The sequence below is a fragment of the Phascolarctos cinereus genome, unplaced genomic scaffold, assembly GCF_003287225.1.
Source record: "Phascolarctos cinereus isolate Bilbo 61053 unplaced genomic scaffold, phaCin_HiC Scaffold_726;HRSCAF=1367, whole genome shotgun sequence".
NCBI lineage: Eukaryota > Metazoa > Chordata > Mammalia > Diprotodontia > Phascolarctidae > Phascolarctos > Phascolarctos cinereus.
Genome location: NW_027556098.1, coordinates 406,897,976 through 406,966,902, shown reverse-complemented (window position 1 = coordinate 406,966,902; position 68,927 = coordinate 406,897,976). Strand labels below are relative to the sequence as shown.

At 47.2% G+C, this 68,927-nt stretch overlaps 4 protein-coding genes across 11 annotated transcripts; 3 read left to right on the top strand and 1 right to left on the bottom strand.

Annotated features, from left to right (window-relative positions):
- Positions 1-16,490: 16,490 nt before the first annotated feature.
- On the bottom strand, positions 16,491-22,249 carry LOC110201787 (immunoglobulin superfamily DCC subclass member 4-like). 2 transcript variants are annotated; one of them, XM_020977696.2, is made up of 9 exons: positions 21,707-22,249; positions 21,211-21,299; positions 20,926-21,069; positions 20,362-20,502; positions 20,111-20,245; positions 19,804-19,963; positions 19,525-19,621; positions 18,960-19,094; positions 16,491-17,492 (listed from the first exon to the last, which is right to left on the bottom strand). In XM_020977696.2, exons 1-6 carry the CDS (start codon positions 21,838-21,840, stop codon positions 19,917-19,919), a joined length of 690 nt encoding a protein of 229 aa, XP_020833355.1. In that variant the 5' UTR covers positions 21,841-22,249; the 3' UTR covers positions 16,491-17,492; positions 18,960-19,094; positions 19,525-19,621; positions 19,804-19,916. The 2 variants fall into 2 exon arrangements, with proteins under 2 accessions (XP_020833355.1, XP_020833352.1); XM_020977693.2 differs by lacking the exon at positions 16,491-17,492 and adding an exon at positions 18,702-18,849.
- Positions 22,250-34,716: 12,467 nt separating this feature from the next.
- Positions 34,717-57,350, top strand: HAUS5 (HAUS augmin like complex subunit 5). Of its 2 annotated transcripts, none has more exons than XM_020977229.2 (19): positions 34,717-34,884; positions 38,010-38,072; positions 38,174-38,206; positions 38,614-38,638; positions 38,925-39,030; positions 39,123-39,282; positions 39,384-39,453; positions 39,538-39,617; positions 39,710-39,767; positions 39,864-39,979; positions 40,057-40,117; positions 40,265-40,398; positions 40,692-40,854; positions 40,937-41,017; positions 41,201-41,346; positions 41,480-41,591; positions 41,673-41,805; positions 56,838-56,970; positions 57,125-57,350. In XM_020977229.2, exons 1-19 carry the CDS (start codon positions 34,787-34,789, stop codon positions 57,234-57,236), a joined length of 1,884 nt encoding a protein of 627 aa, XP_020832888.1. In that variant the 5' UTR covers positions 34,717-34,786; the 3' UTR covers positions 57,237-57,350. The 2 variants fall into 2 exon arrangements, with proteins under 2 accessions (XP_020832888.1, XP_020832878.1); XM_020977219.2 differs by having other exon boundaries at positions 38,922-39,030.
- Positions 57,351-59,802: 2,452 nt separating this feature from the next.
- RBM42 (RNA binding motif protein 42) lies at positions 59,803-63,808 on the top strand. 6 transcript variants are annotated; one of them, XM_020977362.2, is made up of 10 exons: positions 59,803-59,995; positions 60,806-60,920; positions 61,092-61,179; positions 61,268-61,345; positions 61,864-61,926; positions 62,044-62,195; positions 62,580-62,915; positions 63,116-63,233; positions 63,330-63,524; positions 63,611-63,808. In XM_020977362.2, exons 1-10 carry the CDS (start codon positions 59,868-59,870, stop codon positions 63,721-63,723), a joined length of 1,386 nt encoding a protein of 461 aa, XP_020833021.1. In that variant the 5' UTR covers positions 59,803-59,867; the 3' UTR covers positions 63,724-63,808. The 6 variants fall into 6 exon arrangements, with proteins under 6 accessions (XP_020833021.1, XP_020833002.1, XP_020833013.1 ...); XM_020977343.2 differs by having other exon boundaries at positions 62,041-62,195; XM_020977354.2 differs by having other exon boundaries at positions 61,861-61,926.
- A 1,177-nt stretch (positions 63,809-64,985) lies between these two features.
- Positions 64,986-68,619, top strand: ETV2 (ETS variant transcription factor 2). The gene is given in 8 exon segments (XM_020977523.2): positions 64,986-65,694; positions 66,142-66,257; positions 66,390-66,482; positions 67,003-67,089; positions 67,378-67,752; positions 68,163-68,275; positions 68,400-68,414; positions 68,416-68,619. Coding segments are annotated over 7 exon segments (915 nt in total). The 5' UTR covers positions 64,986-65,694; positions 66,142-66,169; the 3' UTR covers positions 68,560-68,619.
- Positions 68,620-68,927: the final 308 nt, after the last annotated feature.

The window sequence follows — 68,927 nt, the reverse complement described above, 5'->3', positions numbered from 1 at the left end:
TGCCATGGAATTGAGGGCATCCAGGAAGGAAGAGAGGAAAAGAAAAGAGAAAGGAGGTGTTCTAACCAAGAGCTGAAGAGACAGGGTCCTGGGTCCCAGAGAAGAAGATGGTTGGTGGTCTGGGCTTACAGATCCCTGAGGAAAAACTTCAGGATCCAGATTGGGGCTGGGAAGAAAGAGGAGAGACCCAAGTCCACTGGCTGATATATTTATCTGTCCTTCCACCACATCAGAGGAAATAGTAGTAGGGAAAAGAGAATAGAAACATTAAGGGACCAAAATGAAGCCAGTACAAAAGGGAGGAAGACTGAGCATGCGGTTTTCTGACACACAGATTTTGGGAAAACAGATTTCAAAGCTCACTGCAGGGAGGGGTAGCTAACACCCTGGCTGAGAGGTAAACATGAAAAGACTTGACTGGCTGCAATACTGATTGGGCCTTATCTAATAAAAGGAAACAGTGAGGATAAATGTAACATTTCACATTTGGATTAAAAAATCAGTTGTGCAAAAGATGAGGGACAGAAGGCTTGGCTAAGGGTTTGCCTGAGAAAGTTCTAGGGATTTGGGAGTGGGGGAGGATTCTATACACTCAATTTGAATCAACATTGAGATATGGAAAATAACAACAGCAATAATTAGCACTGATTGCTTGCTTTCGGGTTATCTCACTTGATTTGATTAGCCAAGAAAGCTAATCTGATCTTGGGCTAGGTTCAGAAAGGCCTAGCTTCCAGGAATGACCATTCCTCTGTCCTCTGTCTTAACAGACCATATAGGGAGTATTTTATTTTCTTTCTAAGCACCACCTGAAAAGACACTGATGAACTGGAGAATGTCTGGTGGATACCAGTTAGGGTGCTGAATGGTCTCAGGTTCATTCCATTTGACAATTGATCGAAGTGGCTGGCGATGCTTTGCCTGGACAGGGACATGATAGCCACTTTTAAGTTTCTGGAGGGCTTGTAACTTGGAAGAAGGATGACCCTCGTTCTGCTTGATCTCAGCAGATTGATCTAGCATTAGTGGGCTGAAATTGTAACGAAGCAAGAGATTAGGAAAAACTTCCTAAGTGTCAGAGCTGTCCAAGGTAGAATGGACTCTCCCAGGAGGTAATCGGTGCCTCCTCACTGAAAGTCTTCGAGCAAAGCCAAGACAACCACTTTTCAACTGTTTTAGAGAAGAAATTCTTTTTCAGGTATGGATTGGATTATAAAGCCACTGAGAGCCCTTCCAGCTCTAAAATTCTGTAATTCTGTCCTTCTGATTCCCCTGTAACCCAGTCCTGAATTGAAGTGGGAGGCATCTGAGGCAGACTCCATATTATTTCATCATTCTGTATACTTGGTTTTGTGGTATAAGAGACAGCCAGGAGTAGTCGACAGAGTTCTGGACTTGTATGGAGTCAAAGCCCTAGTTTGGAGCCCTGTCTTTGCTGCTTACTACACATGTGTTTGAGCAAATGTCTTCTAATATTTGAGTCTCATTTTCTTCATCTATGAAAGGAAAGTGGGGTTGAACTAGGTTAACTCTCAATTCCCTCTTATCTTGAAATCTCATGATCCTAAGATGAAACCTTCTCTCAGCAGGATGAAGCAAGAATAGCACCAGGAGGAAGGTATCTTTGGGAGAAGGCAGTGACTGTCATGTAATCATAACATGGGAGCTTCAGAGATCAATGAGGTGGCCCCTAAAGGAGTAATTCCTGGCAGCAGATCACCTATCCTTTGGGAGAATGAACTAATGAAATTTATTTTATCCAATGCTGGCAGGGCTGTGATAAAGCAGGCATAGATATAATTTTATCCCTGTTGCCTGGCACGTAGTAGGTGCTTAATAAACATTGATTGATATGCTCCTGGCAGGATTGCAAACTTCTAAGATTTCTTTGGACAACAATCTGGAAGTACACAGTAAAAGTTACAAAATTTGTCATAACCTTTGGCCCAATAATTCCATTGTTAAAAAACATACCTGAAAGTGTTTTGTTTTGTTTTGTTTTGTTTTCAAAAATAAATAAGCCCCCAAAAGCATCTATTACAAAATTTTCATAGCAACAATTGTATGCAGTTGCAAAAACTGGAAACAACCTAACTGTCCAGCAATAGGGGGATAATTAAATAAGTTGTGGGACATGAGCAATAAAATATTACAATGTAATTAAGTCCAAGAAGAATAATGAATGCAAGCACATCTGGAAAGAAATACCTTTATGAAATATGCAAAGTAAAGAAGGCAAAAACAGAAGTGGGGAGGAGGAAGAGAGGAAATAAACATATTTAGTGTGTACCCTCTATGTGCTAGGCACTGTTCTAAGAGCTTTACTCGTGTGCTCCTCATAACAACCCGGGGAGGTAGGTGCTATTATTATCCCCATTTTATAATTGAGAAAACTGAGGCAGGCAGAGGTGATATTATTTGCCCTAAGTTGCACACACAGCTAATAAGTGTCTGAGTCTGAATCTGAACTTAGGACTTCCTTGATCCAGACCCAACCCTCTCTTCACTTTGCCACCCAGCTAGAAGAAAAGGAAATGAGAATGAATGGACAAACAATCCTGATGTGGACTTAGAGGGAGTGAAATGATATTATGATCCTTTTTCAGTGATTTTATTAGTCCAGGGAAATCCCAGTGAGGAAACTCTCCCTGCCCATTGAAGTCAGCATTTGCTGTGCAGCTTAGAGACATCCCCCCTCCAGCTGTGGGGCTCCTGAAGCCTGCCCAAAACAAATGAAATGGAAATTATTTTTTTAAACAATAGAAAATACAGCATAACATAGATAATGTTAATGCGTGGTTTTCTAAGTCACTGTTTGACCTGCAGTACTCCATCTCTATTTGAGTTTGACACTTATCTGGGGCCACTAGAAGGTGAAGCGATTTGCCCAGTGGCATACAGACAGTATTTGTCTGAGATGGGGCTTTAACCCAGGTTCTCCTGACTCCAAGGGGTCTCCATCCCCTCCACCCTGTTGTCCCTCTGATGACACCTTGCATGGAAATTAACTTACCTGTGTAGCCACTCCTATGGACGCCCTTAAGTATTTATCAGGCAGCAAACTCAGGTAAGCTTTGTAAAATGTCACTTGTTGGTTGAATTGGGTATCACTTTGAATGGCGGAGGGTTGGGGGAGACAGTGATCTGTGGGTATGGTAAGACCTGAGTCTTCAATAAGGACTGTCTAGTTTGAGACTGTATGCCCTGCTGGGACTCATGTGGCATTTAGGAGACTGTTAAGACCTGGCCATATGGACTGTGGGACATTCTTTGGTGGGAGAAGAGGGGAAGATGCCTGAGAAGACAATGCTTTAGCTGCCCTTGAGCCCCAGAAAATGGTCCCAAATCAGAGATATAAAGCAATGTGGCAACTACACCTCAGTCTCTTTGTTGAGGACAGGCTAGCAAATGAGGCTAATAACAGCACTGATGTCACAGGGCTGTTGGGAGGATCAGGCAAAGTGTTTAGCACGCTGCCTGGCACACAATAGGAGCTCTATAAATGTTAGATATTATCATGGTTAAGTGTTACTAAATAGGAAAAGGGGGAGGGTGAATCAGAGGATACCTTCAGGAAACATGTGTGGGATTAGCCTAAAGGGGAAATCCCAGGATGCTTGGGCCTAGAGCTCCCCTGGAAACTTCTGGGGGTTTCAGGGACAAGTGTGATTCAGAGCTAAAAGGACATAGGGCTGTGATGCAATACAGAGTGGTCCCTTGATCTGGACCCTGTCCCCCTTCCCCACCCTCCCACAACAGCAGGAAGGGATGTGGCATCCATTGAGAAGAAGAAGCAGCTTTTTCCTTGCTCTCTCTCACATGACAGGGAGCTGCCTGGGCTTCAAGGCTTCCTGTGTGGGGTGGGGGGATGAGTGGCATTCTCCGCTCTCCCACCAATCTCTCTAGTCTCCCCGTAGTGGCCACTCCCTCATGGCAGGGAGAATCAAGTTCAGAACCTTGCCCGTGGGCCCTGGCTGCCTTTTATGGCTGAGGAGGTGATCCAACATCCATCCTTGGGTGGCTCGTTGGGTCCAAGCTTGAAGGTGACCTTGTGAGGTCCTCTAGGACCTCTGGAAAAGTCTGGACGTCCTAGGTCCATCCTGTGGAGCTGACTGGAGACAGAGGAAGGAGGCATCAGGAGATACTCTAGAACTTTGGAAGCAGGTCAGCACCCAGAGAGTGGCTACCATGCCCAAGGCAGGGGAGCATTGCCCATCCCCCTGCCCCCTACAGGGTGGGCTAACAACTGAGGGCACTACTTGCCACACCAGTGAGCTAAAAAAGAGAGCTAGGCAGCTGTCTCTCCTCTTTAAGTGACAGACACCCAACTCCCTGAAGCTGTCACCATGGGTGGAGGACCAAGATGCCTTATGGGGTTCGCGGCATCATACCAGAGGACTGAGTCCTTCCAGCCTGAGTCACACATGTACCAGGAGTCTCCAGGAGTTTCCAAGGGAGCTCAGGGCCCAGGTTCCTTTGGACGATCCCTGTAGGTCAATTCTACACAGACTCCCTGGGGTCATTCTCCAATTCAACCTCTCTTTCATTCTTAGGACTCTGTGACCGCCTCCTTCTGACCTCCTCTTTGTCTCTGCCTCCTTCTGTCTATCTCTGTCTATCTGTGTTTCACTGTCTGTCTTTCTCTCTGTCTCTGTCTGTCTCTCTGTCTCTATGTATGTATCTCTGTCTATCTCTATTTCACTCTCTGTCTCTGTCTGTCTCTCTGTCTCTATGTATGTATCTCTGTCTATCTCTATTTCACTCTCTGTCTCTCTCTGTCTCTCTGTCTCTTTCTCTCTCTTTCCTTGTCTTCTTATACTTTCTTCTCCTTAACTAAAACCACATGCCTCTCTCTGTAACCTCTTTCCCCTAGAACTTCCTCTCCTTATCCCTAAAACCTGCTCCCTGCCGCCATATAAGTTCACCACCCCACTACAGATCTCCTTGGGTCTCCTGTTTTCCTTCCCCTTGGCAAGGAAAGTGGATCAGTATGCCATTTCCTTCTCCAGTTCCTTTTACAGGTAAGGAAACTGAGGCAAGCAAGGTTATGTGACTTGCCCAGGATCACACAGCTAGTTAGTGTCTGTGGCTGGATTGGAACTCAGGAAGATGAGCTTTCCTGACCTCAGGCCCAATGCTCTATCTACTGTGCCATCTAGCTGTCCTTCTATGGATAGACCTTCAAATACTTGGAAAAAGTCATTACACACCCCTGCCAAATTTTCTCTTTTCCCAGCTGAACATGGCCCATTTATTCAACTGTCCTGTATTTGACATGCACTCTGCACCCCTCACTATCTTAGGTGCTTTCCCTGTAACTCTTCTCTCATTCATGGTCAAGCTGCCTTGTTCCCTCTATCTTGTATGCAAGAGAGGAATTTATAAGGGAATTTGGAAGGACACCAGTGGCTAGAAAGATGGAGAAACACTTCCACATCGTGTAATCATGGAACTACCCAAAGAACCAGAAAAGTCACCAGCCCTGGAGTCAGGAGGACGTGAGTTCAAATCCGGCCTCAGACACATAACACTTACTAGCTTGTGACCCTGGGCAAGTCACTCAACCCCATTGCCTAGCCAAAATACAAAAAAAATTTTTAAAAGAAACATAAAAGGATATTGTTTTGTTTTTTCTCTTAATTTTACACAGAAGGGAACTAGTGAGAGAGGAAGTGACCTTGCTCAAGAATTCTCAATGGTTCCCAGTTGCCTCTAGGATAAAATGCAAATACCTCAGCTGGGTATCTAAAGTCTCCCGATGATTACCTTTCCAGACCTACTACCCATCACACACCCTTTGTTCCAGGCAAATTGTCCTGCTTGATGCTTCCCAAACTGGGCATTCCATTTCCCACCTCCACACTTTTGCAGACGCTGTCCATCAAGCCTAGAATGCACTCCTTCCTCACCTTTGCCTCTTTGAATCTTCAGTTTCCTTCATAGCTTTCCTAAGTCACTATCTCCTCAAGTTGTATTGTATTTCTTCATTTGTGTGGTGTGCCCAGACCACATCAATGTATCTCTTCCAAATTATTATTTACCCTGGGGCCCATTAGGATGATGATTCAGAAAGAGTTTTGAGAAATCTAACCCTCCTTCCCCTCCCCCATCACCAGGACTCTCCAAGGAGAGTGTATTCAGAATGGGTATGAAGCTGTTGGAGGACAGGGAAATGATGAGACATCTGGCCAAGCAAACAGGTGTAGAGTTCCCCTTTTCTTCTACTGCCCTCGAGAGAAATTTCCTGATTGCAATAGCAGCCCGGTAACATTTATACATAATACTGTAAGGTTAACAAAGTGGATCCTCACAATAATCCTATGGGGATTGGTGCCATTATCTTCCCCATGTTGCAGATGAGGAAACTGAGGTAGGCATAAGTTAAGTGACTTACTCAGGGTCACACAACCAGCAAGTATCTGAGACTCTAGAGAAAAGATAAGGACCTTGGGGGGTGGGGTAGGGGGGAGGATAACAGCTAGATGGCGCAGTTGGTAGAGCACCAGCTCTGGATTCAGGAAGACCTGAGTTCAAATCTGGCCTCAGACACTTGATACTTACAAGCTGTATGACCCTGGGCAAGTCACTTCACCCCATTGCCTCCCCCCAAAAAAAGATAAGGACCAGAAGAATAAAAGACCCCAGGTACCCCAAACTGTAAGCTTTAGTGAACCCCAGCAGATAGGTGAGATAGGAAGACATATCTCCTTTCTTTTTCTATCTTTTATTTTATTTTTTTTAAGGCAATTGGGGTTAAGTGACTTGCCCAGGGTCACACAGCTAGTAAGTGTCAAGTGTTTGGTCTGAGGCTGGATTTGAACTCAGATCTTCCTGACTTCAGGGCCAATGCTGTATTCATTGTGGCACCTAGCTGCCCCTCATATCTCCTTTCTTACCCTTACCCTTACCCCTTCTGCCTTCCCTTGTTTATACTCCATATCCCAGAATTGGAGTTTCAGACATACATGTCCTCTTCTCCCTTATTCCCTTTCTATGATCTATGAATGAAAGGGGTTCAGAAATCCCTTGCCCCATCTGAAGAACTAGGAACAGGATTAGAGGTGTTTTGGGAAATGGTTAGAAATACAGATTTCCATGTAGGGACACAACATTTTTCCTTTCTTTTTCACTATACCTAACAAACTATGTGGTCACAATATATTGAGCATCTTTGTGCTATGAATAGAAGGTGGGGAGAGAAGGTGACTCAGACAGAAAAAAAAAAATTCCAGATGTGGCCTGGGGTCTAGAACCGCAAGTTTCCTATTTTAAATATTTTGAGTGACAGTTCATATATTCCCAAGCTTTAATTCTGAATTCAACCCCCACAGGTTTTGAACTGCTTGGTGCCACACTAGAATCCACTGGCCATAGTTTGGAAATGTCTGCCTAGGCATTTGGAGATTGAGTTGTCTTCTGGGAAGGAGGGGAGTGAGAATCTGTGCAAGATACAGCCCTTTCGGAAAGCTGCACACAAATATATGAAAGGAACTGAGAAGGTAGTGGTTCAAGGAAAGCACTCTTTGGTGGACAACTCAGGTCTTTTGCTCCCTAGATGGATAATTAATATAGGGATACTGCTGTCTCCTTTCTACAGATGTAAGGAAGATAGCGTGGGCATCTAGGTGGCGCCATAGTGCATGGAGTCCTAGGCCTGAAGTCAGGAAGACTCATCTTTCTGAGTTCAAATCTGGCTTCTGATACTTACTAGCTGTGTGACCTTGGACAAGTCATTTAACCCTCCTTCCCTCAGTTTCCTCATCTATAAAATGAATTGTAGAAGGAAATGGCAAACCACTCCAGTATCTCTGCCAAGAAAACCCCAAATGGGATCACAAAGAGTAGGACACAACTGAAAAACAACTGAACAAAGGAAGATAGCTTAGGGGAACATTTGGACTGCTTCAGCTACAGTGTCAGCATGTGGTTCCTCTAGTGTACAAAGTATTATGCCATAAAAGTGTCATGTATTTTTAAATATCACGTTCCTTCAGTGGAATATAAGCTCCATTAACAGCAGAGATTGTTGTATTTTTATATTCTTCGTACCTTAGTATGGTGTCCTACACATAGTAGCTTGAGAAATTTTTTCTTTCATTGAACTAACTGGAAATGACTTGCCCAAGGTCAAACATGGAGCTACTGATGAAGCAGGGACCTGATCACATCATGTGGCAGCCTGCACATTTGCCATTCTGACTTATGGAAGCACACATAGTTCCTGGGCAAACGTCTTGGGCTTCCATGATTCCTCTGAACTCTGCTATGCCACAGAATGAGGCTGGCAGCTGGATGACAAACAGGAGCTTTTTCCTGTGCTCTGAAGATCTAAGATATGAGCGTTCCTGGTGCCTCCAGGGATTGCCTCCCCATTCAAGTTCAAATCTGGGAAGCAGGCATTGAATTATTTGAGAGCGCCGAGGACTTTGAGGGCAAGAACTTTGCTTTCTGTCTCTGTCATCTCTTTGCAGATGATTCCCAGATGTGTAAATCCAATCCTGGTTTCTTTCCTGACCTCCAGTCCCACATTAGCAACTGCTTTTGGACGCATCAAGCTGGATGTCCTATATCAAATACAAGTCCAAAATGGACCTCATTATTTTTCTACCTAACACTCTTCTTTCTTCCAGATGTCTCACCCTATTACTGTTGAGGGCTCAACAGCTCTTAGGCTGGTCTTGTCCTAGATTTTTCCTTCACAATCACCCCATATATTCAATCTGTTGTAAGTCTTCTTATTCCTATCTTCACAATTTCTCTTGTATATATGTCCTCATCACTACTCACACATCTACCACCCTCATGGCCTTCATCACTTCTTGTCAAACTATTAAAAAAACATTCTGGATGTTTTCCCTGCCTCAAGTCTCTCCCTATTCCAATCTACCCTCCACCTCACTAGCTCATCACACACAACACTCCATCTCCTAATTCCATACCTTTTTGCTTAGCTGTCCCTCATTCCTGGAAGGTTTCTCCCTTGTCACCTTCACCTATTGGCTTCCTTCAAGACTCAATGCAAATTCTGTCTTCTGCAGGAGGGCTAATCTTCCCCCTTCCCATTGCTAGTGCCTTCATTCTGAGAATACCTTCCATTTACATCTTCTAAGTGGAGGGAGCCAGAGGGCTCAGTGGATAGACCACTTGGGCCTGGAGTCACAAAGACTTGAATTCAAAATTGGCCTGAGACACTTACTAGCTGTGTGACCTTGGGCAAGTCACTTAACCTCTGCCTTAATGAAGAAGAAAATGGCAAACCACTCCACTATCTTTACTAAGAAAACCCTACAGGGGCATCTAGGTGGCGCAGTGGATAGAATACCAGCCCTGAAGTCAGGAGGACCTGGGTTCAAATCCGGCCGCAGACCAAACACTTGACACTTACTAGCTGTGTGACCCTGGGCAAGTCACTTAACCCCAATTGCCTAAAAATAAATAAATAGGAAAATAATTAACAGAGGGAAGGCATTAGAATTAAGAGGGGTTGGCAGTAAAAGATGGGGTTTTAGCTGTCATATCAGAGGAGAGAGCATTCCAGGCAACGTAAGCCCCTTTAGAGCAGAGGAGAGAGCGTTCCAGGTAACGTAAGCTCCTTTAGAGCAGACCATGATTTTTGCCACGTTTCTTCGTATCTGCAGAGCTCAGAACAGAGCCTGACATGTAGAAGGCTTAATTAATGTTTGTTGATTGATTGGAGTTACAAATACCAAAATGAAACAACTCCCCCTCTTACAAAGCTTCCATTTCTTGGAGGAGACAAGGTTCCTCAAAAGGCAATCCCCTCGTTTTATAGATAAAGGAACCAAGACCCAGGGAGGCTCAGTGACTTAGGACCAATGATCTAGAGCTGGAAGCTACCTTAAAGACCGCCTAGTCCAACCGGCTCATTTCACAAACGAGGAAACTGAGGCCCAGGAAGGTAGAGTAAGGAAAACCTCCCCTAAACCTCCAAAGTTTACGTAGCCATCTGGTTATCAAAAACACCAGAGAGACCTGCTGGAGACCTCCAGAGCACTGTTAGGTGCCTACTATGTACCAGGCTTTACAAATATCATCTCGTTTGAAGGCAGGGACAGAATGGCAAAGTTCTAAGCAGAGATTTGGGAGAAGGAAGATTTTTGGCATTCCCCGAATCCTCCAATGATCTGCTTAATGAGAGGAAAGGGAATCGGCTTCTCCCCAAAGGTCACTTGGTTTTATCTGGCTGGACTCAAGAAGTGGAAATTTTACTTTGAGATCCATATCAGAGCAAAGGGCTGGCTGGGAGCACAGTGTCTTTTTCATTTTGATCTCTTTTAATAAACGCACTTTCATTTTTAAGGTCAATGTGCCTTCCTTTCAGTCACATGAAAGCCCTTGATCGGAAACGGAGCTGAAGTCGATTCTGAAATATTGCACCCTAAGGATCTTTACATATTTCAGATAGAGTTGAAGAGAACCTCCGCAGGCACTGGGACGTTGCTGATGGCTAGAGATCATGGCAGGAAGCCCAAGCGTGAAAGAGACTTTGACCTAGTAGCCCAGCTTATGAGCTCCCCCTTGTGACCAAGGCTCAAATTAGGTTTTGAGTTACCATTTCAGACCATGGGGTCACACAGGCATAGATGATCACCCTCAACCGTCTTTCCTTTTTTGGTGCCCATCTAAAGGGTAGGTACATCAGTGGAGAGGAACTATCTGTACCATCACTAGTAAAACACCTTTATGAGAGGACAGGGTGGTTGGAGGGACAGGGCAGGGGACACAGAGGATACAGAAAGAGACAGAGGGGGTGTGTGGATAAAGAGGTCATGGAAGATTGGGTAGAAAATAACTGGGAGAGTCTAAGAGGCATTAAAGGAAAAGGATACCATAAGAGATAAGGTTCAGCTTTTAAGGGGGTAAAGGGAGAGTCTTAGAGAAGGGGCATTAGGAGAGAACGTGAAAATTTTTTATTGTAGAGACAGGAAGAATTTACAAACAGGTAGCAAAGAAGCAATAGGGAAGACTATACAAAGATTATAGGGAGAAAGGTCAATAAGGGAGATTGAGAGGACATTATAAAAAGGATAGTAGAAGAAAAATTTTAAACTCAAAAGCTTATGGAAGTGATTGTTGATAAATCAAAATAAATTAATAAAAATCAAAACAACAAAAAAAGAAAGGATATTAGAGGGAGAGATGTGTTATCTCCCTCATTAGAAAGTGATCTCCTAATTTTTTTCTCTGAGGGAGCAGAGCCAAGATGGTGGAACAGGAGCAGCCGCTCAGCTGAATTCTCTCAACATTCTCCTCCAAACACCTTTAAAATAACATCAAATCAAGTTTTGGAGCAGCAGAGCCAACAAAAGGTCAGCGTGAGATATTTTTCTGCCTAAGAAAACTCAGGAGGTCAGCAGGAGAAGTCTGTAACACTGGAGTAGAGGTCTGTCTGGAGCCCACACAGCCATAGGCAGCAACAGCAACCTCTATAAAAACAACAGCTTCAGGAGCTCTCAGTCCAGACATGGTAAGAGGGTTAGACAAGTGGTCAGAAAGAGATTACAGGAGACCCTTTGCTGGCACTAGGTACAGTTGGCATGGATTGGCAGCTCTATTGCACATATGCAGTACTAGGTTGTGGTTCCAGGGCAGAGAGGAGAGTTGGTGGTCAGTTACAAGGCAGCAGAGGCCCTGGATACAATTCCAAGGCAAAGAGAATGGTAGCACTTCTGGCTGGAGGAGACCAGGGCCCTTCCTGGATAAAGACCAGAATGTAGACCAGGAGAGCAGGGACCACACCTCTCCAAATTGCATCACCTTAGAAGCACTGGAAACTTGCAGAACCCCAGAACTAACTCTGAAAACAGCAGCACCAAAAAGCCTGAAGCTTGGGACAGTGTCTCCATAGCCCCAGGTGAAGCAGAGCCCAAGTTTAATATAAAGTTCAAAGCCAAGAAATAGGCTGGAAAATAAACAGGCAAGAAAAAATGAATTTGACCATAGAAAGCTACTATGGTGGCAGAGAAAATGAAGACAAAAACTCAGAAAAAGACAACAATGTGACACAGCTATGGACAAAGCTTCAAAGAAAAAAATGTTAATTGGTTGGACAGCTAGGTGGCACAGTGGATAGAGCTCTGGCCTTGGAGTCAGGAGGACCTGAGTTTAAATCCAGCCTCAGGCACTTGACACTACTAGCTATGTGACCCTGAGCAAATCACGTAACTCCTATTGCCTCACAAAAAGAAAAAAAGAAGGAAAGAAAGAAAAAAGAAAGAAAAAGAAAAATTCTAATTGGATCCAAGCCCAACAAGAATTCCTGGAAGAATTAAAGAAAGAGAAAGAGGAAAAATTGGGAAAAGAAATAAGTGATGGAAGAAAAACATGAAAAGGGAATTAACAGCTTAGTAAAAGAGGCACTCAAAAAAATTACTGAAGAAAATAACACCTTAAAAAACGGAATTGATGAGGTAGTCAGGGGGCAGAGCCAAGATGTCAGAGAAAAGACAGACTTGCTTGAGCTCTCCCCCAAACTCCTTCAAATACATTTAAATGACTGCTCAAAACAAATTCTAGAGTGGCAAAACCCACAAAAGGACAGAGTAAAACAATTTTCCAGCCCAAGACAACTTAAAAGGTTGGCAGGATTTTTTGTGGTGGCAAAGAATTGGAAATTGAGGGGATGCCCATCCATTGGGGAATGGCTGAGGAAGTTGTGATATATGAATGTAATGGAATACTATTGTGCTATAAGAAATGATGAGCAGGCAGACTTCAAGAAAACCTAGAAGGACTTACATGAACTGATGCAGAGTGAAATGAGCAGAACCAGGAGAATATTGTACACAGCAACAGCCACATTGTAGGATGACTGACTTTGATAGGCTTGGCTCTTCATAGCAATGCAAGGATCTGAGATAACCCCAAAACACTCACGATGGAAATTGCTATCCACATCCAGAGAAAAAACTACGGAGTCTGAATGCAGATGGAAGCAGACTATTTGTTCTCCTTTTCCTTTGCTGTTTTGTTGTATTGCTTCATTCTCGTGGTTCCTCCTATAATATGGAATTGTTCTTTACATCATGACTAATGGGAAAATATGCTTGATGTGAATGTATAAGTAGAGCCTATATCAGACTGGGGGGGTGGGGAAGAGGAGTGGGAGTGGGAGAAAATTTAAAACTCAAAATCTTCTGGAAGTGAATGTTGAAAACTAAAAATAAATAAATAAATCTTTTTTTTTTCTGAAAGAGTTGGCAGGGAAGGTGTGTTGCACCAGGGCGAGAGTGGAACACAATCCAGCACAGACTGGGACCACAGCAAACCAGGAACAGGCACTGGGGACAACTGAATCAGCAGCAGCAGTGGCAGTTTCCAGACCTCTCAGCCCACATATGGTAAGGGGATAGAACAAGAAGGAGGTTACAGGGGTCTCTTTACTGGCATTGGGGGCAGAACTCTGTTACTTTGCCCATACACAGATCAGGGTCACAATCTTGGTCTCAGTCCCAGGGCGAGAAGTAGCACTAGCACACCAGAGCTTGCAGCTACAGTGAAGCAGAGACCCTGGTCACAGTTCCAGGCTGGAAAAGAGTGCTTGTGGTCCCTCACAGACCAATGCACAGTACAGGAGAGTAGTGAACACACCTCTCCCTAAATCATATTACCTTGGAAGAACCAAAAACTTACAAGTCTCCAGAATTACCTCTAAAAACAGCTGCACAAACACACACACACACACACACACACACACACACACACACAAACTGAAGCTTGGGACAGTGTCCCTTCCACTCCAGAAGCAAAGCCCCACTTTAGCATAGAGTTAAAAGTTGAGAAATAGGCTGGAAAAATGAGCAAACAGAAAAAAAAAATCCTGACTGTAGAAAGTTACAGGGAAGATCAAAATACATTCAGATCAGAAGAAGAAATCAAAGTCAAAACCCCTACATCCAAAGCCTCAAAGAAAAATATGAACTGGTCTTAGTCCATGGAAGAGCTCAAAAAAGGATTTTAAAAATCAAGTAAGAGAAGTAGAGGAAAAAATGGGAAGAGAAATGAGAGTGATATATGAAAATAATGAGAGAAAAAAAGAATCAACAGCTTGGTAAGGAAGGCACAAAAAATACTGAGAAAAAACCAACACCTTAAAAACCAGAATAGGCCAAATTAAAAAAGAGCCCAGAAATCCAATGAAGAGAAAAATGGCTTGAAAAGCAGAATTGGCCAAAAAGAAAAAGATATACAAAAATTCACTGAAGAGAAGAACTCTAAAAAGTAGAACTGGCCAAATAGAAAAGGAGGTGCAAAAGCTCACTGAAGAAAATAATTCCTTAAAAATTAGAAATGGGCAAGTGGAAGCCAATGACTCTATGAGAAATCAAGAATCAATCAAACAAAATCAAAAGAATAAAAAAAAATAGAAGAACGTGTAAAATATCTCATTGCAAAAACAACTGACCTGGATAATAGATCCAGGAGAGAAAATTTAAAAATTATTGGACTACCTGAAAGCCATAATAAAAAATTAGAGCCTAGCCATCATCTTTCAAGAAATTATCAGGGAAAACTGCCCTGATATTCTAGAACTAAAGTATAAAATAGACATTGAAAGAAGCCACCAATCGCCTCCTGAAAGAAATCCCAAAATGAAAACTCCCAGGAACATTATAGCCAAATTCCAGAACTCACAGGTCAAGGAGAAAATATTGCAAGCAGCCAAAAAGAAACAACTCAAATATCATGGAACCACCAGAGGATAACCCAAGATTTTAAAGTTTCTACATTAAAAGATCAGAGGGCTTGGAATATGATAATCTGGAGGACACAAGAGCTACGATCAGGGTTGCCCTGATTGTCTCACTAAAAAAAAAAAAGCTAGAATTACAACCAAGAATTACCTACCCAGCAAAACTGAGTATGATGCTTCAGGGGGAAAATGGATATTCAATGACATAGGGGACTTTCAAACATTCCTGATGAAAAGATCAGAACTAAAAAGAAAATTTGACTTTCAAATGCAAGACTCAAAAGAAGCATAGCAGGAAAAACAGGAAACATAAAAAAGGAAAAGAAATTATAAGGGATTTAATAAGATTAAACTGTTTACATTCCTACATGGGAAAATGATACATGTAACTCCTAAAAACTTTCTCAGTATTAGGGCATTTAGAAGAAGTATACATAGACAGAAAACATAAATATGAGTTGAATATGATGGAATGATTAGCTAAAAAAAAAATTAAAGGGTAAGAAAGAAGAATGCGCTGGAAAAATGGGAAAGGAAGAGGTGGAATGGGGCAAATTATATGACATAAAAGAGACCTGAAAGATATTTTACAGTGGAAGGGAAGATAAGTGGAAAGGGGAGGTGAGCAGAAAAACCTTACTCTCATCAGAATTGGCTCAAAGTGAGAATCACACACACACTCAGTTGGGCATAGAAATCTATCTTACCATACAGGAAAGTAGAAGGGGAAAGAGATAAAAGAAGGGAGGTGGGGCTGATAGAAGGGAGGGAAAATTGGGGGAAGTAAAAATCAGAAGCAAAACACTTGTGAAAATGGGCAGAGTGAAAGGAGAGAGAAAGTAGGATAAACAGGGGGAAAATAAGATGGAGGGAAATATATAATTGATAATCATTACCATGAAAAAAAAAGTTTTTACAGCAAGCTTCTCTGATAAAGACTTCATCTCTCAAATATATAGAAAACTGAATCAAATTATGGAAATAAGAGCCATCCGTCAATTGATAAATGGTCAAAGGATACGAATAGACAGTTTTCAAAGTAACCAAATCATCTATAGACATATGAAAAAATGTTCTAAATCACTATTGATAAAAAAGTACAACTTAAAACAACTCTGGGCTACCACCACACACCTATTAGATTGGCTAATATGAAAGAAAAGGAAAATGACAAATATTGGGAGAGATGTGGGAAAATTAAAAAACTAATGCACTATTGGTGGATGACTGAACCATTCTGGACAGCAATTTGTAACGATATCCAAAGCGCTATAAAACCATGCATACCCTTTGACCAAGTAATCCCAAAGAGATTAAAAAAAAAAAAAAAGGAAAAGGACCTAGGTTACAAAAATATTTCTAGTGTCTCTTTTTGTGGTGGCAAAGAATTGGAAACTGAGGGGATGTCCATCAATTGGGGAATGGCTGGACAAGTTGTTGTATATGATTGTGACAGAGCAATTATTGTGTTGTGGGAAATGACTGAGGATCTGGTTTCAGAAAAACGTGACAAGACCTATATGAACTGATGCAAAGTGGAGTGAGAACTGAAAGATCATTGTACATGGTAACAGCAAAGTTTAATGGTGATTGTGAAAAACTTGTCTACTCTGATCAATACAATGATCCAAGACAGTTTGAAAGGACTCATGATGAAAAATGCTGTCCATCTCCAGAGAAAGAACTACTGAATTCTGAGAGCACATTGAAGTATAATCTTCTCACTTTCTTTATTTTTCTTGGAATATGGATAACATAGAAATATGTTTTGCATGATTTCACAATAATTCATATCATATTGCTTGTCTTCTCAGTAGGGGGGAGAAGAGTGAGAGGGAGGGAAAAAATTTGGAACTCAAAATTTAAAAAGAATGTTTAAAATAAGTGGAAATTATTTTTTAAAAAAGAGAAGAAAGTGACCTCCTTGAGGGCAGGGACTGTATTTTTGCCTTTCTTTATATTTCCAACAATTAGCATGGTGCCTAGCACAAGGCACTCCATCTCCTGACTCCAGCATTTTCACTGTCTGTCTCCCATGCCTGGAATGCTCTCCCTCCTTGTCAATGCTGCTCTCTCCTGGTTCTCCTCTTAGCTGTCTGGTTGCACCTTCTCGGTCTCCTCAGCTGGATCTTCATTCAGGTTACGACCATTTAGAATCTTTTCCTTCTGTACTGTCTCACTCAGTGATCTCATCAGCTCCCATAGGTTCAGTTATCATCTGCATCTCTATATCCATCCCTAGTCTCTCTCCTGAGCTCCAGTCTCAAATCAGTCAGTCAATAAGTATTTATTAAGCATCTAATATGTGCCAGGCACTGCGCTAAATGCCGAAGATGCAAAGAAAGGCAAAAGAAATCCTCAGAGATCACAGTCTTGTGTGGAGGCAATACGCAAACAGTTACAAACAATCAGGATATGTAGAAAATAAATCTGAAATGGGCAATATAGGGAAGGCACTAGCAGTAAGAGGGATGGGGAAGGGGAAGCATTGTGTAGTGTTACTACATGACAGGCATTGTGTGAAGCACTTTACAAATCCTATCTCATTTGCTTCTCACAACAACCCAGCAAGGTAGCTGCTATTCTTATCCTCATTTTACCATTGAGGAAACTGAGGCAAACGGAGATTAAGTGACTTGGAAAGATTTCTTGCAAAAGGTGGGAAGTTAGCTGAGACTTGGAGGAAACCAGAGTAGCCAGAAGTCAGGGAAGAGGCAGGAGAGCCTTCCAGGCATGGAGAACGGCCACTGAAAATGCAGGAGTCAGGAGATGAAGTATCCTGTGTGAGGAACAGAAATAAGGCCACGCCTAACTCCTGTCATAGTAGGTACTTAAGAAATGCTTGTTGATTGATTGAACCAGGAGCAAAAGTGCCTCCATTCAGATTCTGCTCTGATACTGGGCAAAGATAACTGACCCAAGCAATTCGCCATGGGGTTTGGCCAGGGCGGGGTGATCATAAACCCACAGGTTTCAAAGGACAGTTTTAGAAAGCAGCCACGTAGCAGGGCACAATTTCAACAAGATTTGACTTTCCCTTGTCTTACTTAGCTCAATATTTCTGGGAGGGACCAAAAAAGAAAAATTAGTTGAACTGGAAACTCCCTGGCCTGCCTTCCCACCCCATGAAGTTAAGGGAGCTGTGGTCCAAGTCTACCTATGCATGACACACTCCTGATTGTTAACCACTTCTCCCAGAACACTACCTCCTCCTCAATCCAACTTCCTTTTAGCCCTTTCTTTCCCTCCCTTCCTCTAGTAATAGAAAAATGAATGAATTATGATCAAATCAATTCTACCACTGTCCCTGGACGGGGTGTGTCAACCTACTTCCCTTTGGAGTCTTTAAGTCCAAAATGCTCCGCTGTGGCCACTCTGTCTACTTTCCCATTAGAATGTGAGCTCTTTGAAGTAAAGGATTGCCTTTGTTTTTATATTTATACCCCAGTGCTTGGCACATAGCAATTACCTAATATAAACTTTTTCATGCTTTCATTCATGTCGGCTCTGTGACTTTAAGACAACTATCGCCAAGCACTTGCTGATCTTTTATGAGTAGAGGAAGTTTCTGTCCTCATGGGAGTTCCCTACACCAATCAATCAAAAGTCAGCTCCTCACTGATCACACCCTGTCAGTTCAGGACATGAACCCCAAGCTCCCTCCACCTTTCTCATCCATTTTGGTCCTCTCCAGAGGCCCCAGCCTCAACCTCCAACACCTCACTGACCCAGTGCTAGGCTGGTCCTCTTCAATACACCAGTTTCATCGTTTCCTACTCTGATTCCAGTTCCCAGCCCCAACCACTCTATGATATGGTTGCCTGATTGCCACCACTCCCCTCAGGCATCCAGGCATTTGAGGTCTCAGGCCTTGACCTTCTGCACACCCAGGCATTAAATAACAGCCTTCAGGGGCCTTCAGGTGTTCTTTCCCTTAACTCCTTCACACCCCCTTCCCCTCTGCAGAATGAATCAGAAAGACCAGGAAAAGCCATAAAATCAACTTTATTCTGAGTTGGAACCATCCCCCTTCCACCTCTTCCCCAAATTTCCCAATTGCCAGACCGCGGTATTCAGGCCTGGAGCCCTGAGACATTAGGGGAAATGCTTTTCTTGGGAAGAATCTTTGCAACATGCTGAAGGGAGAAAAGACAGGGGTCAGTCCTGGGTCCTCTGGCTGAGAGTAGAGGCAGTCTCCCTCCCACCCTCCTCCCCCACCCCTTTCCAGCCCCTCTCCTTGGCTCACCGGCTTTTCTACTGCTCTCTCTTAAAGCAACGGGAAGTCCGGACAGCACAGGGCGTCTACTCCTACGGCCAGAACGAGTAGAAAGGCCAAGGCAAGGCCTGAAATGGCCCCAGGACCCAGCACTCTAGAGGGTGACTGTGGGGAGAGGATAGAGAGAAAAAGGGGGAAAAATGCACCGGTGGATCTTCGGGGAAAAGGAGAAATCATTAGCCCTAGACCTCCGGTCCTCATCCCTTTAAGGACACTGATATCCTGGATCCCCACACCCTCAATAATTTCGAGTTCTGCCCCAACCCTTCGGGCCTTCATCTGGGCCTTCAGCTCCAGCACCTTCCAGACACCCAGGCTTCTAGGCTACCAGTCACACCAAAATTCAGTCCTTGAAGGTCCTGGTACTGATGTCAAAAGGCAACAAGGATTGAGGAATTCGGACCCCCAGCTCCAAATCAACCCCATCAGAAACTCAGGTTCCCAGCTCCCCATCCCCACTGCCTTAAGGATTCAGAGAAGTCAAGAGAGGAAGGGAAGGAGACTTAGGGGTCCGGATCTCCAGCCTCGGGCTCACCTTCTTCCAGCACCTGGATCTCCAGCTCCGAGGTACCAAAGGGATTGGAGGCGAGGAGTTTCATTGGGGTGAAATCTGCCTTCTCCTTAGGGATGAACTGAAACAGCAGGACGGAAATGGGAAGGGAGCTCCCGTGTCTGAGCCCTTGGACCTGGTCCCCAGATCCCACCGCCTTGGGGACGCAGATGCCTTTAGAGAACGAGAAACTGGGCTCTTCCGCCTTGCGCCCCTCCCCCTCACCCCCCCCCCGCCCAAGACCAGGGTGTCCAGTACACTCACCTGGAAGGTGCGTATGTGTGGAGCCCCCTGACGAACTTCCTGCAGAAGGCTGCCCCTCCAAGAGAGGCCGAGCTCCGGGGACGGCTCCCCGTGCACCAATACGGTCAGTGTGGTTAGAAGACCCCTGCGTTCCCCTTGGGTCCCTCCAGCCGGGGACGGACTGTGAGGTGGAAAGGAAAGGAGGGTGTGAGAGGATGAACTGGCCCCCGAAAGGTAGAGGAAAACAGACAAAGACACAGAGATGTCTCTCTCTCTCCCTCCCCCACCCCGCCCCGCCCCGCCCCGCCCCGCCCCGCCCTGCGCTTACAAGTCACTCTCAGCTTCTCGTTCTCCCGCGCGCTCTCCATGCGCTCGGCTATGGACGCCTCGCAAGTGTAAACCTCAGCATCCGAAGGCTCCAGGTCCCGGATGGTCAGAGTTCCATCCTGCACTGATACCCGACCTAAGGGAGCAGCAGGGATACAGAAGAGACCTAAATGTCCTGTCTTCAGATACCTGCTCCCTCAGGGAGCTAGACATCCAGTCTCCGGGCATCTGGGTCCCTGGCCCCTTACTCACCGTTACCTCCCAGCACCAAGCCCTGATGCTCCCAGGTAATGTTGGGCTGGGGGATCCCTGACACCTTGCATTGCAGCTCCCTGACGGACCCCTCCTCCGCAACGGTGGGGCTGAGATTAAGGCCGAGGATACGGGGCCTCTCTGAGGGGCAAGTAAGGGAAAGAAGTTGGAAAGGGGGAGTTCTGTTGGTCTTTTCTATAGGAATCTCTCCTTTCTTCATCTTCTGCCCTACATCTCTTGTTCCACCCATGTTTCACAATCTCTAGGGTTTCTCATAGCAGAACCTGACCTCTGTTATCTTCCCCATTTCTCAACTCCCCGAACCAGGGGTGTCCTATGCCTTTCCCATTTTCCTGGTGTCCCCAGTGGTGTCCCAAGTCTTACCCCACAACCTCTTCGTGCTCCATCTCCCGAGTCTCCACCCTCCTCCCCCCATTTCCCCTACACACACACACACACACACACACACACACACACACACACACACACACCCGATGGCCCAGAGCTCGAGCATCTTCTCCTCCTCAGTATCTCCAATCTCTGCCACGCACTTTAGGGGCCCACCTTGACCTGGCTCGCTCAGGGTCACTCGGAGCCCCACTGAAGCCTCGTAGATGGGCTCAGCCGAGAAGGAGGACCCTCCAAGAGCCGCCTCCTCCCCATCAGGTCCCAGCCAGCGAAAGCGAGCCTCAACTTCCCGGCCAGACACTGCAAATAACGCACCTGGTCCATCAGAAGACTGAAGTGGAGCCCGGAGAGGCAGATGGGGAGTAACGGAAGAAGATTACAGGGGCACAGATGCAAGAGATACTGGGTGAGAGAATTGGGAGCTCCCCCCTTCCCGGTCACCTTTGCAGATGAATAATAGGAGGTGTCCAGGTAAATGTCTCCGTGGGCCGGGACGATGGTCAGGAACTCGAACTTGCCAGGAACTGTGGCTGCAAGACATAAGGGTATCCTGAAGCTGGCTGGACAGCCCCTGCCCCGTGGCAAGACAGATGTCCGGTCATGCAACCTCAGTCACCCCCAGACCCTTCATGGAACAAGAACATCTGAGCCCACCCAAGCAGCTCCCAATCTCTCAAAGACAAGGACCCAGGAGTCCCATCCCACCCATTCACCTCCAGCCCTTCAGGGTCCCAGACGTCCAGCTCTCCAGGTCTGAGCACTCCCTGATCCTGAGATTCCAGGCCACCCAGCCCTGGACACCCCCAACCCCGTAGAGACCCAGCCTCCCTGCCTCTGAAACCCTTTGACCCCTTGGGGACCCAGGAGTCCCAATCCAGTCTCTGATGGCCCCAGTTCTGCAGGGACCGTGACAGTGCCACACCCGGTCCCCGCTCACCTTCCTCTGCAGCCAGAAATAGAAGCCACCCAATAGCAGGGGTCATAGTGACCAGGACCTCGGATGCTTGGGTTCTCTCTGGAGGGGCAGCTACCCAGACCTGGGGTCCCGGGAGGTAGGTGGAGGGCATCCATTTATCCTTTCCTCGGGCTGACAGATTATCCGGAAGGATGGCTCCGTGCGCAGGTCCTGGGGCCGGGGTCCTAGGGCGGTGGTCACAGGGCTGAGACTAAAAACAAACCCTGAGAAGTAGTCGCCCAGGCCCCGAGCCCCAGGATTTCCGGCCTGCGACGTGAGGCCATGCTGGAGCACGAAGGATGGTGGTCAGACAGGACAGACACTGGCTCTGAACAGGACCTCCCTCTTCCCTCCTCCCCCACCTCGGACTCGGGAGTTCCTGCTGTCCCCCTTCCCGATGACCGGTGACGCACATCCCCTCCTCTTCCCGAGTCCATTTATAAGCCCCCGCCGGCCGGCAGGCGCCCAGAGGGGAGTGGAACAGCCCAGGGCCAGTGTGGCCACTGTGGAGGCGTCGGGGGGTGCGCTGGGGGGGGTGGAGAGAGGATTCCACAAATGCTGGAAAAGTCCCTGCTCTGACCTTTAGCGCCAGCCAGCCAATGAGAAGGGGGAAACGCTTAGTGGGCTGGACCACAGAGGGCTAGGGTAGTTAACTCGTTAACGCGACGAAACAACCTCGACCCATTCATCGCAATTTTCCAACTTCCAATGGAAGATCTGTTTGGATGTTATTTTATTTTGTTCCCCAGTCTAACACAGTACCTGACACACAGTAAGTACTTAGTAAATGTCCCCACCATTTTTCAAGCTCCGAGCTCTCTTGGTCCTCATTCCAAATCTCCCGAGCTCGCCATCCAAACGCAAATCTCATTTAGTTTGTTCCTGGCCTTGACCTGCCCTATCTCTGTTCCCCTATAAACATATATTTCCTATTCCTCTATTCTTCCTTCCTTCCTTCCTGCATTCTAAAATTCTTTCAGTATTCAGTGAACATGCTTATAGCCTCTCCCACTAGAAACTCTCTTCCTTCACCAGAAACCTTGGGTTGCTCTTCACCTTGAACCTCCTCCTCCTTTAGAGAAATATAAACTACTGGACCCAGCCCTTCCCCCCCTTACACACACACACACACACACACACACACACACACACACACACACAGAGACCAGCACAACTTCCTCAAATCTGTCTCCTCCTGGAGCACACCAGGGCATCTTGACTCTTTTCTCCCCGCCTCCCCATTGACAGTCCTGGCCCCCTGTTTTAAACTAAAGGCCCCTTCCTGATCTCTGAGAAGAGAACTTTGGATTCTCAGCCCCTGTGAAGCAAATCGCTCACTCCCAATCACACATACACACACACACACACACACACACACACACACACACACGCTTTAATTTGTGATCCAGTAAATTGTATATGGGGTTCCTCTCCAGCTTCTGGGCTGAGGATCTAGGTAGATCTGTGTGCCTATATTAAGGCTGGCATTTGGAGGAGGAGGGTGCAGGGGGGTGAGCAATCATTTGGAGGTTAGAATGAGCCAAATTATAGAGGATGAATGGGTATATTTTGGGTGGGGATTAGAGTGGCGATTGTTAGGAAAGATATGAGGGGGTGGGATTTAGGGCTTTAATATGGGGGTTAAGTAAGAAGTATTGGGGGATGTGAGGAAATAACAGAGCAAAGGGAAATGTATAGAGGGGATGACAGTGGGTGTTTCATGGCTGTTACATGGGACGTTATGAGGATTTTGTGAAATGAAGATTCAAATGAGAAGGGGTTGGAGCAAGGACAGGTTATGAGGAGATGGGGTTAGGATGAAGAGAGCCTAGTGGAGACCCATTGGGGTAGCAGGTTGTCAGCTAATCCAGGCTAGGGCTCAGGTAAGGGAGACCTTTGGCTGGTACACATGCTGGTGTGGGGACCAGTCAGCTGTGTGCATTTCCCTTCCTTGCCCCTCTCTCACAGGTACCCACCCATTGGAATTCAGGGTGGGGAAGGTTGTGGATATGATGGTGGTGATGGGGCCACCACCAGAGAAGGACCATTTGTTTTACTCCATTAGCTCCTTCCTCTTCTGTCTGCCCCTTGGCATTGTGGCTGTGGCCTGGTCCCTACAGGTATGACCCCTCTTTGATTCACCTGCTTCTTCCCCAGACCACCAGTCCCCACCCTCTCCACTCCATAACCTGTCCTTTTCTCCATGTCCCCCTTCCCCAGGTATTTTTTTGCCTGGGTCCTGTCCCTGACTCAGTCTCCCCTTCCATGAACACACAGGCTGTCTCCCTTTACCCATTGCCTCTGCTCCCCCTAAACTAGACACTCCAACAGGCAAGGTGCTCTCTAGTTTTCCATCTTGACCTTCACCCTGGGCATCATTACTTACTGCATTCTCCCTATCTCTGGTCTACTCATTCCCGCCATGACTGAGGAAGATGACCACCTACAGAAATCAACCAGCCTTTTCCCTTATCCATTCCCCCCAAGTTGGTACCCCATATTACAACCAATTCTTCAAAGCCTCTTCCACTACCTCACCTGGAGCAAGGGGACAGAGACTCCCAATCCCAATTATTTCACCTTTCACCCCTGCACTGACCCTAACTCTCCCTCCCCAGATTCACCTGGGATATGAGTGAAACACCCCCCCCCGGGGCAACCTTCCCATTTTACTCAATAAATTTTATGCCTTTTTTTCAATTTGTGGGTAGACGATTTTGCATTATGTGTTTATGGTTCTTTATGGGTGTCCTTGTGTGTGTGTGTGTGCTACTGTGGCCTTTTGTGCATCTATGTGAGGGTTTGAGTGAAGCCTTAGAGTCCTCACTCTTCTTCTCTACTTCTCTAGTGTCCTTGAGCTTGCTTTAAAAAGAATTTGGCTGACTGTATTTTACTATAATTGGCTTCCTTTTTAATTCCATGTATCTTATTTTATGCATTTAAAAACATAGTGCCCAGCTGGGGTATTATGACGGAACAGGATTACTGTTCAGGCCAATCTGTCTTGAATTCAGAAGAAACACCCAGCTATGATCACCTCCAATCTGACATAAATCCCATGCAGGATCAGACTGCTGAGCCAGAGACAGAATTAAAACCTTCCCTCTTCTCCCATTCTTTGTGAGCCTTTGTGAACAGAGACCTCCCCAGTCCTTCTGGGAGGTCAAAAAGAGAAAAACATTTCAAAGGGAGAGACAGCAATGATTCTCTCTCATGGGAGAAGGTGAATTTGTATACTGTCTTTTCCTTTTCATTCTATGTTCATTAAGGCTGCAATGAAGACAATGTTATAGTTGGAACCAATGCCAGGATGGAAGGAGGAAGAAGTGACCCTCAAAGGGAAGGGCCATGTCCAGGTAATTGCAACAATTTCTATGTTTTAATACTATGTTTCATCTCCCAGATTACAGCTCTGGGAGAGCTCATAATGAAGTTTCATTGGTACCTCAGAGAAACCAGGGCTACTGTGGGAGAGCAGATCAGGCTTGGAGAGGCCAGAGCGGATCTACAGGGGCCTGCTAAAAAGTTAGTGGCTCCAGGGGCAGCTAGGTGGCATAGTGGATAGAACACCAATCCTGGAGTCAGGAGGATCTGAGTTCAAATGTGGCCTCAGACACTTGACCCTAGCATAAAAAAAAAAAAAAGGCAGTGGCTCCACACATTTCAGGCCAAGAGGGAACAGTTCAACTAGAACACAACCTTTTGGCAAATTCAACTCTAATGGGATATTTACTTAGGTGACAAAAAATATCAAACGCCTCCACCCTATGCCAGGTAATATGTGGTTGATGAAGGAGGCTATGGGGCTAACATGGGAGAGGGAGGGTTAGAAAGGAGCAGCATGTTTGAACTTGGAGTTAGGAAAGTCTAGCTTCAAAACTTGCCTCTGATACTAGCTTTATGTCATTGGAAAAGTCTTTTCAACTCTCTGAGATTTAGTTTCCTCATTTATAAAATGGAAAAATAACACCTGTAGGTTCTTCTGAAATTCAGAGGAGATGTAGCTCCAGGAGAATTTTGCTTCACTGTCTTTGCTTTATGAATTTCTCAACATCATGAGGGGAAGTAAGAGCAGATTCAGAGACCTTTCTGCTATGAGGAAACTATTTGGGGATTTTATGAACTCCCTCTGCATCAGAGAACAGTAAAAACATACCGATGGCTGTAATTTACAGCCATTTTTTTTTAAATTTCAGGGATGGGTTTGAAAGAACACAGGGATGCCAGGTCCATACAGGGTCAAAGGGAGGAGATACCATGCCTGGAGCAGGGTCTCCCAGAGCTTATTTTGGGCCTCAAGCTGTTTCAAATCCTTCTCAGTGATGGAACCTGATAAGACTTCTCCCCCTCACCCTTGCTTTGTACTTGAAGAATGCTTTGAGATTCCCCCACCCAACCCCACATATCATGGTCAGGTGTGCTTGGGGACTTCTCAGCCTAGAAGAGGAAGGGAGGAGGGTGCTGGAAATATTAGAAAGATAATGTGATGACTGTCCCAGTGAGGGAGTAGGAGAGTAGATCTGTTTCATAATCACTATAATTTTACATATATTAAAACTGCATAAATCCATAAAAAGTCTACATTTTAATATTTTGACAATCAACCCTAGGACATAAACTAGGGAACCACCCAGAGCAGACAAGGGGTCTTCTTGGAAAAAGTGAGAAGGCAAAAGCCAACTGGCTTCCATTGAGAAAGAGAAAGGTCCAGGCGCCACCTAGTGACTCACTCAGATACGGACCTGAGTTGTTCCACAAAATATCAATGTATTGAGATGCCTCTCAAGGAGGTGCGGTGGGGAGGATTCAGGGACGAAGGTAACGTCAAATACTTATTTTTATTAGAAAATGTTTAACCTAGTGATTAAATTTTGAGCTATTTGATAGTTGCCTTCTTGTATGCTTGAAGAAATTGGAACTGAGTCATACACCACTTAATGTTTGTAAAGAGCTGTGAAAACTTTAAGGGAAAGAGTGTGTACCCATGATTCCAATGGTATTGGGCGCTCTTGGGTAAAGAAATCCCCTCTACCAAGGCAGGTCAGCAACTTCTAGCCTTGTGCCTGGAGCACTGAGGTTAAGTCAGTCAGGCAATGTCCTCACTACCTGCCAGGCACCGGGCCTAAGCACTGGGGTTAAAAATAAGGGCAAAAATAGTCCCTGCCTTCAAGGAGTTTACAGTCTAACAGGGAAGACAACATGCAAACAACTAGCAACATACAATATTATTTAGAGGGGATGGAGGAAATCACAGCAGGTTACAGAGAGGAGAGGCTTCACCCAAAAGGATTTGTCTCAAAGGAAGCTAAGAGACCTATGGGTGTGGAGGGAAAGCATTCCAAGTATGAGGGACAGACAGGTGATAAGGCACTGAGACAGGAGATAGAGGCAAGGAGGCAAATGTTGCTGAATTGCAGAGGGTATAGAAAGGAATAATGTGTAAGAAACCTAGAGAGGTAGGAAGAGGCTGGGTTATAAAGAGGTTTAAATGCCAGAAAGAGGACTTTGTATTTGGTCCTGGGAAAGGATGACAGGTTCAGACCTACACTTTAGAAAAACCACTTTAGCAACTGATTGGAAGATGGACTGGAGTTGAGAGAGACTTGAAGCAGGGAGACCAGGCTAGGGGGCTACTGCTATAGTCTAGATGAGAGTTAGTTGGCACAATAGATAGAGTGCTGAGCCTGGAATTTGGGAACACCCATCTTCCTAAGTTCAAATCCAGCCTCAGACATCTATAAGCTATGTGACCCTGGGCAAGTCACTTCACCTTGTCTGCCTCAGTTTCCTCATCTGTAAAATGAGCTAGAAAAGGAATGGCAAACCACTTCAGTATCTTCACCAAGAAAACCCGAAATGGAATCAGAAAAAGTCAGACATGACTGAAAAGGACTGAACAACAGTAAGGGCTGAGGTGGAGTAGAAGAGTAGGCTATGAGAGCCATTTAGAGTGAAGAACTGGGAAATTAGGATATTTGAGGGAGCATTAACATGTGTGTTAAAGCCTACTCATTTGAAAGTGGCAGTTAGGAATGAAAGACTACAAAAATCCATTCTAGCCAAGGCTCTGATTGATGGACAAGCCACACATTCAGAAAAAAAAAAAGCCAAGAAGGGCTCTTCCCTAGGAAGGCTCTCCCCACCCCAGCCCCTCTTGGTACATTACAGTTTCTGCTTTCAAAAAAACCTCAAGATTCACCTCAAGCAGCCATGGCAGTGCCTCCTTCTCCTGTGAGAAAGAGACATCCCCAATTATGGATGACAAAGTGATGCACTCACAGCTAGTGTCAGTCATAAGCATTTATTAGATGTGCCAGACTCTGTTCTAGGTGTTAGAGATACAAAGAAAGGCAAAAGACAGCCCCTGGTGTCAACGAGCTCCCAGTTTAATGGGGGAGACCACATGCAAACAACTATGTTCAAACACGGACAGAATAAATTGGGGCTAATCAAGAAAGAATGGGCTCCAGAATTCAGAAGGCTCTGGAAAGACTTCCTGTAGGAGGTGGGATCTCTGCTGGCACTTGAAGGAAGCCCTAAGGCAGAGATGCAGAGGGACAGAATTCTAGCCATGGGAGGAGAGGGGGGCACCTAATGAAAATGCCAGGAGTCGGGAGTTGGAGTGTTCTGGAGGCCATTGTCAATGGGTCAAAGAGTACATGAAGGCAGTGTAAGGTGTAGGAAGGCTGGAAAGGTAGGAGGGGGCCAAGTTGTAAAGAGCTTTGAATGCCAAACAGAGGATTTAACATTTGATTCTGGAGGTAATAGGGAGCCACCGGAGTTGACTGAGTATGATCAGACCTGCATTTTTGGAGAATGGATCAGAGTGGGAAGAGAGCCTTGGGGCAGGCAGAGCAACCAGCAGCTATTGCAAAAGTCCAAATGTGGGGTGATGAGGGTCTGCACTCCTGGTGGCAGGGTCTGAGGAGAGAAGGAGGCATTTCACAGCTTCTGATTGCAAGATTTCTTTTCCTCCCTTTGTGGAGTCCTCGTGATGCTTCTTCCCCTTAGTCATAGTGTATCTTTCTGTTGAGCTCTTTATAGTCCTGGATCTGCCTTTCCTCCTATGTCTAATTTGTCCTTAGCTTCCCCTATAGATTCTGCCATAAGTCAATGCCATTCTGGGGAGACTGATAGAATACTGATGAGAAATCCAAATCCTCCAACCTTTTAAAATTCATACATGTGTGTGTGTGTGTGTGTGTATGTGTGTGTGTGTGTGTTTGTACTGTGTACTTGTGGGAAAATGTCCTGGACTTTGGTCGGGGGAATATTTCGTACCAATGTTCTTATTGAACTCTTAACTAGTAGTTATTTAGCTCTAGATGACTAATTTATAACAATTGATACTCACTGAGGAAGCACACTAGTGGGGGCTCATGAATTGTAAACTCACACCCAAGTCCTTCAAGGAATATATGAATAAGTCCTTTCAACCGATCCACCATGATGTTCCTAAAGCTCTAATCTGGCCGCATCACTCTCCCATTCAATAGTTGTTAGCATTTGCAGAGTGCTCTATAATTTGCAAAGTGTTTTACAAATAACATCTCATTTGATCCTTACAACAATCTTGGGATCTAAATCCCATTATTACCCTCAGGTTACAGATAAGGATAAGGAGGATAAGTGATTCATCCATGGACATACAGGTAGTAAGTATCTAAAGCTGGATTTGAACTCAAGTCTTCCTGACTGCAGATCCAGTGCTGTATTCACTGTGCCACCTAGCTGCCTCTATTAGCGCTCTATTACCTCTAGGAAAGCCCTTCATAACCTCCTAGCCCCTTCCTAGTTTTCAGGCTTTTTATATCTTAGCCCCCTCCACATACTATATAATGGAAAGACTCTGTCCTCCTTGCTACTCCTCAAACAAGACACTCCATCTCCTAACTTTAGCACTTTCCCTGGCTGTCCCCCCAGGGGACAGAATGTTCTCCTCCTCATCTCTACCTCCTGGGATCCCCAACTTCCTTCAGGTCTCAGATAAAATCTCCTCTTCTGAAAAGCCTTTTTTGGTCTTCCTTAATATTAGTTCCCTCCCTGTCCTTTATATAGCTTGGTAATACATAGGTATTTGCATGTTGTCTCTCCCATTAGACTGTGAGCTCTTCATGGGCAGTGGCTGTTTTTTGCCTTTCTTTGTATCCCAAGTGCTTAGCACAGTGACAGGAAGCAGTAGGTGCTTAATGTATGTTTATTAACTGACTAGCAGTTAGTAGGTACTTAATAAATTCTTGTTGACTCAACCTTTATACACATATATGAAAGAAAGAAATAGTTTCCATGTTGTGTTTAGGGTTAGCTCTAGTAGAAGCTTCATTATATAAAACACGAAATCACAAGGAGAATGGTCTCCCAGTTTGATGTAGTGATTGTCATACATTCAGAGATACAGACACAAAGACACAGACTCAGAGGAATACAAAGAGAACTGCATAATAGATATTATCTGATAGCTTTTATCAATTCTCAAAAATAATCTAAGTGATCATTTCTGGTTTAGCATCAACATATAAAATGATGCAGATAAGAACAGAATTGCTTATTTTCAGGAAGTCCAAAGACCTTACTATAGGGTAGAGGGGGAAAAAAGGGCATAATATTTAATTTTTAAGACTCAGTAAATTTTTAAAAATATATTTGAAATGAAATATTTTTGTATTTCAAATCTTGAAATTTTCATATTTTGTATTTTGAAATTGAAAATAATTAATTGAAAAATATTTTAAATATTTCATAAATATATAGCATACATAAAGTAGTAATGAAAGTACTACTATACTATTTGTAGTATAATTTGAGATTCAATACTACTATTCCTTCCCACTTTTTAAAAAATTTCCCTTAAGATTCTTGACTTTTTGCTCTTCCCCATGAATCTCATTACTACTTTTTCTACTTCTATAGAGTAATTCTTTGGCAGATTGATATGGTGCTGAATAAGTAAATTATTTGAGATAGTATTGTCATTCTTATCATATTGGCTCAGCCTACTCATGAACAATTTACATTTCTCTAATGATTTTATTTCTACAAGAACATTTTGTAATTGAATTCATACAGGTTTTGTGTGTGTCTTGGTAGGTAGACTCCCAAGTATTTTATAAGTTCTATATTATTTTCCATGGAATTTCTCTTTTTATGTCCTTCTGCTGAATTTTATTGCCAAAATAGAGAAATGCTGATAACATGTGGATTTATTTTATCTCCTGCAACTTTGCTCAAGTTGCCGTTTATCAGTTGCCAAATCTCAAACAAACTTTAATGGGGGCATTAATATACTGTTGGTGGAGTTGTGAACTGATTCAACCATTCTGGAGAGCAATTTGGAACTATGCCCAAAGAGCTATAAAACCATGCATACCCTTTGACCTAGCAATACCACTACTAGGTCTGTACCACAACAGGGATAAAAAAAAAAAAAAGGAAAAGGACCTATATATGGAAACCTATATATGGAAAAGGACCCACATGTACAAAAATATTTATAGCAGCTCTTTTTGTGGTGACAAAGAATTGGAAATTAAGAGGATGCCTATCAGTTGGGGAATGGCTGAGCAAGTTGTGGTATATGAATGTAATTGAATACTATTGTGCTATAAGAAATGATGAGCAGGCAGACTTCAGAAAAACCTGGAAAGACTTGTATGGTCTGATGCTGAGTGAAGTGAGCAGAACCAGGAGAACATTGTACACAGTAACAGCCACATTGTGCCATGACTAATATTGATAAACTTTTCAGCAACACAAGGATCTAAGACATCTCCAAAGGCCTCATGATGAAAAATGCTATCCACATCCAAAGAAAGAACTATGGAGTTTGAATGCAGATCGAAGCAACTATTTGCTATCTTTTTTTTCTTCTGTTGTGTTTTGCTTCCTCTTTCTGGTGGTTTCTCCTATTAGTTCTAACTCTTACTTACAACATCACTAATGTGAAAATATGTTTAATAGGAATGTATATGTATAGCCTATATCAGATTGAGTGCCATCTTTGGGAGGGAGGTGGGGAGGGAAGGGGAGAAAAATTTAAAACTCAAAAGTTAATGGAAGTGATGGTTGATAATTCAAAATAAATTAATTTTAAAAAACAAAAAGAAAAAGGACTTATATGTGCAAAAATATTTATAGCACCTCTTTTCTTGTGGCAAAGAATTGGAAATTGAGGAGATGCCCATCAATTACTGAATGGCTGAACAAGTTGTGGTATGTGATTGTGATGGAATATTACTGTGCTATGGGAAATGATGATCAAAATGCTCTCAGAAAAGCCTGGAAAGACTTGCATGAGCTGATACAAAGTGAAATGTACTGTGTACAAAATAATAGCAATATTGTAAGATGATCAGCTGTGCATGACTTAGCCATTCTTGAAATACAATGATCCCAGACAGCTCTGAAGAACTTTTGATAAAAAATACTATCTACCTCCAGAGAAAGAATTAATGGTGTCTGAATACAGATTGAAGCATACTTTTTTAAAACTTTATTTTTCTTGAGGTTTTTTTTTGGCCTATGTTTTCTTTCACAATTATGGAAATGTTTTGCATGACTACACATGTATAACCTATATCAAATTGCTTGCCTTCTCAATGAGGGGTGTGGGGAAGGGAAGAAGGGAGAGAATTTGGAACTCAAAGTTTTAAAAATGAATGTTAAAAATTATTTTTACATGTGACTGGGGGAACATAAAATACTAAATTAACATAAAAATAAACAAACAGCTATAGTTTCTTGTTCTTCCATTCTCAGAATAGCTTTTGGTCCTTGTTTACCTTTTTTTTTTTCTACCCTCCTGTCAGCACATAAGGAATAAACCATAATCTGGAATTTGTGACCTTAGTCACTCAGCTTCTACCTTGCTTATGGTTTGAAGCCCTGACTTTTGCTTCTGCTCTACAAAACACACATTGTTCACCACCTTCCTCTGGCTATACAGGGAGCCACTTTTCCTGAAGCATCATCAGTTAGCTTGGTCATTGAGCACACCAGGTACTTCTATTAGAGACCTTTCTGGCCTAAAGTCCCAGCACCGAGTCTGTGCATGGATTTCTTCTGCTCGATTGAGTCCAGCACTGTTCTTTCTGGTCTGCACTCCTGACCCTCTGGACTTTCTCCACCGAGCCACTACAGCCTCCTCACCCCACAAGTTCACTCTGCCCCTTTGGACCCTTCCCTTGGTTGGTTGATTCCTCTCAGCACCTCCCTTTTAAGGAAAGTGCCCAGGCCAGTCATGTCTTCATTTCTCTCCTGGCTCCACTCCTGACTCTGTGTAAATTCTCTGCTATGCCCCTGTGGGGTTATCTCCACTCTTTCCCTCTTTTCAGCTCCCTTTTATGTCTCCTCTCATTAGAAAGTAAGCTCCTTGAAGACAGGGACTCTGTGTGTGTATCCTTGGCATTGAGCCAAGTGCCTGGCACATAGTAAACCCTTAAATGCTTATGACTTGACTTGGGTTCAAACCTCACCTTTAAATTTTACCACCTTTGTGACCTTGGACAAGCCACTTAACCCACCTGGACCTCAGTTTCCTCCTCTGTAGAATGTGGGAGTTGGACTATGTGGCCTCTGTGATTTTTTTGCAGGCTCTAAATTTATAGGCCTATGAATTATGTATTCCGAAAGATGAGCTCTACTAGTTATCATCTGTTATAATCTAGATGAAATTTGGAAGAAATTCTTCATCCACTTGATTTTTCCTCTGTGGATGGTCAGGCTAAATTTTTTTTCAGTAATCACAGGTCTCAGACCCACTTTGACACCTAATGCAACCTTCCTGATGTCATCCACGGACCAGAGTGTCTGAAAGACCACACCATCCTTGAACCACCTAGAGAGATTTTGGCAGCTGAAGCATGTAGTAGAGGAAGTGGGAGATCCAGAGGCAAATTCTTACTGTCCCACCTAGTTCTGGCTCTAGGTTCAGCCAATGGAGGAGTGGTCCTCCCCTGGACCATGACATTGCCTGGATAGCAAAGAAACATGCAGATCCTCTTTCTTGCCACATGCCTTTCTCACCTCCTTTTCCAGTCAGGCATCTTTCTTTTCCTAGGCACTACTCCTACCTAGTTCTTCACTGGTGATAGGTGACACCTTCCTCACGGCCACTGTGGGCCTCCCCGTTACCTTTTGGGGGATGCTCAGCTTTCATTCTTCCCCAGTTGCCTTATTCCATTGACACAAATCAGTCAAGCTCCATCAACTTTGCATACCTGTCAAAAGAATTTTATTTCCCCTTTTTTTTTGTTCAGTGGGATAGAGAGGGATGAGTGGAAAGAAGAGAAAATAAATGCTTGTTAAATAAATAAATTATACCGACAGCTGAAAATGAGATGATAAAAACAAAGATGACAACAATATGGGTATTACTGTGTTTCTAGTGGGCTTAAAATTAATAACGGGAGTTTACAGACACAGGTACAGTCATTTACCACCTCTTGGTGATTTTCTTTAGTATACTGTACTTTTTTCTCATTTTCTTTCCTATATCCTATTGTGAATCTTTGACTACCCGCAGGTGTTAAAAATAAAACTGAATGTTAAAACGACCGGAAAGGTGAGATGGGGCCAGGCTGTGACGGGCTTTGAACGCCGAACATCCTGGAGGTAAAACAGGGAGCCACAGGAGCTGATGGAGCGGGGGAGACCCGGCCAGACCTTCGCTCTGCCTGGGAGGATCACCAGGGCAGCAGAGGGGGATGGGCAGAAGGGGAGAGGGAATGCGGACAGGGCTGCGCAGTCCGCCGCGGGGAGGAGGAGCAGAAAGGCAGGGGCTCCTCCCCGAGGATGCTCTCCGACACCGCCCGCCCCCGCCCCCTCCTCCGGGAGATACAGGACCAAACCACTCGGGGGTGGGGACGGGGGAGGAACCGTCCCGCTCTCGCTCTCGCTCTCAAACAGCCTTCCCGGACCTGGGAGGAGTCCCTGCCCGGCAACTGGTGACGTCACGAGAGCTCCTGGGCCAACCGGGAGAGCCTCCTCCGCCGGTCCCGCCCCCTCCGCAGTGACGTCACACGCCGGCGCCCGGGATTCGAGCGCGGGAGCGGGAGCTGCGCCGCCATGGACCCCGCTAGCCTGGCGCAGGAGGTGGGGCGCTGGGCGGCCCGAGAGATGGGCTGCCCGGCCGCCCTGTTGCCCCCCGAGCCTGCGCTGCGCAGGTGAGAGCCGCCCCTCCCCCGGCAGCGTAGGCCCCCCACACAGCGTCGACCCTTCTCCTCCCCCACCCTGTGCGGACCCTCCCCTAGCATCCCCGCCCCCGTATGGACCCCCCCCAGCGTCCCCTCCGCCCGCAGCGTGTACCCTCCCCTACAGCACTGCCCCACCCTCGGCATCTGGACCCTCTTTCATGCCCTCCCCCCCCAGCAGCCCGGACCCCACCCCCCCTCCCATCAGCACTACCCCTCGAAGAATCTCTGACCTCAGTGGGGTCCAACCCCCCCCCGGGCAGGAATCCCCCCTCTACTTCGCCCTGGGGGAACCCCCTCTACTTCACACCTGTCCCAGCCTTGATTTGATGGGGAGCTCACTACCTCCTGAGGCAGCCCACCCCTCTTTGGCCAAGCTCTGGTTGTCGGGGAGCTTTTGCTGGTCTCTAGCCCGAATCTGCGCCTTTGCAGCCTCCAGCCCTCGCTCCTGGTTCTGCTTCCCAGAGCGACTTTAAGCCTTCATCCACCTGGCACCCCTTCACATACTGGGGGGACAGCTGCCTTGCTCCCCTCTAATCCTCCCCTTCTCCTGGCTAAACATTCCCATTTCCTTCAATTCAAAGAATCCCCCCTCCCACTGCTCCTGCCCTCCCTCTGGGTAGACTTTTTACTGCGGCTGTCACGTAGCAGCAGCCGCCTCTTAATAAATGGCTTGTCGATTGTTTGAAACGGAACTGTATTTAAACTGCTCTGCCACCCTTAAGAGGGCTGTGTAAATTCAATAAACATGAAGCATCTTCTATATTCATTACTGTGCTCGGCAGCAGGAAGGAAAATAATCCTCGCCTTCAATAAATGTTGGTGAATTGAATTCTATTGTGGGGTGGAGGGGTGGTGGTGGGGAAAATTGCAACAAATAAATAGTCTTTTACCATTCTGGAAGTACTCCAGCTTCTCAGGCTCCTTAAAATGAGGTTTAATAATGTTCCGTTTGCGGTCTGAGCAGGGCAGAGCAGAGCAGGACCCATCACTTCCCTGGTTAAAGGCATTATTTCTCTTTCTTGATACAGCCTAAGGTTGAATTTGCCTGTTTTTCCTGTTGTTATTGCTTCTTGCCCTTTCAGCCCAATAAAACCTTCCAGCCATTTTTCAGACAAACTGCTTTCTAGCCTAGTCATCTCATCGTGTTAACCATGAAGTTAAGTTTTTGGACCCAGGAGACTAGGGTTCAAGTTTTCCTTCTGACTTTTACTAGTTGTGTAATCATTGAGGAGAGCTGTAAGGGACCTTAGAAGCTGTCTCATCTAACCCCCTTGTTTTACAAACCTCTTTGTACTGGGCAGGATGTTTGGATCCTGACTTTGTCATCCATCATGTTGGGCATTCCTGCTAACTTTGGGTCATCTGCAGACTGGATAATCGAGCCATTAATTTATCTAAGCTCAAGGATGGATCCCGGAAACACTAAACAAGGACCTCCTTCCAAGTTCATTGGAATGGAACTTAAAAGTCATCTAGCTGACCTCTTCATCTGTAAGATGAAGAATGAGTGATATTGAACCATTAATAATTGTTCTTTAGGTCTAATCATTCAGCCATTTTGAAATCCACCAAAATGTGACATTGTCCAGCCCTGGACCTTGATTACAAGAACAGCATGACAGGTTTTAGTCAATGCTTTACTGAAATCTAGGTAAAATATATCCACTGCAGTCTCCTGGTCAGACAGCTGGGCAACCTTGTCAGAAAAGTAAACAGTCATTCTCACCTGATCTATTCTTGATGGAGCCATGTTGGCTTTCAATGCAACTTACTTCCTTCCCATTCGCAGTGTTAATAAGCCTTGCCTTTAACCATACTTTCTGGAATTTTCAGACTCCATTCTTGTCCCTTTTATGAAAATAGAGGTGTTTTCCCTTTTCCAGCCCAACAGCAGTCTTTCCCAGATCAGTGATACCAGCTCATCCATCCCATTCACCAATTCTGTAACCACCCTGACGAGTAATCCAGATGAGATCCAGGCTTTCTCACTGGCTACTTCCCTGTCTCAGGAATCAATTCTTTATTAATCTTTTTTGTTCTGTCCTTTCTAGTCCAAAGGTCATTTTCTTTGGCAAAAAAAAGCAGCAAATTAAGAGTTAAATAATTCTACCGCCTCTCCATTGCCCGTATTTATTATCCCATCCCTCCAAGCAATGGGCCCTATTCTTTCTTAGAGCCTCCTGTCTCCAAAATAGTGTTTAAAAAAAGAAAACCAAATGTTGTCCTTAGCCTTCTTCACCAGGTGTACTTTCCCCAATAGAATTTCAGGCTCCAAACCTTATAGCCTATGTAACTCTGAAATCTGTTCTCCCCAAATGGAGCACCTGTTAGATTTGGTGATTGAGGAGAGGAAGGTCGGGCAGTCTAAGACAGAGTAGTTATTTATCCCCCAAGCTTCCCATAACTTCCTCCTTGATAAGGATAATTAGATCCAGAATTAGCAGTTTGTAGCTTCCTCTATTGTTCTGAAGGACAAATTTCTCATTAAGGCAAACCTCTCCCTGGTAACTATGTCAGGGCTCTGTGCCAGACTCATGAGCTGTTTCCTGTCTAGGTCAGTCAGTACTTTTTAGGCATATACTCTGTGCCAGGCACTGTGTTAAGTGCTGAATGCCCTGCCTGTAGGAGACTTTGTTTCTCTGGTGGTCTACACCCCAGATGCTATCCACCATCCCCTCTAGATCTCTGGTTTCTTCCCATAAATAAGACTGCATTATAAAGTGCTGTTTCCAGCCCAGCCCAAGTGCTTTTTCTCATCTGTTCCTTTTGAATAAGCCTTATGCTAGTCATTGGCCCCATCTCGTCTCAGCTTTGGGGGCAGCTAGGTGGCACAGTGGATAGATCACCAGTCCTGGAGTCAGGAGGACTTGAGTTCAAATCCAGCCTCAGATACTAGCTGTGTGACCCTGGACAAGTCACTTAACCATGATTGCCTAAAAAAAAAATTAGATGTCTCTTCAGCTTGGGATCTTGACTCGACCTTGCTTGTCACTCATACCTTTTCAGCCCCTCAGTCTCTTCCCATCAGCCCCTCAGTCTCCCCAGATGCTTTTCTTTTCTGCCTCATGACTTCTCTGTCCACCACACATCCTCAGAATGTGCATGGGCCCCATGGCTGATGTCTGGACCTTTCTGACGCAGAAGATCCATAACCAGAGGTGAGACACAGTTGGAGAAGGGGTGGGTTAGGGAGGGCTCCCTCTTCGGGAGAGGAAAGTCTCATTCAGTCTCGCCCTTTATATTCTGTGCTCCTCTGCAGGACCGTAAAGAAGATTCGTGGCAACCTTTTGTGGTATCTTCCAGACCCAGCTTCCCACCTGGCCCTGGACTCCCCGAGCCTCTGTCCTGGCAGCCCCTGGAGAGGGGAGGGGGAGGGAGCCTTTGGGTGAAGGGGTCAGGAGCCAGCCTCTGCAGTGGAATTGGGGAGGCTGGTAGGCCTCAGGTGGTCCTCCAGATGAACTCTTGCTTAACAGGGTGCTCCCCTTCATTCCTTGGGGTTTGCCAGTTAGGCTCCTGCCCCACTCCAGACTGATCTTTCCTCTGGCCAGAGGTTGTCTCTGTTTGCCCTCCTGTGGTCAGTCGTTCCGCAGTCCCCCCTTTATTCGACCCCTGCTTTGTCTCTGCCCTTGTCCTGTGTCCCCTGCCCCGCCCCCCCCAGCACATCCCTATTCGATTCCTTAACCCCATAATTTCTTGTAGGTACAGCCACCAGGAAAGCCCAGAGGTGAGAGGACAGGGTGCCTAGGCCTGGGCTGGGTGCCACCTTGAGGGGAGGAGGGAAGGGGGCGGACAAGTCCACTGCCCTTTCCCTCTTCTACAGGGACCAATTCAATTTAGCAAGCATTGATTAAGTACTTACTATGTGCCGGGTGGCTAGAGTCATCAGACAGCACACTAGTGAATAAAGACAATGCGTGCAGAGCTATACAAACCCTGGACAAAACCTAGGACCAGAGGGGGAGGGGGAGGGGGAGGGGCAGCCCCAGCCCCTGATGGCCCTTGCTTAGCAGGCTGGCCGGAGGCGAGAGCTGGAGGCAGCTCTGATGAGGGTACAGGCAGAGATTGGAGAAATGGACCTGAGCCTGGAGCTGGCTGAGCGAGAGGCGGTAGCCCAGGGTAAGTGACCGTGTGGGGCCTTGGGAAGGTCTGGGAAGGGGAGAGGGTCCTTAGGATTCATTACCTGCCTGGTGACACTGCTTCTCCTACAGACGTGGCCCAGGAGCTCACCCTGAAGCAGATCCGGGATGCCCAGGGCAAGGCTTTGCTCTTCCGGGCACGAGCAGCGGCTGCCCGGCGGCAGCATCGATGCCTTAAAGACCGGACCCAGCGGCTCCAAGGCCAGCTCAGCCACCTGCAGGACGTGGAAAGGTGGGCCCTGTCCCCTCAGCCCCAACCCCAGGGATCTGAAGCCCCAAGTCTTTGCTACTTCTAGAAAACAAAAAGTGACAGAAACCTCCTCTCTCCGCCAGGAAAGCCAAAGCAGATGTGGCCTTTGGGCCTCCAACAGCCATGCTCTTGGGCCTAGAGCCAGATGTGCTGGTGAGTGTCCTCAGAATCGGGGTGGGGGCACCCCCAGGGCTCCCGGGCAGGAGCCTCCCTCACTCTCGCTCACTCTCTCTCTAGCAAGAGGTCATGCGGGTCTGTAGCCTGCGCACCCAGTTCCTCCAGGCTCTGCTGACCCCTCATTCCGATCCAAGGACTTTGTGAGTTACCTCCTGCCTTCCCCCTTCCCAAGCCCTAGAGGTGGCCTATGTGTAGCGTCATCTCCCTTCCTCTGAACACCCTCTCCCCTCAGGACCACCCAGGACGACCTGTTTGCCACCACCCACAGGCAGTGGTTCAGTGAAGTGGAGGTGAGCAGGACGCTGGGGGCCTGGGGAGCCAGGACTGGAGAGACGTTCCTGCCCCAGGGAGGTCTGAGCCCCTTGATCTCTACTTCCCCCGACCAGGTCCTGATGGCTTCCCACCCTCCCGCACACATCCTGGGGGCACTGGAGCACCTGGCTTCGAGGCAGACTGCCGAGCTGCAGATGCTCACTGCTCAGTGGGACGGGGACTCGCAGAGGTAGGAGCCCCGGTGGAGGGAGGGGATGAGGGGCGAAGGCTCCCTCCGGGCACCTGATTCTCCTTGTGATTGAATAGGCTGCAGCTGGAAGATGTGTCGGAGTCCCCAGCCCTGCCTTCTGTGACCTCCCTTATCCAGGTAACAGCTGACCAGCAAGGAGGGAGGTTAGGCCAAGTGGCAGCTTTGTTTCCCCATCCAGGCAAGGAGGGCTTCTGGACTAGTGGGCCCTGGATTCCTTGGGACTTCCCTAACTGTGGAATCTTCTTCCCTCTTCTCTACCCCCAGGAAGGCTGGCGGGCCGTAGGGATGCTGACTTCGAAGCGTGGCCCTCTCCTGCAGCAAGGTCAAGTGCTGGCCGAGAGACTCCAGGGCCTAATGAAGGAAGTGGCTCAGAGAGTGACGGGGCCCCAGGAGGCTCGGTGAGATGAGTGCCGTGTATGTGTGTGTGTGCACGCATGCATCTGTCTGTCTGGGTGTGTATCTGTGTCTGTGTGTGTCTGTCTGTCTGGGTGTGCGTCTGTCCGTCTGGGTGTGCATCTGGGTGTGCGTCTGTGTGTGGGTATGCATCTGTCTCTGTCTGGGTGTGCGTCTGTGTCTGGGTGTGCATCTGTCTGTCTGTCTGGGTGTGTGTCTGTGTCTGGGTGTCTAGTTCTCGTCCCCAGGTCTCTGGGTCCCTAACCTCATGTGCTTCTTCCCTCTCTCCCTCCTTCAGCCAAGCCTTGTCCCTGGGGCTGCAGGTGGCCGCGCTCCAGGCCACCCGTAACTCGCTGCGAGCTCAGTGCCGGAGCCTGAAGGAGGAGGCCGGGCGGAGGCAGCAGGAGCTTTGGGAGCTCCAGGCCAAACGGCAGCGCATTGTGAGCTGGCGGCAGCGAGTGGTGAGCAGACGTGGCCTGGCTGGGAGGTGACAGGTCGTGCCCCCTTTCACCCCCGTCTTCTTAACCCTGGGTGTATCCCTAGGAGGAGACCCAGGAACGGATCCGGGTGCTGATCAAGGGGAATTCTGTCAGCAAGAGTCACCTTCAGAAGAGCCCAGGAGAGGTGAGAGGCTGCAGGCCCAGGGCTCGGGGTCCTGAGGTCCCAGGGAAGAGGGGCAGGTCTGGCTAGGGCGTCCTGAGGAGGCAGGGGATGAGGGACTTGGCCCGCAGTCCTTGGGCCTGAACGGGCCAGGGTGGCTGGGTCCGGGAATCTGCCTTTCTGACGCTTCATTTTCTGCCTGTCTAGGTGCAAGCCTTGGTCCGAAGGAAAGTGGTTCCGGCTGTGGGAGCTGTGGGGCTGCAGGCCCAGAACCTCCTGGGCAGACTGGAGGAGGAAGCCCAGTGGCTGCCGGGCCTGGAGCTGCACCCGCTGCTGCGGCGCCATCCAGGGGGGTGAGAGCTCGTCTCAGAAGATCTTCCCCTCTCCCTCCTCCCTCCCCATTGCTGATCCCTGGGCTCAGAGGTTTCTCCTGTGACCCCGGCACGTCCCTGACCTCCACACCTGTCTCGATACCTCCCCCTCCAGGCCACAGCCCCTTCCAGCCGTCCTCCCCTCTGTCTACTCTCTGCATCCGGCGTGTCCTGGATCCCAGAACCTCCTCCACCTGAGCCAGGACCTGGGGCTGCCCGCAGGCAAGGTGAGTCCAGCCTCGCCCCCATCCCCACTGCCCACGTTAGCCCTGGCACCTTCCCAGCCTCACTGAGCCTCTCCTCCCCAGGCCCCGGAATTCCTCTTGCACCAGGCAGTCTCCTTGCGCCAGGATTGGCTGTTTCTGCGGGACCAGCTGAGTCACAGGCGTGGCATGCTGATGCGCCTGCAGAGGGACCTGCCCCCAGGACCATCCCCCCAGGGTGAGAGGCGCAGGCACGAGGGAAGGTTGCCAGGCGCTGGCCCAGGGAAGCGCCCCGTGCCGGGCAGAGCCCTGCCTGCCTCAGGGCTCTTCCCTGTCCAGTCCGCCCTCAGCTTGTCCAAGGGCACAGATCAGGTCGGACCCTTCTTCTGTTCAGCAGCCTTTAGCAGCTGCCTGTTGTCCACAGTCCATGCAGCAAACATTCATGAGTCCCCTTGTGCATGAGGCACAAAGCCTAGATACGGCCTAGATTCTACTCTCGAGGAGCTACAGGTAATGAGGCTCCATGGGCAGAGGAGAGGCAAGTACAGGCCAGTAAAATGGTCAGAGCAGGTGGGGAGGAAACCCCCGGGAGACCGTGCTGGAATTAGGCCTCAGAGGCAGTGCTAGGAGGTGTCAGGGAAGAGTCTGGCCCATGGAGGGGGGAGAAAGCCCAAGGAGCCCCAAGGGGTGGGCTGGCTGCACCACTCAGGAGCTGCTGCCTATGTGAAATGCAGAGAGGTGGGGAGGGGGTAACACTAAGAGAGTATGGAGATGGAATCAGCACTGGGCAGCTGATGGGAGAGGGGTAATGAGGAAGAGCAAAGAGGCAGGGGCGGCTTCCAAGATGGCGGGATGCAGTAGGAACTCCTTAGCCTGGAATTCAGAGTCCTCCATGCTCTGGCCTCTGCTGGCGTATCACTGGAGTAGGATGACCAGAGACTGGTCCCATATCAGGTTTATGTGGCCTGTGACGTGCCTCTGGAGATGATGTCAGGTATCAGAAGGACTTGTGGAGAAGTTGTCTGGCACATCTTACTGCCTAGACTTTGTATCTAGATGCTGGAGGCCGTGGTTGGTACTCATGGCTCCCCTCTGGAGTTTCATTCCCAGGGAACTGTTCAGTGTTTCATTCAGTTGGGGAGTGACTCTTCTTTTTATAAATTTGTATCCATTCCACATACATTTGAGAAATGAGAATGTGATAGAGAAGCTTGCTATAATGTTATCTCCCCGTTTCCTGCTTTTCTTCTAATTTGGGCTGCATTGGTTTTGTTTGTGTGAAACCTTTTTAATTTAGTATAACCAAAATTAGCCATTTTACCTGTCATGATCTTCTCACTGTCCTGTTTGATCATGAATTCTCCCCTTATCCACAGATCTGTCAGGTAAAATTCTCCGTGCTTCCCTGATTTGCTTGTGATGTCACCTTTTATGTCTCATTTATGTACTCATTTTGGGCTTATCTTGATATGTATGGTGTCAGATATTGGTCTGTGCCTAGTTTCTGCCAGACTGCTTTCCAGTTTTCCCAGCAATTTTTGTCAGATCGTGAGTTCTCGCCCCAGTAGCCTAGGTCTTTGGGTTTTTCAAACACTAGATCACTGTGGTCGTTTACCTCTGCGTATTATGTGCCTAATCTGTTTCATTGATCAGCCACTCGATTCCTTAGCCAGCACCAGATTGTTTTGCTGTTTACTGCTTTGTGACATAGTTTGAAACCTGGGACTGCTAGGTTGTATTGCTTCACTTTTTTTTTTCACTGAATCCCTTGACATTCTTAACCTTTAATTCCTCAAGATGAATTTTGTTATTATTTTATCTAGCTCTTTAAAATAACTCTTGGATTGTTTGATTGGTAAGGCACTGAATAACTAAATTATTTTAGGTAGTATTACAATTTTTATTACATTGGCTCAGAATGAGGGATTAATATTTCTCCAATTATTTAGATGTCTTTATGTGAAGTGTTTTGTAATTGTGTTCATGTAGTTCTCTGTGTGTCTTGGCAGGTTGACTCCCAAGTATTTTATACTGTCTGCAATTATTTTAAATGGAATTTCTCTTTTTATTTCTTCCTGATGAATTTTATGGTAGTATCTAAAAATGTTGGTGATTTGTATGGGTTTATTTTACATTCTGCACCTTTGCTAAAGTTGTTAAATGTTTCTAGCCTTTTAGTTGATTCTCTAGGGTTCTCTATACCAGGAATTCTTTTTTGTTTTTATCTATCTATCTATCTGTCTATCCATCTATCTACCTATCTATCTATTTGTTTTCAGCATGTGCTTTTATAAGATTTTGAGTTCCGTGTCCAATCATATTAAACATAGCTCCACATTAGTCATGTTGTGAAAGATCAGAACAAAACAGAAAAACCACAAGAAAGAAAAAAAAGGGAGAAAATAGTATGCTTCAATATGCATTCAGACTCCATAATTTTTTCTCTGGATATGGATAGCATATACCAGGACTTATTAAACTTTTTCTACTTGCAAACCCTTCAGCACTTCTTAAATTGTGAGTCCCACAATTTACAATTTAAGAAGCACAGCTGTACCAGCATATCATCTGCAAAAAGTGATGGTTGTGTTTCCTCATTGCTATTCTTATTCCTTTCATTTCTTTTTCTTGTCTTATTTCTATAGCTAGCTTTTCCCATGCACTACTGAATAATAATGGTGACTGTGGGCATCTTTACTGCACCTTTGATCTTATTGGAAAGGCTTCTAGTTTATCCCCATTTCAGATAAGGTTTGCTCTTGATTTTAGATAGATATAACTTAACACTTCCCAAGAAGTTCCATTTATTCCTCTGCTTTCTAGTGTTTTTAATAGGAATGAGTGTTTTATTTTGTTAAAAGCATTTTCTGCATCTACTGATATGATTTTTTTTGTTTTTGTCATTAATATGGTCATTTATGCTGATAGTTTTCCTAATATTGAACCAGCCCTACATTCCTGACATAAACTCCATCTGAGCATAGTATATGATCTTTGTGATATATTGTTGTAATTTCCTTTCTAGTATTTTATTTAAAATTTTTGCATTAGTATTCATTAGGAAAATTGGTCTATACTTTTTCTTTTTGTCTCTCTCAGGTTTAGGTATTAAAATCTTGTTTGTATCATAGAAGGAATTTAGTAGGATTCCTTTAACTTTTTTTTAATAGTTTATATACCATTGGAATTAATTGTTCTTTAAATATTTAGTAGTGTTTGCTTGTAAATCCATCTAGTCCTAGGGGTTTTTTCTTAGGGAGCTAATTTATGGCTTGTTCCATTTCTTTTTTCTAAGATAGGATAATTTAAGTATTCTATTTCCTCTTCTATTAATCTGGCCAATTTATATTTTTGTGAACATCCTTCTATTTCATTTAGGTTGTCAGTTTTATTGGACAAAATAGCACCATTTTGGGGGATCTCTTTCAGGAGGTGATTGGTGGATTCTTTCAATTTCTACTTTGCCCTCTGGTTCTATGATATCTGCATATTTTTCCTTCATACTTTCTTGAAATATGATGTCTAGGCTCTTTTTTTAGATCATGGCTTTCAGCTAGTCCAATAATTGTTAAATCATCTCTCCTCTATCTACTTTCCATGTCACGTATTTTTCCAACAAGATATTTCATATTTTCTTCTATTTTTCAGTGTTTTGATTTTATTTTATTGTTTCTCGATATCTCATGGAGTCATTAGCTTCTACCTGACCTTACCCATATGCAACTGATATTTTTCCAGTTATTTAGATTTGACTTTATTTGTATGAAAAGTGTTTTGTAATTGTGTTCATATAGTTCCTGGGTTTGTCTTAGCAGGTAGACTCCCAAATATTTTATATTGTCTGCAGTTATTTTAAATGGAATTTCTCTTTTTATCTCTTGCTGCTGGGCTTTGTTAATAATATGTAGAAATGCCAATTATATATGTGGGTTTGTTTTATTTCCTGCAACTTTGCTAAAGTTGTGATTATTCCAAGTAGTTCCTTAGTTGATTCTCTAGGATTCTCTAAGTATACCAAAATATCATTTGCAAAGAGTGATCGTTTTGTTTCCTTATGCCTATTCTAATTCCTTCAATTTCCTTTTCTTCTCTTATCGCTAAAGCTAACATTTCTAGTACAATATTGAATAACAGTAGTGATCATGGACATCCTTGTTTCACCTCTGATCTTATTGGGAAAGCTTCTAGCTTATCCTCATTACATATAATGCTTGTTGATGGTTTGAGCTAGATGCTGCTTATCCTTTTAAGGAAAACTCCATTTTTCCTGTTCTCCAGTGTTTTTAATAGGAATGGTTGCTGTATTTTGGCAAAAGCTTTTTCTCCACCTGTTGAAATAATCATATGATTTCTTTTACTTTTGGTATTGATATGGTCAATCACGCTGATAGTTTGCCTCATACTGAACCAACCCTGCATCCCGGGTATAAATCCTACCTGATCATAGTGTATTATCCTCAAGATAAATTGTTGTAATCTCTTTGCTAATATTTTATTTAAAATTTTTGCATCTATATTCACTAGGGAAATTGATCTGTAATTTTCTTTCTGTGTTTTGACTCTTCCTGGTTTAGATATCAGCACCATATTTGTATCATGAAAAGAATTTGGTAGGACTGCTTCACCTATTTTTCCAAATAGTTTATATGGTATTGAAATTAATTGTTCATTAAATGTTTGTAGAATTCACTTGTAAATCCATCTGGCCCTGGAGATTTTTTCTTAGGAAGTTCATTGATGGCTTATTCAATTTCTTTTTCTGAAATTGAGTTATTTAAGTATTTTATTTCTTCTGTTAATTTGGGCAATTTATATTTTGTAAATATTCATCCATTTCACTTAGACTGTCAGATTTATTGGCATAGAGTTGGGCAAAATAGCTCCTAATTATTGTTTTAATTTCCTCTTCATTGGTGGTGATTTCATCCTTTTCATTTTTGATACTGGTAATCTGGTTTTCTTTTTTTTTTAATCAAATTAACCAAAGAGTTATCTATTTTATTATTGTTGTTGTTGTTGTTGTTTTTCATAAAATCAGCTCTTAGTTTTATTTATTAGTTCAATGGTTTTCTTAATTTCAATTGTATCAATCTCTCCTTTGATTTTCAGAATTTCTAATTTGATGTTTAATTGGGGATTTTTAATTTGTTCTTTTTCTAGCTTTTCTAGTTGGATGCCCAATTCATTGATCCCCTCCTTCTCTATTTTATTCATGTAAGCATTTAGAGATATAAAATTTCCCCTAAGAACTACTTTGGCTGCATTCCATAAGTTTTGGTATGTTGTCTCTTTGTTGTTGTTGTCTTAGATGAAATTATCTTTGATTTGTTTGACCCGCTCATTCTTTAGGATTATTTAGTTTCCAATTAATTTTTAGTCTGTGTTTCCATGGCCCTTTATTACACATACTTTTAATTGCATCATGATCTGAAGAGGATGCATTTAATATTTCTGCCTTTCTGCAGTGGATCGTGAGGTTTTTATGCCCTAATACGTGGTCAGTTTTTGTGTAGGTGCCATGTACTGCAGAGAAAACAGTATACTCCTTTCTATCCCCATTCAGTTTTCTCCAGACATCTATCATATCTAACTTTTCTAAAATTCTGTTCATCTCCTTGGCTTCTTTCTTGTTTATTTTATGATTAGATTTGTCTAGTTTTGAGAGGGGGAGGTTGAGAACCCCCACTACTATAGTTTTGCTATTTCTGCCTGTTAACTCACTTCTCTAAGAATTTGGATGCTATACCACTTGGTGCATATATGTTTAGTATTGATATTACTTCACTGTCTATGGTACCTTTTAGCAAGATGTGGTTTCCTTACCTCTTTTAATTAGATCTCGTTTTGCTTTTGCTTTGTCTGAGATCAGGATTGCTACTCCTGCTCTTTTTTTACTTCAGCTGAAGCAGAACATATTCTACTCCAGCCTTTCACCTTTACTCTATGTGTATCTCTCTGCTTCAAATGTGTTTCTTATAAACAACATATTGTAGGATTCTGCTTTTTAATCTGCTATGCTATCCACTTCTGTTTTATGGCAGAATTCATCCCATTCACATTCATGGTGATGATTACTATGTCTTTTTCTCCAACCTGTTTTTCCCCCCCATTTATACTTTTCTCTCTCCTTTCACCCTTTCCCTCCTCACCAGTGTTTTGCTTCTGACCACTGCCTTCCTCAATCTGCCCTCTCTTTCCCCTCCTGCTGCCTATAGGGCAAGTTAGATTTCTATACCTAACTGATTATGTTATTCCCTCCTTGAGCCAAATCTGACAAGAGTAAAGTTCAAACAATGCCCACCCCGTCGTCTTTCCCTCTACTATAATAGATCTTTTGTGCTTCTTCATGTGATATAATTTACCCTATCCTGCCTCCCTCTTTCCTCTTCTCCTAGTACCATCCTTTTTTTCAACCCTTAATTTTTTTAATATCATCACATCAAAGTCAACTTACACCTGTACCTTCTATCTATGTATACCTTTTCTAACTGCCCTTTATAAAGGGACAGTTCTCAAGAGTTACAAGTATCATTTTCCCATGTAGGGATATAAGCAGTTTAACCTTATTGAATAACATGGTTTGTCTTTTTCTTTCCTGTTTACCTTATTATGTTTCTCTTGAGTGTTGTATTTGAAGATAGAATTTTCTATTCCCCTCTGGTATTTTCATCAGGAATGCTTGAAAGTCCCCTGTTTCATTGAATGTCCATCTTTTCCCCCTGAAAGAGTATGCTCAGTTTTGCTGGGTAGTTGATTCTTGGTTATAATCCAAGCTCCTCCTTTGCTTCCGGAACATCATTTTCCAAGCCTTCCAATCCATTAATGTGGAAGCTGCTAAGTCCTGTATAATCCTGGCCATGGCTCCAAGATATTTTAATTGCTTCTTTCTGACTGCTTGCAGTATTTTCTCCTTGACCTGATAATTCTGGAATTTTGCTACAATATTCCTTGGAGCTCTCATTTTGGGATGAATTTCAGGAGGTAATCAGTGGATTCTTTCAATGACTATTTTACCCTCTGGTTCTAGGATATCACGGCAGTTTTCCTTGATTTTTTTTTTTTCGGTGAAGCTAAGTGACTTCCCCAGGGTCTGCCCCTCCTTGATAATTTCTTGAAAGATGCTGTCCAGGCTCTTTTTTTGATCATGTCTTTCAGGTAGTCCAGTAATTCTTAAATTATCTCCTTGGGGGGCAGCTAGGTGGTGCAGTAGATAGAGCTCCAGACTTAGAGTCTTGACAGTTACTAGCTGTGTGACCCTGGGCAAGTCACTTAACCTCATTGCCTCACCAAAAAAAGCAAAAAAAAAAAATTATATCTCCTGGATCTATTTTCCAGGTCAGTTGTTTTTCTAATGAGGTATTTTACATTTTCTTCTATTTTTTCATTCTTTTGATTTTGTTTGACTGATTCATTGACATCTCATAGAGAGTCATTAGCTTCCACTTACCCAGTTCTGATTTTTAAGGAATTATTTTCTTCAGTTAGCTTTTGTACCTCCTTTTCCATTTGGCCAATTCTGCTTTTTTCTGTTGGCCGGGGTGGGAGGGGTGGGAGGCAACTGAGGTTAAGTGACTTGCCCAAAGTCACACAGCTAGTGAGTGTTATGTGTCTGAGGCTGGATTTGAACTCAGGTCCTTCTAACTCCAGAGCAGATGCTCTGTTTACTGTGCCACCTGGCTGTCCCCCAGTTGTACTTTTTAAGAAGTTGTTTTCTTCAGTGGATTTTCCCCCCCACTTTGGCCAACTGTATTTTTTAAGAAATTGTTTTTGTCAGTCAATTTTTGTCTTTCCTTTTCCAAGCTGTTGACTTTTTTGTATACCTCTCATTTCTTTTCCCAGTTTGCTTCTACCTCTCTTACTTGACTTTTGAAATCCTTCTTGAGCTCTTCCAAGCAGGTTTTTGGGCTTGAGACCAGTTCATATTCCTCTTTGAGGTTTCAGATGTAGGTATATTGACAATGTTGTCCTCTTCCGAGTTTGTGTTTTGATCTTCCCTGTCACCATGGTAACCTGCTGTGGTCAGTGTTAGTTTTTGCTTCTTTGCTCATTGTGAGGCACAAGGGGCGCAGTCCCAGGCTCCTCGTGCTGGGGGCCCCGGGCCTGGTCCCTGGTTTCGGGCGCTGGGGCCTCAGGTGCTGGCAGCTTGCTCACTGCACTAGAGGGGCCCAGCCTGGTCGCATCTGTTGTTGCCTTGTTTTCAGGGCTGGCAGCTTACCTTCCGCACTGGGGCGGGGGCCTCATAGCTGGCCTGCTCAGCCAGGACTGAGGGGCTTCGGTTGCTGATCTGTGCTGCACTAAGAGCCTCTCACTGGCTTTCCTGGACACCGTCGGTGCTGGACCACACTGCCCTTTTACCCAAGTGAGACAGACCTTTCCTGAAGTCCTCCTAAGTTATCTTAAGCTGAAAAATTGTTTCACTCCATCTTTTTGTAGGTTCTGTCACTCCAGAATCCATTTAGAGGCTTGATCTAACGTTTCTGAGGGAAACTAGGAAGCTGTCAGGCAGCTTCCTAGATTCTCTCTGCCATCTTGGCTCCTCCTCTCATTTCTTTTTCTAATTTTTCCTCTACCACCCTTACTTAATTTTTTAAACCTTTTTTTTCCCCTTTTTATATCTTTCTTTTGCTCTTCTAGGAATTCTTGTTGGGCTTATGTCCAATCCGCATCTTTTCTTTGAGGCTTTGCTTGTAGATGTTTTCAAGTCACTGTCTTTTGAGTTCGTGTCTTGAGCTTCCCTGTCGCCTTGTAAGAGTTTTGTGGTCGGGTTTTTCTTTTTTGTTGTTGTTGTTTGCTCGTGTTTCCAGCCTGTTTCTTGACTTTGGACTTTCTATTACAGTTAGGCTCTGCTCACTTCCTGGGGCAATGGCCAGTTGGAGTGTCCGTGGTGAGATCTGAGGGCATACAGGTTTACAGTGCTTCTGAAGCAATGTGACCTGGGGAGGGTTCTGGTCACTGTCCTCCTGCTCTGAGCTCTGCTCCCTCCCGATGGCAGACCATGACCACGCCTCTCTACCCTGAACTGGGTAATGGGTGAAGGGACTGCCAGATGGCACCTGGTTCTGCGCCCAGTGCTGGCACAGGGGTCCATCCCCTCTGATCTCCTTCTGTCTAGATGTTTAGCCTCCTCGTGCTGCCATTACAGTAGCTGCCACCTCTGGACCCTCCATAGCCTACAGCCTGTGCTGCTCCCCCAGCTGTGCCCTCAGCCAGGCCCCACTGCAGTGTCCACTTAAACTGTCTTGGACTGGACAAATGAGTCATTCTGATTTGGTTTTGGTTACCTCAGAATTTTATTTGACAAGCTTCATTTATTTAGTTAGTTAGTTAGTTAATTTTACTTTTCAACATTCACTTCCATAAGCTTTTGAGTTTTAAATTTTCTCCTCCTCCCTTCCCAAGATGGTGGGCAATCTGATATAGGCTCTACATATACATTCTTATTAAACATATTTGCACATAGTCATGTTGTAAAGAAGAATTAGAACCAATGGGAGGAACCACAAGAAACAAAACAAAACAAGAGACAGCAAATAGTGTGCTTCAATCTGCATTCAGACTCCCGAGTTCTTTCTCTGGATGTGGAGCATTTTCCATTGTGAGTCCTTTGGAGATGTCTTAGATCCCTGCATTGCTGAGAAGAGCCAAGTCTGTCAAAGTCAGTCATCGTACACTGTGGCTGTTACTGTGTACAATGTTCTTCTGGTTCTGCTCATTTCACCCAGCATCAGTTCATGTAAGTCTTCCAGGTTTTTTCTGAAGTCAGCCTGCTTGTCATTTCTTATAGCACAGTAGTAGTCCGTTACATTCATATACCACAACTTCTTCAGCCATTCCCCAATGGATGGGCATCCTCTCAATGTCCAATTCTTTGCCACCACAAAAAGAGCTGCTATGAACATTTTTGTACACGTGGGTCTTTTTCCCATTTGTATGATCTTTTTGGGATACAGACGTAGAAGTGATATTGTTGGGTCGATTTGAAGGGTTTTTTTAATTGTTTTAGAGGGTTGCGTTGGGAGAGCTCCTCAGAAATGCATGACTCCCTCCACCATCTTGGCTGCATCCTCCAGGCCAAATCCATTCTTACGAGATGCCCTTCTTCCCTGGTCATAGTTTAAAGCTGTGGTTTAGAAATCCAAACATCCTTCTAAAACACCCCTTCTTCTGAGCCTTCAGTTTACTTTCCAGATCCATAGTTTTCTTCTTTATCTTTTGCCTTCTTTGTATTTCAGTGATGTAATCATCACCTGTAGCCTTTGGGTCTTCAGTTTCTTGCCCAAGCTTGAATAACTTTTAGCAAGGGTTTCTAGCAGCATCATTTGTGTCCATGTGAATCACCTCAAGTGGTAGTTACTAATCTGTTTTGACAAGTCTTAGGAGGTTCTCTGCTAAAACATGCCTCAGGGAGACAATAGACCTCTCTTTTGTTAGCATTCTCACCAGCCCTCAGCAAGGAGTTCCCGACCACCTCCACTGCACACCTCTTCCTCTGACCCTTACTGTGTGATCTCATTTGGTAAACACCTGCTTGGTGCCAGGAGCACAAATAAAAGAATGTTATAATCCCTACTCTCAAGAAGTTCACAGTCTATTCAAGGAGACAAATGTATATACAGTGGAGTGTGTGTGTGTGTGTGTATACACACACACACACACACATATATATATATATACACACATACATACATATACATATGTATGTATGTATGTCTCTGACAAACAAGGTAGTTTGGAAGGGAGGGCACTGCAGTCAGGGGAAGCAGGAAAGGCTTCCTGTAGAATATGGTGCCAGAGCTGAGTCTTGGAGGAAGAGAGGGAGTCAGGGAGTCTGTGGGGCAAAGGTGCTGAGGTGGGAGATGAGGGCCATGTGTCAGGAACACAGAGGGCTGGTTTGGCTGGACCAGAGAGTACAGGAAGAAGAAAAGTGAAGTGAGAGAGACTGTGGCCATGTTGGAAAAGACTTGGAAACCAAACCAAGGACTTTCTATTTGATCTTAGAGGCAGTAGGGAACCATTGGCGTTTGAGTAGGCTAGGGACATAGTCAAATCTCTTAAGGAAAGTCACTTTGGTTTAGAACCAATTTTTTTAACAGGTATTTGGGAGGGTGTTCAGCAGAGCTCAAGCAAGGCTAGAAAGTCACTTTGGCAGAAAGGGGTGGGGTGGGAAGAGACTCAAGGTGAGAGGTGATGGTGATCTGACTGAGTGCAAGAGAGGTCATGGACGTGGAAAGGGCAGGATTCAGCGGCTGATGGGATTCAGGAAGAGAGAGGGAAGATCAAGAATAATGCTGAGGTTATGAACTGGAACCGGACACAGTTAGCAAAGAAAGAAGGTAAGATTCTGTTTTGTATAGGTTCAGTTTGAGGTGCCTCCAGAATGTCCGATTTGAGGTGTCCCATAGATGGCTGGTGATGCGAGGTTGAAATCTCCAGGAAAGTCCTCTGCATAGAGACAATAAACTCATGTTACTAGAAGAAAAGAGGGTGGTCAGTGAGGTCTGCAGCAGAGCAGACCATCAGGATTGGCCACTGGATTGGCTATTGGGACACTCAGTCATTCCCAGCTGGAGCTGGCCAGCTGCCCTACCTGTAGCTAAGAACAGGGTGTTACACTTACAAATACAATAAAACATTATTTACAGGTATCACCCTGCTCTTAGCTCTTTGGGCATTACCAAAACTAGCAGTTTGCCCCTTACCAGGAGGTGAGACCCAGAGGACTTCCTTGACTTTCACCTTACGCCCTCTTGTTCTGGGAGAGAGCCCGAACCTCGGAACCTGCCCCTTTCAGAGATCCAGACGCTGCAGGCACGGGGTCGGCCTTGGCCCCCTGGCCCCAGCTCGTCTTTGTCTTTCAGCCTGTTGTAGGTGGTCTCGTTTTGTTCACCTCTTTATCCCTTTATCCTTCTCCCTTGTTTCTTGTTTCCTTCTCTCACTTACCCTTTGCTTCCCCATTTGTTTGACTTATATCTTGCCCTCTAATCCTTCATCTTGCCATCACTTCCTTCCTCCTCCTCCTCCCCCCCTTTGAGTCTTCAGCTCCTTTTTCCTTGATCCTTTTTCTCCTGTGCTCCCAATTCTCCCACATTTTTCCTCCCAAAATTCAGTTTCTGGGATTCAAGTCCAAATCTCTCCCAATCAACCTTTTTTTCTTTTTAAAAATGTTTGAAATTAAACACCCCCCAAAAAAGTATTTTCATATGTGCGCGCACGTGCACACACACACACAGAGTTTCAGGCCACTACCCGACTTTCAAAACGCTCCTGCGTTTTGTCTTTGTTTCCCTATGAACCTCCTTCTGTTCTTCTCTATACGTTTTTTAAAAATTCCTCTTTGGGGAAAATCAGTATTGATCACCCTTTCTCTCTCTCTGTCCCAGTCCCACACAATTAAAACAAACCAGCCTTGTGAAAAATAAGTATAGTCAAACAGAACGAATCCAGCCCGTGTGGCCACTTTCAGAAATGGCCAGGTCTTTCTGCACCCAACCCGTCTCCTTCCCACCAGGAGCTGAGTTAGGCCTTCCACGGACGCCATTAGCCGTCCATTGTTTTGACAAACCTTGTGCACACTGTTCTCTGGCTCTGGTCAGTTCATGCTGCCCAGGATTCTCTGGGATCCTCTCTTCCATCAGTTTTTGCAGCACCATCATAGCTCCTTCTGTTGACAGGCCACAATTTGTCCAGCTGTTCTCCAGTGAGGGGACCCCTCTTGATTCTCTTTCTTTTTTCCTGTTTCCTCTCCTTTGTTTTGCTTACAGAACTTCCCTCCCCTGTATCATGCTCCCTTTTATCCGATCCCCCTGGCCTCATCCCCACTCGTTCCCCTGTTGAGTCACCAAAGTGTGCATGTTCAGCCCTCCTTTGTCTGCCTCTGGTAGAAGTGAGTTTCATCTCCCGCTGCTTCCTCACCCCTTCCACCATGTTGGCAGACTTCTCTTTATCCACCTTGCCAATCATGAGAAGCAGCAGCCCCCACTTTTTCCTCCCCCATCTGCACTGGTGTCTTCTTCCCTTTTACTTTTCCCTCTTTTTCTCCTCCCTTAGAGCAGGACCAGTTCCTCCCCAGGCCCTCTGTTTTCATCTAATTCCCTTTGATAAAATTCAGTCCTGAAGGAACATTTGTTTCTTTTCCCTTTACAATGTTAGCACTATCTCATATGGCCCCTTTTGAGGCCTCCAATACATTCACCTTCCCAGGTTTTTCTGCTCTCTTGTGTTTGTGTGCCAGAGTTCCTAGTCAGCTCTGGTCCTTACCACAAAAAGGCTGCAAAGTCTTCTGTTCCATTAAAGGTCCATTCTCCCCCCCCCCCGGATTATATTCAAGTTTGCTGGGTGAATTATTCTTAGTTGTAAGGCTGTCTCTCTTGACTTTAGAAGGATTGTACTCCCAGATCTCCTTTTGTTCTGTGGTCTTGTGTGATCCTGATTGTGGTATCTTGGTCTGCGTGGATTGCCTCCTTTGGCATGCCAGCAGTAGTTTTTCTTTGATGTGGGACATTCTTTTTTGGGGACTCCTTTCAGGAGACACTTGGAGGCTTCTTTACACTTTTGCTTCACCCCCCTAGATCTCATAGATTGGAGCAGTTTTCACTTGTGATTTCCTGAAATATCGTGTCCAGGCGTTTTTTTTTTCCCTTTTAAATCCATCCTGGTTTTCAGAAAGTACGATGATTCTTAAGTTCTCTCTCTTGGATCTGTTCTTCAGGCCGGTTGTTGTTTGTGATATCTGATGTGCACATTTTCTTTTTTTAACCTTTTAATCTTGTTCTGATACTTCTTACTATTTCATGGAGTCATGAATTTCTTTTGGACTCCTCTGGCTTTCAGATGTAAGATTTACTTCTTTCTCTTCTAAGCTATTTGTTATTTATTTATTCTTCCTTCAAGAGCTTTTATTTCATTTTTTAATCTTTCTACTTTCTAGTTATTCAAGTGGTCCTTGTAGAAAAATCCATTGTTTTTCTTTGAGTCTCCACCTGCAGCTTTTCACAGAGTTATCCTCCCTTTCTTCTGGCCGGATTCCTAGACTGCTAGTAATCTGTGATACTAGTTGGTGTTTTCTTTGTTTTTCATCTCTGCAGCTTCAGCTCCTGAACTGAAGCTCTGTAGGGGTCAGGATATTCACCGCCCCAGCTTTGTGCTTGTGGCTGGTGGATTTGGCCCTGCCTAGTCTGACCCTGGTTTATCTGGGTTCCCACCCCAGCCGCCTCCTTCCAAAGCCCTCTGCTCTTCTGGTTCTTCAAGGCCCTCTCTGGCAAGTCAGGACAGGGGCCCCCGTCAGGCCCTTTCTTGTTTGGGGCGGGGCTCTTACAGAACTGCTGCCCATACAGGCTGCCCTTGGCCCTGACCTTTTTCTGGTTGTGCTAGAAGTCTTTGCTTACTTTGCTGTGGGCACTTTTCTTACGGCTTTTGGTGCAGTTCTGAGGCGGAAGAAACCACTTGTAGTTTTCAGTCAATTTCTTGGTCATTATTCAGTCTGGTGTGGATTTCAGGTTTTTGCGGACGTAGGTGTCCAGACTGGCTAGGCCTCTCCGTACAAACGGATCTCCATACGGATCACTTGGCCAATCTCTGCACCCTCTCCTTCTGCCACATGGCCATCTCTTGACAACAGAAATGAATACATGGATAGTGTAGAGGCAGAATGCCCAGGACCCAGCACTGGGTGGATGTCTAAGGTCAAGGAAAGGGAGGGATCAAAGAGAAGGTGAAGGTTCATGGGAAAAAATGGCCCATGCAGTGCCCTCAACACATGTGCAGCTTTGAATGCCCACACCTCAACAGACAAAGGTCCGATTAACCTGGAGGAGGTGAACTTGAACTAATTAAGTATCTGAAGACTTCTTGGACTTCTTGACTCCGTGGAAGGTTAAATTGGATGATGCTTGCCGAACCTGACTTCCTCATACTCTCTCCTGTGCCTGTACATTTATTTGTTCAGGCCATGAGAAGACTGTCCCTCCTCATCTCCATGTCAGCTCCCATTCCTTTGTAAAACCTGACGCAGCTTCCCCAGATGAAAGTTGTCCACATCCTCACATTTTCCTAAAACATCACGTGTCTTATTCTATTTTCTAACCTTTCACTCTCCCTTATTAACATACTTGTTTCTGTGCAAGACCTTTCCCCCTCTTAGACTGAAAAATCCTTGAAGGACAGGGACTGGACCGTGCATGTTAAAATCCTGCCACCAAACGTGCTCCTGCCCATCAGAGGTGTTTAATGGACGCTCACTGAGTCACGTTGAATTGCCTCCCCTCCCCCCAGAACTGCTTCAGATCCAGGAGTCTGAGGAGAAGAAGCAGCAACAGCACCTGGGCCCCCTCCTGCATCGCCTCGAGGAGCTGATGGAGCGGGGACTGGACCGTATCCCCCAGCTTCTGAAGGCCGTGGGGGACTGGTGAGAGGCGCAGCCTGGGGGCCGAGGGATCCGGGGTGGGAGCCGACGAGTGGGGCTGAGGAGAGCTGAGAAAGGGGGCGCTCCGGGGCCGGGCTGGGAGGAGGACCCGGGACCCCCAGGGACCTACATCCAGACTCTTCTGCCTCGCCCCCAGGTGGGACCAGCCAGGGCAGAACGCCCTCCCTGGAGAGCTTCAGGACCAGGATGGCCTCTCCCTACAGCAGTGGAAGCTTCGCTGGGCCCGGGCCCAGGGGCGGAGAGCCTGAATAGTAAGGTTTGGAGTGGAAGCACAGAGCCAGACACAGACATGGGACACAAATAGAATTGGATCCGTCCTTTCACGGATAAAACTCCCAGTAAAGTGCCTAAAGATTTCGGGATCAGGGCTTTTCTCTGTGCCTTTAACCTCTGACCCTCCAACTTCTCTGGTCCTTCAGTGCCCCTGCACCAACTCCTGTCCCCTTGGCCCTTGAGCTGCCTGGCCTGTTCCCTCAGCTGAAAGGAGAGGAGGCAGTCCGGGTTTCCCCAGGGCAGTGTTGCCCAACGTTGGGGATAGTTCCAGGATAGGAAATCATAGGCTTGAGATACTCCTCTAAGGAAGGGGGTGGGGAGAGTAGATCTGTGGCAGGTGGACCAGGTGATACGGTTGGGAATGGACAGTGAAAGAAGCCCTCACTGTGGGGTTTTTTTGGATGGAGGCTGGGCCCTGGTCTGGCCTAAGGGTCCATCCCTGGGTGGGGAAGGAAACCTAGCCACCACCTACAGCTGGTCTCCACACTGGCACCCTCACGGTGCTCTTGGCTCCCTCATGACATGGAGAGGGGGCATCCCAGGGACTGACAGCAGACTGGGCAGGACACCTCCCTCTACCTGGGTTTGGCCAGGGCTGTGGGGGCCCTTCCCTAGAGGGGTACAGTAGCATCTTTCCTCCTGGTGGAGGGCTACATCTTCCTGGGGACCCTGTTCTCATGACATTTTAGCCTTCCTAGCTGCTTTTGCAGTATTCCAGGTCTGAGCAGGAGGGCCTGCTTCAATGTGTAGGGTATGTTAAGTGGGTCATGGGAGATGCTTCAGGGATCCTGAATCCCAGTAGAGGTCAGAGTGCCCCAGAAAGAGGGAAATGCTTCCCCAGGCCTTGGGGTCCTCAGCCCCATTTTCTCATCAAGGTCTTCCTTAGGAGAGGAGCAGTGTATTTACTGGGGAGTGGAGACAAGGCAGGGAAGGATCCGGACCCTGAGCTCCTGCTGGAGAGCCAGTATCCCCTGGGAGAGGATGCTGTGCCCCCTCAAGCCCCAGCCCTTTGCTGGCTATCAAAGCCTGGCCCTTCCAAGCTACTTAAACCTCCCCACAGATCTGAGCTGGGGGTGACATGGAGGAGCTTGGGGGCAGGAGAAAGTGGAAACACTACAGGGCTGCCATTCCCCACCCCACCCCAGTCATACGACCAGGGACCTCTGCCCAGGAAGGTTTGGTTTCCCCATTCTTCAGGAAACTAAATTCCAACGTCCTGGCTGAAAAATCAGGGACCACAACCCCCTCCTGACTCCCAGTCCATTCTTGACCCTAGGTCAGAGGCTCTGTCCCTTGCCTTTCAAAGGCAGGACAAGGTGGTCTCTTAAGGTTCCTTCTGAGTATGAGATTTGGGCTCCATTTTATTATTCTTCTGTTCCTATTAATAAGAGTTGAATGGGACCTCAAGCAAATCACTTCCCATTTCTGGGGCCTCTGGGACTGGACCAGATGGTCCCCAAGGATCTCTTCTAGGTTGGGTTTTGGAGAGGTGGGAGCAGAGGCTGACCTCAAGCCCTCAGTCCCCGACCCAAAGTCTCTGTCTGTCGTAAAGGCTTTCACACACCCCACCCCCCGGAATCCGGGCTCTTCACCTACCAACCAACAAACCGTCACTAAGTGTTTCCTCCGAGGCTGCAGCACTCCCTGAATTCCACTGAAGGAGCCTGCACAGAATGGGAATGGGCGGTAACCTGGTGCCCCTGGGAGTGTGGAGGGGCTGACCTCAGCTAGACCCTGTCATTGCCCAGTTCTCCCTCGAAAAGAGCGTTTTCTTCCCATACCCTGGCAAAGGTGATGTCCATCCCATCCCATCTTCCACGAGTGCTTCCCCCGTCAGTTTAATAGCAGCTAATAGTATTTATATAACGCTTTAAGATTCGCAAAACATGGGGCAGGCATCTCGTGTCACAACGATCCTGGGAAACAGGTGTATTTATGTTACAAATGAGGAAACTGAGGCACCGAGGTTTCGTGGTTACAGCTAAGAAGTGTTACTCCCCCTCGGCCTCTTCGAATTTCGCCAATCTTAAAAAAATAAAAGACTTCACAACCTCTATCACTGCGCTAACCATCCCCCTTTTTGCTGGTTCACTTTTTAAACTGGCTCCTTTCCTTCTGCCCCCAGCAAGGGTGCTCCCGGGGACCCGCCAGCTCCCGGCCTTCAAGGCTCCGCTCCCCCCAGGCTTCCACACCGCAGCCCCTGCATTTTCCAAGTGGAAAAAACAGAGGCGGGAATTTGACCAAGTCCAGGTAACACTCGTGCCAGTAGAGGCGAGCTAAGGCTTGAACTCGGGTCCCCAGGTAGCGGAAAGGGACGACTCCCACCTCTAGCCTCGGAACGCCCCCTCCCTCCCTTCTGGAAAACACAGCTCCCAAGAGTTTGCTCGGCCGATTGAAACGAAGTTGCAGGCTGGGGGCGTGGCCTCTTGTTCCTTGGGCTCTCATTGGCTCGGGAGGCGAGGAAGCAACTGCGCCTGCGCGCCGGTCGGGCCCGCACAAAGTGGAGCCGGTTGGTTCCTGTCGAGCACGTGTGTCCTGCGTCATCGGCGTGCGCCTGCAAAGACAGGCAGACGGTGGCCGCGACGGAAGCGGCTGTAGCGACGACGATGGCTGGGACGGGGCCGCCCCCGGGACTCCCGGGCGCGGGGGGAGCCTTGCCCTCGGGCCCAGGGCCCGGTGTGCCCGGGAAGAGCGGCGAGGAGCGACTGAAAGAGATGGAGGCGGAGATGGCGCTGTGAGCCCCTCCCTTCCCCCGCCGCACCCTTGCCAGGGCGGCTGTCCCCCTGTCTCCGAGGGGCCCGGGTGCGGGGAGGGGCGACCTCGTGAGGGCGGGGCAGGGAAGAGGGGAGGGGGCGCCTGCGGGCTCCCTCCGGCCCCTCCTTAGGGGTGAGGCCGGCTGCCCCCATGATGGGCGGGGGAGGAGGGGTCCGCCGCTGCCAGCTGCCTCCGGCCCCTCCTCGGGGGTGGGTCCGCCGGTCTCCCCGCCTCTTTTCACCTCTCACCGGGAGGGTCCCGTCTCTGGGTGTCTGTACCCTGCGTCTGCTTTGTCTGCACTTCCTTGGGTCTGTCTCTGAGTATCTCATACCTTCCATCTAGGTGTCTCCCTTCGGCTGTAATTGTGAAGGTCTCTACCCCTGCTTGGCGTCTTCTCTGTCCATCTCTTTCTGGATGTATCTTTCTCTAATTATCTCTTTTTGGTGTGTTTTGGCTCCGTGTCTTTTTTCTGGATGTGACTTGGGCTTTGTATGTCCCTGATTTTTTTTATCTTTTTTCTTTCCCTGTCCACATCCTGGTCTTAGTCTTTGCCCCCACTTGCTGTTTTTTCTAAATGTTTTCTTTGCCTGACTCCCCGTGTGTTTCTCTCTTCCTCATACTTCTTCCTCTATCTCTGAGCCTCTGTCTCTCAGTTGTCTTGGCGTTCCTAAGTTTCCCTCTGAGCCTGCGAAGAGAGAGGGTCGGATCAGGTGGCTTCTGAGATCCCTTCTGTCACCAAAGCCAGTGAGTCTTCTGTGTACCTGAATCATTTCATATTTCTGCCCCACAGGTTTGAGCAGGAAGTCTTGGGGGCTCCAATATCTGGTATTCCAGCCCCAGTTGTACCAGCTGTGGAGCCTGCACCTGTGATCCGCCCAATCATTGCCACCAACACCTACCAGCAGGTAGGGGGGTATGGTGTGCCTTCATGTGTATAGACTCTACCATTCAACTAGTTCATTAATTCCAAACCGTCTTTTATCCTTTATCCCACTTGTCTGTTAGCACAGGCTCCAAAGAAAGAGGGAACGTGAGCTCCCTCACTGACCACTTTCTCTTGTCCTCCCCCTGGTCAGGTCCAGCAGAGCCTGGAGGCCCGGGCAGCAGCAGCAGCCACAGTAATTGCTCCCATTGTAGGTCCCCCTGGCCCCTTTGTGGGTCCTGGTGAGTTGGGAAGGAGGTATGAGGGAGGGTCAAGAAGGAGGAGTCCAGAAGGTCATCCTACCAATGCAGTTTTTTCTCTCCTCCACAGTTGGTTTCGGCCCTGGAGGAGATAGAGGTCGTCTCGACAGCCCTGAGGCCCGGGATGCCATGTTCCTTCGCCGGGCGGGTCAGTGCCCAGGACCCAAAGCCTAGGATTCAATATTCTCTGCCCTTAACACACACACACCCCTAGTCTCCCCCACCCCCACTGCCAATAAATAAGCCTACCCAGGAAATCCCTCCAGGACAATCACAAAATCCTGACTACCCCCCCCCCCAGGATTTTTTCCTGACCCATAGAACTCCCAGACAATTCCACAATGCCTGCTCAAGGCAGGCATAGTCTCCCAACTATGGTACCTTTTCAGAGACCTAACCCCAAAGGACTCTAAAAGATACTGTCAAGCCCTTATCCCCTAGACACCCATTCTCTTCTCCCCCTTAGAGACATCCCAGTGATCCTAGGGCTCCCTGAAATTTAAAAGACTGACTCAGAGGTGCCAGCAGTAACCCCAGCACCCCATGAGAAATGTCTCAAGTGATCCTAGGACCCCCTCAACCCCTGAACCCTTGAGGCCTTCCTTCAAAGACCCTGAGGCATGGCCCTTCACGCCTGTCTCCATCTCTGTCTGTGTCTCTCAGCAGTGCCCCCGCAGCGTCCCCCCATCCTGCGCCCAGCCTTCGTCCCCCATGTGCTGCAGAGAGCGGGTGAGAGAAGGGCCCAGGGAATGTTCCTGGCCCGGCCCCATCCCCTCTTTGGCGTCCCCGGCACCTCAAAGACCCAAGGACCCCCTTCACCACACACTTTCTCTTTTTCTTTAGCAGGCGGCCCACGCCCCATGGCTCTTCGGCCACCGCATCAGGCCCTGGTTGGGCCTCCCCTGCCTGGTCCCCCTGGACCTCCCATGATGTTGCCCCCGATGGCCCGGGCACCAGGACCCCCACTTGGCACAATGGCAACCCTGAGGCCTCCCCCAGTGAGTGTACAGGGCATGTGAGAAGGGAATTCGTGGGGATACAGACATCCCTATCATGAACCATGGAATCCAGCCTCCTAACTTTGAATGTCGTCTGAGTCTCCCGTAGATGTTTGTGTCTCCACCTTCTGTGCATCCCTCTGTGTTTCCCTTTCTTGTTTGCTTCCTTTATATCTTTTTTCCTCTGTCCCCTCCCACTCAAGCTCTGAAGCCACTTAGGTCCTTGGCAGTCTGAGCTGTGAGTGCCTGCCAGCCTTAGAGTTAGGGGTAGTGGGCTGCTCTGAGCATTGTGGCCAGTGCCCCTGCCCTCCCCCCCATCCCTGGCTCTGGGGCCTCTTGTTCCCCTCTTTCTCTGACACCTTCATCTCCTTGTGTTTCTGGCAGGAGGAGCCTCCAGCCCCTCGGGAACTGGGCCTGGGCCTGGGCCTGGGGCTGAAAGAGAAAGAAGAAGCTGCAGCTGTAGCTGTGGCGGCTGCTGCCGCTGCAGGACTGGAAGAAGCGGGGGCAGCTGTGGGGGGTCCAGGAGCCGCTGCGGTCATTGGGCCTAGCCTCCCCCTGCCCTTGGCCATGCCCTTGCCTGAGCCTGAGCCCCTGCCTCTGCCCCTGGAAGTCGTTCGGGGCCTGCTTCCACCTCTTCGAATCCCTGAGCTCCTGTCCCTCAGGCCCCGGCCTAGGCCTCGGCCTGAGCCCCAGCCACCCCCAGGACTCATGGCCCTTGAGGTCAGTGTGGGGCCATGCCAGGGGTGGGGCAAGGGAGGTCAAAAGGGGATTTGGAAGGTGTCAAGGAAGTCTTTCCCAAAAGTAGGCATTCAGTAGATACTTTTTCAGTTGGAGAAGGTTTGCTGGGGAGGGACAAAGAGCTGAGAACCTTAGTTTGCCCCAGAGGTTCTTCAGTCCTCACCCTTGCCCCCTCCTCCCAGGTCCCAGAGCCTTTGGGTGAGGACAAGAAGAAAGGGAAGCCAGAGAAGCTAAAACGTTGCATCCGAACAGCAGCTGGGAGCAGTTGGGAAGACCCCAGCCTCCTGGAGTGGGATGCAGGTAAAATATTAGAGGCTGCTGGTGCTCAGGGATGAGGAGAGGTTGGGGCAGAGGTGGTTGAAGAGATCATCTTCTCCCTCTCCCTTTATGGCCTAGATGACTTCCGGATCTTCTGTGGGGACCTGGGCAATGAGGTGAATGACGACATTTTGGCTAGAGCCTTCAGCCGATTCCCCTCCTTCCTCAAGGCCAAAGTTATCCGGGATAAGCGCACAGGGAAGACCAAGGGTTATGGCTTTGTCAGTTTCAAGGACCCCAGTGACTATGTGCGGGCCATGAGGGAGATGAACGGTAAGTCAGATCCTGAGTACCCCTGGTCCAGAGCTGTTGACCCGCCAGCCCATATAACCTAACTGACCTGGCTCCCCTCCCCCCAGGGAAGTACGTGGGCTCACGCCCCATCAAGCTGCGCAAGAGCATGTGGAAGGACCGCAACCTGGATGTCGTGCGGAAGAAGCAGAAGGAGAAAAAGAAGCTTGGGCTTAGATAGCCCAGACCCCCCAAGATTCCCCCTGATCCCCTATGATGACCTTGCCCCTGTCCCCAAACTGAATAAATTTGAATTCTTTCAATCACTCTAAGAGTATTTTGTCATCTGGACACCTTGCCATCAGGAATCCAAAGTCTGCCAGCTTCTGAAGTTGGGAGTAGGGGGTGAGGTTTGGGAAGATGAGACCTCAGGACCCCTTCTCTAGAGATCACTTCCATTGTAGAAGAGAGTTGGAAGGATGGCAGCTGCTGAGGGGGAAGGGTCAGCCCCAGGAAAAGCCCAAATAAATGGCCTTAGTCCACCTTCCCCTCGGGTTCTCTGATGTCAAATTTTCCGTTATGCTGTGTTGGGGGGGAGGGTCTCAGAGTCCGCATGGGGCCTGTCCTCCAACAGGAAACGACCTGGGGGGCCCCATTCCCCTCTTGGGCTCAACCCCCAGCCCCAGTTCTCCAAGGTCTTGGGTGGGGGGAAGGGGACCAGAGCAACTCAAAGATTAATGTAAACACACATTGAGTGATGGAGGTCAGAAACAGGAAGAGTCAGATGGAGAAACAGATACTCAATCCAGGAGGGCAGCTTCAGGAACAATGGGAGCTGCCTGTTCTTTGACACCTACGATTTACGAAGCCTTACACACACTCTGGAGCCTCACTGGCAACGGTGTGGAGCTAGAGTCCTACAGGCATTGCTGCCCGTTACAGATGAGGAAAGTGAGTCCTGGAGACAGATACAGAGGCCCAAGGATAACTGCGGGGCTAAGGTACTACAGGTGGTGCTGTCTCCGTTTTACACATGAGGAAACTGAGTCCCAAATGCAGTGAAGGAAAAGAGAAATAGAGGGGAACCCATGGTGCTGGTGCTGCAGAAACAGGAAGGCAGGGATGTAGTCACTGGGCCCTATGTTTGTGGAGTGTACCAGACCCCTGTCTACAGGACGCCGACTGGCTGGGGAGTTGAGACTAACCCCACGCCTCCAGAACGGGAAGAGAATAGTGCCAGGGTCACAAGGCAAGTCTCACTCACCTTGGATTGGGAGTTGGGAAATGGGGTGCCAACGGGCTTCCTGGAGACAGGGGAGGCAAGCCCATACCCCCTCAAAGAGACAGGGAATACAGGGCTTGAGTGTCCGGGCAAAGAGGGAGGACCGAGACACCATAACCCCCTCCCCACGCGTCACACTCGCTGATTGTGACGTCAGCCCCTGGGGGACTCAGCCGGAAATCCTCCACTTCCGGAGATAACAGTTCGAGCCGCCCCCGCAGTCGCTGGCCAGACCATCGGTCCGCAGCCCCCTCCCAGCTCAGAAACCTTTCACTCTGCCCAGAGACCCCTCCCCAGGTCCCCATGTCTAACCGACCTGCCGCCGAGCCCCATTTCCCAAGCTCAAGCCTACTCAAGTTACTCACGGAACCCACAGTGGCCCCCGTTACGCCCTACCTCCGGTCCCCAAAACCTTCCAGACATACCCATCGCAAATCCCTCGTGCTGCGGGATTCGCCCAGCAACTGCGACAGTCCCAGGCGCCCAAGCCCCTGAGGGCGGGGCTGGGGGTGGCCAGGAGCTGGGGGTCGCTAGCTCGTTTGATCCCACCACCTCCAGGAAACCCACTTGACTCCGACTCCAGGGCCCTGAGAGTAAAGGGCTGGTGCTGGGGGGATCGGACCTCAGCCACACCCCCACACACTGCTCCTAGTGCTATCGAAACTAGACCCCAAATTGGAGTTGATCACATTGGGGAAAGCGACAAGAAAGGGGGCCTCCCGGGGCGCCTCAAGAGAGGGCTAGCTTTTGAAATGATCAGTGTCCGGCCCAACCCCGCCCCCTGCAACAGTTGCAACCTGACCCCTTCCCCATTGCTAGAGTTTCTGACGTGTCGGAAAATATCCCCCCTCCCCAGACTCCGGAGGGGGGGATCCCGGGTATGAAATGGGGCTGAAGACCCCGGGGTGAGGAACAGGGAACACCAGAGAGGTGAGTGCATCGCTGGGGCTTGGCACTTCTGGAGCGAGCGGGATCTTGAGTGTCTGATGCCTGGGTCCGTGAGGGAGGGTCAGAGAGCGCGAAGCCCCTGACGGATTGGAAGTGGCTAGGATTTGGGGCACCAGATTCCTGAGCCCCTGAGAAAGCAAAGGGTTTCCAGAACTCTCTGTGTCCTCGCGGACGCTACTAAGGATTCTTCCGGCCTCCTAGGGTTTGAGGAGCCAGCTTGCTGGGGAGGATGAAGAATGAATAAAAAAATAAAATAAATAAATAAATAAATAAAACAACCCACTGGAATCTCCCAGATGACAGGGTGGGTGCCTCGGACTCTTGACCACTATAAGTCTCTGAACTCCAGCTATCCGAGTCTCTGAGGGCTGCGCCTGAATGTCTGGGTCCTTCGAGTACCCCGTCACACTTGGGTCTCTCCTCTCCTAGCATCCTGCTGCTGCCGTGAACCACAAGAATGACCATGGACCTAAGCTGGTTTTGCTGTGATGACCTGGCGCTGCAGGAAGTGCCCCTGGGATCGGGCATGGAGCACCCAAGCCTAGGTATGACGCTATGGGATAAGGGGAGGGAAGAGCACGGCGAGGCAAAACGGGACCCTAACCTTCATCTCAACTTCGTGCTCCGGAGCTTCCTGGTGACGCCCTAACCCTAATTCCTTGCCTCCCCCTCTCCAGCCTCAGGCGAACCAGATTTTTACAATTCAAAGACTTCTGCCCCCTCAGACCCCAGAGACTTGCACTCTAGGACCACTGGGAATGGATGGAAAGGTAAGGAGAGATCGTAAGATCGTTTGCGGGCAAGAGCTGGAGGTAGTGGGACACATGGGTCTCCAAGAGAGCAGGTACTGAAGGCCTGGACACCTAAGTCCCGAATCAATAAGTATCTATTATCTACTACGATCCTGCCCTCTGGGAACTTACATTCTATAGGGAGAAATATCAGTATAAAAAATAAAATCAATACACGGTAATTTTCAGAGAGAGGTAATAGCAGCTAGTAAGATCAAAAAAAGACTTCTTGGAGAATGTGATGTCAGAACTATAAAGAAGATCCTAACAGGCAAAAGGGAGAAGGGAGTGTCCCGGGGGAGAAGGGAGTTCGTGGGGGCCTAATAGCCTTCAAAGGCTCGGAGACTGGAGATGGAATTACGAAGAGGATCGGCTTGGGGGGGGGGGTGCAGGGAACAGGGAGGATATGCTGGAGGCCAGGCTTTCAGAAGATGGGGGTGGAGGATACTCCTGGGTCCCCGAGGGACCGATCGAGGGTTACTGTCTCCTTCCTCCCCAGATTCAGCACCAATTTCACACCTTCCCGGGCTCCCAACTAACGAATGCGGCTCCGATTTCCTGTTGCCTGAATTTCCGTGGGGGACTGGTAAGTTCTGGAGGTCTGCTTTTAAGGACTGTAGTTGAAGAAGGAGATTAGGGAGCCAGGGTTTCTGGGAAAGGCGCGGACTGGGACGAGAGTCACCTCGAATATCTTCCAAGGGAATTCAGGACCTGGATGGGGGATTCGAATTCCTGGGTCTCCGAGGAGACTCGAAAGCCTTGGGTCCCCGAAGTGTGGGGAAGGAGGGAGTTTAGAGCACCTGGGTCCTTGCAGCTGGGATGGGAGAAGAAGGGGCTCTGGCTCGTCCTGACTGCGACAGGTCTCTCCTCCTAGACTTCCCTTCCTTGAACCTCCAGTGGTCTGGCGACTGGACGGACCCCGCGTGGCTCACCCCAGTCTCCCAGCCCTACGGTCCTACCCGCTTCACGTACCCTGAAAGGGCGGGGATCGCGGATCTTACCACTAGCCAGGCCAGCTTCACCTCGTGGGCCACCCCCTCTGTCCCAAGCGGTCCTACCCACTGGGATTGTCCCACTGGCCCATGCTGGGAGGGCGGGAGCGCTGCTGCCATGGAATATCCCACCTCCTGGGAGCTAAACCAGCCTTCAGAATGCACAGCTCCCTCAAGCGAGTGCCCCGTCACATCGAATTCAACGCCACGCTCGGACCGGGCCAACGCCACCAGAGGCCCCAGGACTGGACACCGTGGTAAGTGAATGCCGAAGTCCCCCATTGAAGTAGGAGGATTGGGAGTGGGGGCGGGGAGGGGGATCAGCTCTGGGGAACTAGAACGCTCCAGTTCTTGAGTTAAGAGAGTTGGGGGCAGCTGTAGGGTAGACAGGACGCTGGAGTCCCTGAGTAAGGGGGCTAGAGCTGGGGCTGAGGTGCCTAGGTTTCCGATGAAGTGGGAGGTGGAAGACTGGGGGAGGCAATTCTGCAGAGCGGATAGCAGGATCCCTAAGAGGGATGCTCTAATTGTATGAATGGGGTACCTACACTCTGCACCCCTATTAAGGGGCGGGGGCGGGGGGAGATGAGGCTGCTTTGAGGAAAAGAGACGGGACGGAGGAGCTGAGAGGCTGTACGCCTGGGTTCTCACCGGCCGACCCTCTTCTCAGGTCCCATTCAGCTATGGCAATTCCTGCTGGAACTTCTCCGGGACCGAGCGGGCGAAGGCTGCATCCGTTGGACTGGGAATAGCCGCGAGTTCCAGCTGTGCGACCCAAAGGAGGTACCGTGCCCAGATGTGCCTTTTCCTTCCTCCCCCTCTCCGCCCCCGGCCCCTTTCCCTCCGCTGGGCTCCAGGTTTCCCCGCACCCGGCGCTCAACGCCTCGTCTGCCCTCCCTCTGCACAGGTGGCCCGTCTGTGGGGGGGAGCGTAAAAAGAAGCCTGGGATGAACTATGAGAAACTGAGCCGGGGGCTGCGTTACTATTACCGCCGGGACATCGTGCACAAGAGCGGCGGCCGAAAGTACACTTACAGATTTGGAGGCCGAGTTCCCGACCTGCCCTGACCCGTGACACGACCGGGAAGAACCATATGGAGGGGGGAGGGGGGATTGGGGGTACACGCGGGAGGAATAAAGCCTCGGACTCCTCCATGCGCCTCTGCGAGTCTCTGTGTCCCGAGGGAAGCGCCTGGGACGCCAAGGCTCCCCTGACCTCTGGCCTTCCCTCCAGCCCTCTGCTGTTCCGACTCCAGCATTCGGGGCCCTTGCCTCCCTCTGCCAGCCCTTGGCTTCCACCACCACCCCCGGGGGAAATGGTGGGAGGGTTAACTGAGAAATCAGAGACCTCCTCTCCAGGGCCGGCCCACTGGTGTGTCTACACACTCCTCGCAAGATCTCAGAGGGCCCTATTGTCCAGCTCTGAGTACCTGAGA

Excerpts from the sequence above, each read along its gene's own strand:
- LOC110201787 (XM_020977696.2), bottom strand. The coding sequence starts at position 21,840 with ATGGATGCCCTCCACCTACCTCCCGGGACCCCAGGTCTGGGTAGCTGC. Across the intron at positions 21,070-21,210 it reads CCTATTATTCATCTGCAAAG|TGTCTGGCCGGGAAGTTGAG; the intron begins GTGACCGGGAAG and ends CGTTATTTGCAG. Across the intron at positions 20,246-20,361 it reads CTTGGTGCTGGGAGGTAACG|GTCGGGTATCAGTGCAGGAT; the intron begins GTGAGTAAGGGG and ends CTGCTCCCTTAG.
- HAUS5 (XM_020977219.2), top strand. The coding sequence starts at position 34,787 with ATGGACCCCGCTAGCCTGGCGCAGGAGGTGGGGCGCTGGGCGGCCCGA. Across the intron at positions 38,073-38,173 it reads CAGAAGATCCATAACCAGAG|GACCGTAAAGAAGATTCGTG; the intron begins GTGAGACACAGT and ends GCTCCTCTGCAG. Across the intron at positions 39,980-40,056 it reads TGGGACGGGGACTCGCAGAG|GCTGCAGCTGGAAGATGTGT; the intron begins GTAGGAGCCCCG and ends GTGATTGAATAG.
- RBM42 (XM_020977338.2), top strand. The coding sequence starts at position 59,868 with ATGGCTGGGACGGGGCCGCCCCCGGGACTCCCGGGCGCGGGGGGAGCC. Across the intron at positions 61,180-61,267 it reads TGGCCCCTTTGTGGGTCCTG|TTGGTTTCGGCCCTGGAGGA; the intron begins GTGAGTTGGGAA and ends TCTCCTCCACAG. Across the intron at positions 63,525-63,610 it reads GGCCATGAGGGAGATGAACG|GGAAGTACGTGGGCTCACGC; the intron begins GTAAGTCAGATC and ends CCCTCCCCCCAG.